At 62.2% G+C, this 68,255-nt stretch overlaps 1 protein-coding gene and 1 non-coding gene across 3 annotated transcripts; one reads left to right on the top strand and one right to left on the bottom strand.

Moving 5' to 3' along the window:
• Positions 1-37,648: 37,648 nt before the first annotated feature.
• Positions 37,649-56,005, top strand: PDGFB (platelet derived growth factor subunit B). 2 transcript variants are annotated; one of them, XM_028533448.2, is made up of 7 exons: positions 37,649-37,778; positions 45,551-45,647; positions 47,822-47,911; positions 49,201-49,406; positions 50,759-50,882; positions 54,249-54,399; positions 54,792-56,005. In XM_028533448.2, exons 1-6 carry the CDS (start codon positions 37,716-37,718, stop codon positions 54,371-54,373), a joined length of 705 nt encoding a protein of 234 aa, XP_028389249.1. In that variant the 5' UTR covers positions 37,649-37,715; the 3' UTR covers positions 54,374-54,399; positions 54,792-56,005. The 2 variants fall into 2 exon arrangements, with proteins under 2 accessions (XP_028389249.1, XP_035875536.1); XM_036019643.1 differs by having other exon boundaries at positions 54,246-54,399.
• Positions 56,006-61,786: 5,781 nt separating this feature from the next.
• Positions 61,787-61,858, bottom strand: TRNAA-CGC. The gene has a single exon. It is a non-coding gene; the product is annotated as a tRNA-Ala (tRNA).
• Positions 61,859-68,255: the final 6,397 nt, after the last annotated feature.

Below are 68,255 nucleotides of genomic sequence, written 5' to 3'. Positions count from 1 at the left end.
TGGCCTTGGCAGCAAGCGCCTTCCCTCTCTGGGCCGGCTTCCCGGGCGGCGGAACGGGGACGCTGCACGTGGGCAGGGCACGGAAAGGGCCGCCGGCACAGGCCCGGCCCCCAGGAGGGGAGGGGAGCTGAGGTGCCCAGCAGCCCACCGGGTGCCGGATGTCGGGGTGGGGAGAGGAGGGGCTCTCAGGGAAGAGTCGTTGACTGGGGGCTCTGGGATTTGGATCTTGGCCTGTGCGATGTGGGCCAGTCACCTCCCCGCTCGGATCCCAGCCTGGTTCCAAGATAAATGCGTGGCTGCTGTCGGGGCTGGGCGCCGGGACGGGGGCGCTTCGGTGTGTAGAGCCCCACCCGGAAACGGGCGGGTGTGGGGTGGTGTCGGAGGTGGGGGCGGTGGCGACACGAAGTGTCTGGGGCAGACAATGGGCGCAGTGTGTGGGGGCACGGGGGGCGGGGAGGGGGGAGAAGGCACAGTGGCACCCCAGCTGGAACGTGCTGGCCTGTCTGGGGATTGGAGCACCTGGCTCCCCTCGTGGCCAGCTCCCCAAAGGTGGGCTCCCTCACTGGATTCGCTCACCCTGTCACAGGCAGTTGAGAGCCTGGACTGGCCAAGGGGGGCACTGACAGACCAGAAGTTCCTCGGTCCCCACCCCCTGCAAGCCTGAGTGACTTCTGAGGGACAGAATGCTAGGGGTGGGCTCACGGGGCTTCCCCATGCGGCTGACTTGCTAGGTGACCTTGGGCGGGTCCCTGTCTCCCTCCAGGCCTCAGTTTCCCCATCTGTGGTCCCTCATCACCCTATAGGGAGGGGCTTCCTCAGGTTAAAACATCTCTCTCATTCCAGTCCCTCACTGCCTCCTCCCTCCCTGCCCACCCCGTGGAGACGGGTCGTGGTCTAGCTACTGCTCCGTCCCCTGGGCCCGGGACAGAGCCTGGCCAAGGCTGTGCTCAGTGACCAGTTGCTGAACCAAGGCCTTTTTGCCATCTTTCAGATTACCCTCTGCCAGCTGCCCTCGGCGCTCTGGCCGCCCTTCCCCTCCTGCCCCGTTGGCGGCCTTCGCCAGTGGGTTCTCGGGGTGCTGGGCTCTCCCCAGCGGCTCCTCGTGGGGCTCAGCCTGTGGAAGCCCTGGCAGATGGGAGGGAGGGGCGAGACAGCAGGGGGCATCTCTTTCTTTCTTTCTCTCTCTTTTCAGGTAAACCAGAAGGGCAATAAAAATGAAAAACATTATAACGCAGTCGGCCGGCAATGCGCTGCTTTAGAATCTCTGAGATGCCGGTTGGCCTGACATGCTGACACCTGTGGGGTCCGGGAGGCCACAGCACTGGCCCCTCACACCCCGAGGTTCCCTTCCCTCCCTCGGCTTGTCCCCCGGGGGAGGCCTCCGTCCTCCGGGTGTCATTTGTGACCAGGCTGGTTCTGAACTCCCTCGTCCAGTGAGGAAGACTACCTGAGTCTGACCTTCACCCCCGATGACCATGTTCATTTACATTGTCTCCCTAAGTCCACACCTGCACCCCAGTGTCTCAGGCTGGCCGACAAGCGAGAGCCTGGTTTATGGAGAACAAGAGCTTTGGGACCGGGAGAGGGTATTTCTACCCCCCCCCCCCCCCCGCTCCCTTCCTGGGTCCCAGCTGCCGATACCAAGCTTCCACAGCAGTAGCCCCTCTGCGGGCTGCCCTCCTGCCTGCCTCCTCTGTCCCAGGCTCTCAGGCCCCTCGGCCCCCCATGCCCCTCAGCTCCGGGATGCTCACGGGCACTCCTCCCCAACCCCATGCTTCCCGCCCCATCTGCCCACCGCTCAGAGTGGTCCCGCCCCCAGGATTTCTTCCCCCAAAGCCCCTGATGTCGGTTTCTTGCCAGGATGCGGACCGTGCCTCTGGGCAGGGGGCTTTGGTGATCCCTCTATTCGCAGATAAGAGCCCCGAGGCCCAGAGCAGCGCTGGGAATGGCTTTAAGCCTTGCAGCCAGGCACGCCCAGGTTTGCACCCACAGCTCCTTCCCCCCGTGTCTGGGGCCTTTGGTCCTGGGCAGCACTTGATTTCTAGCTTTTCTGATGACCACGGCGCTAAAAGCCTGGAGTGCTCCGGCGGAATGCCCGGCAAGTAATAAAAATGATCACGGTCATGGTCCCGGGCCCACTCGGGCAGGGCTCTGGGCCCTGGGCCAAGGGCCGGTGCGAGGCGCCTGCGCTCCTCCCTGCAGCGGGGGCTCTGGGGAAGGAGTCCAGGCGGGCGAGGGGACGGCAGCCGGCCGGGCAGGAGGCGTGCAGGGTGGGCAGCCTCCGAGGCCGGTCCCAGTGGGTCAGCCGTCTGTCACCGTCCTGCAGCCAGGGCAGCCGACGGCTCCTGTTCTGGGGAAATCCCCAGCTGGCGAGTCCAGGGGCCAGACAGGCTCCGAACTCCCGAGGTGGCCCCGGCTGCTGGGTGACCTCACGGGCCTTTCCCACTCGTGAGTCACTGGTGCCTCACTCCCTGACCCCTGGGGCACCTCGGGAGGGAGGGGCGCCGGCAGAAGGGCTAGGGGCAGGGCTAGGCCCTGTTACCTAACGGCCACCGGTGCCGGAGGAGGGAGGGTGAGGGTGGCCGTGGGGCTGCCCCTGGTGCGCTGTGTGGAGGGGCACGCTAGCCCCTCCCTGAGCCGCAGGGCCCACGTCGCCCCCTCTGGGGGCATCATCCAGAGCCCCCCCTCTGTTCCAGCATGGGTCTGCTGGGATGGGCCAGCTTGGGACTTCGGATGTGTCCGCACCCCGGGGAAGGAATGTCTCCCTGTCTGTCTGTCCGTCTCCTCCCGCCCTGCCCGGCACAGGTGTGAATCAGCCCAGGTGAGGAAGCTGACTCACTTTTCCCAGCCAGCCCTGGAGAAAGGGCCACTTTCCCTTTCCTTCGGGGTGGAACAGAACTTGAACTTGACTGTTATCCTCGGAAGAGGGTTATGCTGCCATGGGGGTGAGGAGGGGCGCAAGGGCAGGACTTGCGGTGTGCGGTCTCCGGAAGGCAGGCGTTGAACGTCCAAGAAGCTCCGGGCTGATGGCCTCCATGTTATCTCGGGGAGTCGCACGCCAGCCTGCTGTCTGTGCCCTCATTTGCAGATGAGGAAACTGAGGCTCAGAGCGGGGCGTGACCGACCCCGGGTCACGCTGCCCAGATACATGCCTGTGGGTGGAGGGCATGGATTCTGCCCTCCAAGCTCAGGATTCTTGTCCTTGGAAAAACTTTCTTGCCCCATCTTGCATCCCCAGCTCCCCGGCCCTGCTGGAGCCCAGGGGAGATGGGGAGGGGCCGAGGCAGGGAGGGATGGGGGTGCAGAGCCAGGGGCTTCTTTATGCTCCCACCCATGTCACACGATCCGGGGGCCACCAGGGAAGGGGTTGGCTCCTCCTCTGCACCCCCATCATGGGTCACCCTGTCCCCCACCATCCGGCCGGCTGTCGTCAATCTTTAAACAGCCGGATGGTTAATCAATTACAGGACCCAGGGGGCTCGGTTGAGTGCACCTCGTGTCGGCGACCAGGGTGCCTTCTTCCCAGCCTCCGTCACGGGGGGTCTGCAGGGCACTCTGGGAGTTCCGAGTCCTTGAGCCCAACACCACTGACTGGACGGGATGGGCCCAGTCTGAGCCTCAGTTTCCCTCACCTACCTCACTGTGCTGCCTGCCTCCCGGGGGAACCGGGAAGAATGACTCTCACGTGGAAACACGGGCTGTAGCTGGTGGGTGGGGGGAGGGCTGGGGATTCCATTCTGGCTGAGAAACAGTAGGACAGGGCAAACGCTCCTAATACCAGGGGTGACTTTGGCCACATCCTTTCTCCTCTTTCAGCCTGGGTTTCCCGTCTGTGAAAGGAAGGGAGGGGGTGGGGATCAGCAAATGCCCAAGCCCCTGGGGGCCCCTCATGGGTGAGCGGGTCCTTGGTGCCATGCAGAGCCCCCATTCCGCTGCCCCCCTGCACCCCCACCACACCCCAGGTGCTTGCTTCCCTCTGCCGCCCCCCCCCCCCCAGGGAGGGGCCCGGCTGTGCATGTCAGTGGGTCATCTCCAGGACATGGAAGGCCCATCACCCAGGGGTGGAGGACCCGGCCCGCTGGGGCAGGGGTGGGAGAAACACTAGCCCCGCCCACCTGGCCCGTTCCCACCTCATCCCTGAGGAAACTGCCCCGAAAACCCGAGACACGGGCCCTGGGAGGGGAGGGGTCTTCGGGAGCATCAGGTTTCCTGGGATTTTAGAATCTGTAACACTGGCAGTGCAGTGGCACAGGTAGTGCCTGCATTCATAAGCACGCGTCCATAGTTAGAGGGCGGGCACGCTTGTCCTCCCAGCGTGTAGGGTTGAACGGTGGCCCCGCAGAGGTTCCGGCCTACCTAGGACCCCAGAACAAGAGAGCACGGATCTCCAAATAAGATCATACTGGGGCTGGGGGAGCCCTAAATCCAACGACAGCGTCCTTGTCAGAGAAAGAAGGGGGTGACGTGAGAGCAAAGACACAGGGAAAGCCAGGTGGGACAGAGGCGGTGACCGGAGCGACACAGCCACAAGCCAAGGGTGGCCGGGACTCTCCAGAAGCTGGAAAAGCAGGAAGGATTCTCGCCCAGAGCCTCGGGCGTCAGCCTCCAGAGCTGTGAGATTACGTGTCTGTCGTTTAGGCCCCCAGTCTGTGGGACTTGGTTACCAGCCGCCTCAGCAAACCAGCCCCCCGCCCCTCCGCATCCCAGGGCCCTTCACGATCTGCCGCCTGTCCCTCCCCTGTGCTCCCCACGTGCAAATAACTGTAGTGTCCGCACAGAACTTGCGTGCTCTGACAGCTTAATAGGCGCACAGCTCACAGAGCCGTTGTTCCGCAGGTGGCTCTGGCCCCGCCCTGTGCACCGAGGTGAAGGCTCCAGGTTCTTACCCCTACAGCCGACCTGGTCCTCTGGGGTGGCCACGGAGAATCCGTTGTGTCCCCCCAGCCTCCTTTATTTAAGGAGCCCCCGTTGACGGATGTGAGGTGGTTTCCAGCTTCTCTCGATGACACCCAATGCCAGAGCAAGCGGCTTCACTCCATCTCTTCTGCACCCGCCTGGTGGTTTCTGGAGCACAGAACCTTCCTTAGGAGCATTTCCGGGTCCAAGGGCAAGCTCCTTTACAATTGAATTCATTTTGTCAAACTGAGTCAAAGGGAATTGAAAACTTAGACTCTGAAGCATGCAACTACACTTGGATTATGTGGGGTTGGATACTTCCAACCCCAGAATCACAAAAATTCAGGGCATGAGAGGAAGGGGCCTTGGAAAGGATTTTTGTGCTGGGGTCTCACTGGGGGGACCCAACCCTGCCTGGGTCCCTGCCCCCTTGGGGTAGGCAAAGAGAAAGCAGAGGGGATAGGGGACCCTGGGACCCGGGGAGGGGTCTGAGGGAGCTCTGGCAGGGGGTGGTGAGGCCCTCCCCAGTCTGGGCACCCAGTCCCTCTGTCCCACAAGGCTGCCCCTTTCCGGCCGAGGCACCAGGCCAGTTGCGCCTCTGTGGCCACCCTCCGTGGCCCCTCTGAGTGTGGCGCGGAAGGAGATGGGAACGGGGAGGGTTGGGGAGGGGCAGAGGGAACGGGCCACTTCTCCAGGACTCATCTGCTAGCCCCTGCCGGAGGTCTGGGGTCTGGGGCTGGGGGGCTCCGGGCTAGACAGCGGTTGCCTACCTTGGGGCCACGCTGCACCCCCCAATTATCTGATGCTCCTCTTACCGGAGGTGAGGCTCTGCGTCCCCTCCCTTTGAGTCGGGGCGCTGCCGGCACTGGAGCAGCACGGTGGTAGCGATGGCGCCTCTGAGCCCAGACCAGGGCGTGAGGAACTGCAGCTGCCATGTCCCCCTCGTGGGACCCTCCCTCACTCTGGGAACTCAGTCACCATGCCTCGAGGGAGCCCAACAGTTCCTCGAAAGCCCGTGAAGAGAGCAACAGGGGCCCCAGCTCTCATGGCCACAGAGCTAACGGGCCATCCGGTCCTCCGTGGGTGGCCCCCGTGGATGCCACCGAGAGCAGGGACCCGCCTTTCCTCCTCAGCCCTGCCAAACGTGCGGATCTGCGAGCCGCGCAAACGCTCACTTTGGTTATAAGCCGCTGCACTTTGGGGTCATGTGTCACAGCTCCAGGGAGCACCGGGACACCCCAAGGCCAGGAAAGTCACCGGCAGGGCCTGGACACGGGCTTTGGGGTCAGTCGGACCAGCCCCGCTCCAGGACCTCGCTGGGTTTCGGTCTCTCCCTCTGCACACGGTGATGGCACCTGGGTGGAGACGGTGAAAGAAGGTGATGCGTGGAGGGGCGGGGCCTAGTGTGAGCATGAGGTAAATGGTAGCTGTTATGACTGTGGACTGCTACTGTTGTTATTTTTAGTTTTATTTTTTAAAAATTTATTTAATTTTTAAAAAAGATTTTATTTATTTATTTTTAGACAGAGGGGAAGGGTGAGAGAAAGAGGGAAGAAACATCAATGTGCGGTTGCTGGGGGTCATGGCCTGAAACCCAGGCATGTGCCCTGGCTGGGAATTGAACCTGTGACCCTTTGGTTCACAGGCCAGTGCCCAATCCACTGAGCCACACCAGCCAGGGCTACTGTTGTTATTTTTTTTTAATTTTATTTATTTTTAGACAGAGGGGAAGGGTGAGAGAAAGAAAGAGAGAGAGAAACATCAATGTGTGGTTACCTCTTGCGTGGCCCCTACTGGGGACCTGGCCTACAACCCAGGCATGTGCCCTGGTTGGGAATCGAACCTCGACCTTTTGGTTCACAGGCTGGTGCTCAATGCACTGAGCCACACCAGCCAGGGCTGTTGTTATTTTCATAGGCACTAGAAAATTGCTCACTCCAGGTTTTAGTAAAACAAGCAGATCTCTTATTGTTCATTCCTTCAGGGGTCTCCTCCTCCAGGCAGCCAGCCTAAGCTGCACTGCCTTCTCTTTGGTGCACCTACAACCCCCGTCCTACCCACTGCCACAAAATGGGTTCCACTGTGTGGTCAGGGCCTGTCTAGAGCCCCGTGAGGGGAGCTCCGTGGAGGCATCATGGGAAGGGCCGGCAAGTGCCTGGGATGTCCGGACCAGGTGTGCGTGCACACAGGTGCCCTGGGGTGCTTACATAGCTCAGTGACCCTCACCCAGCCTGTGGGCCCTGAGTGCACACTGGGGTGGGCCTGGGCTGCAGGCCTCTGTGTGTTTTGGTGGGCCTGTACGAGGTGCACGTGTGCATGTCTGTGAACACATGAAAAACTGTGCACATGCCTGCAGGTCCATGTGGCGTGTCTCTGTGCACATGTGTGCTCGAATGCATTCATATGCATGTGCTCCAGTATTTGCACAAGTGCCGTGTGCATGGGTGTGTCCACGCGTGTGTGCGCATGTCCAGGGGCAGGCTGCTGTACTGAAAAGACTCCTTGTAGCAGCTGCTGCATCCGGGTCCCACCATTCCTCATTTGAGAACTAAAAATAGCTGTGCCAGGCCCTGCCCCAGCAGGCAGGGGGCCGACGGGCAGCCCCACAGGGCTCCCGAGCCAAGCTGCTGACCTCCTCCCTTCTCGGGCCACTGCCCTGCCGGCCCCTCCCTGCCGTGGCTCCCATGAGCTCATGGAAGCCCTGCTCAGCCAGGGCAGGGAGGGGGTGGGGACCTGCTGAGGCCCTGCCCACCGCCAGGCCACTGGACACAAGCAGGGCCTGATAAGGTCAGGCATGAAATGGGGTCCGCCCCCTCCCTCTGGGGCCAGCCGGGCGGACATGAGTCAGCATGGGGGGCACTGGGCAGCCGGGCCTGACCACCGGCTGGCGGCAGACAAGGTCGGCGATGGGGTAGGGGCGCCCTTCTGGGCAGGGCAGGAATTGGCCAGGAGAAATCACTTCTGGGCGATGGACACGCTCTGACCTCGTTCTTGACCCTGAGAAACCCACCTCTACTTCCGCCTAGAAAGCCCCTCTTGGAGTCCCCTGAGGATGTCCTGCCCTGGGCTGGCCGTGGCCTTGGCCTCTGGAGGGTTGGTGCCCGCCCCGAAGAAGGCACTTCCCACTCCCTGTGTTGCAGCTATTCCCTCTGGAAGGCGAGCTGGTCTTTTGTCTGGAGGGCTGGGATTCTAAGGGCAGGGAAGTTTGTCTCCCCCTTGCCCCCCTGTGTTCACACTGTGGTCCTTCACTCCTGCCTTCCCCACAGTCACAGTCCAGGAGGCGTCATTCTGTCCTCCTCTGCAGGGGAGGACGCCAAGGCCCTGCTAAGATGGGACTGGCCCAAAGTCCCCACTCACTGTGTGACTTTAGGCTAGTGGCTTAACCTCTCTGGTCTCCTTATCAGAGAAATCATGGGACACTAATCTCCTCCTGGTGATGCTGTGTGTTGTCTATGGGCCTGTCTCTATGGAGACACCACGAATTCCTGAGGTGCACATCCCACTTTGGGCAGGATGCACCGTGGGGTTCCCCAGTCACAGGCTCTGTCGGGGGCTGTGTAGTCCCCACCTGGACCGGAGGTTCAGGGGTGGAAAAGCGTCTGGCTGGAATGCAGGTGGCCTCTGGACCTGGGGCTGAGCCATTCCCGGAAGGAATCCAGTTGCGCTGAGCCCAGCTGGACGGGCAGGTGTGTGAGGGTCTGGCTGCGGGAGCCAGGAACTGCCACGCCAGCTCTCAGGAAGGAACCTGGAGAAGGAGCCTGTGGCCTGGGGTTGGCCAGGGACAGACCTCAGGCTGAGAATCCTTGGTGGAGAAAGGGGAGAACCTAGGCGAGGAGCAGGGACACCCTGGGCACCTGGCAACCTGGCCCCTGAGCTCTGGGCCAGCTCCCATAACTCTGGTTGTGTGACTCAGTTTCCTCCTCTGTAAAATGGGGTTATAACCGCCTCACCTCACAGACTTGTTGTGAGAACGGAGAGGCTGATGTGCAGGGCCTTGGCCCACAGCCGGCCTGGTTCGGGGTGGCTCACTTCCCCCATCAGCTCTGGCTCCCAAGGAGCTGTCGGCCCCAGACCCTGGGACACCTGCAATTCCCCTTCATGTGCCAGGCTCAGAGAATGACAAGTTGGGGGCGGGGGGCGGAGAAGAGGGGACAATTCAAACAAACAAACAAAAACTATTTGCTTATTGAAGAGCTAACACACTCACATGTCCAACCATCAAAATACATAAAAGTATTTTAAAAACTGAAAGCTAGCCCTGGCTGGCGTAGCTCAGTGGATTGATCTCGGGCTGCAAACCAAAGTGTCGCAAGTTCGATACCCAGCCAGGGTACATGCCTGGGTTGCAGGCCATGACCCCCAGCAACCGCACACTGATGTTTCTTTCTCTCTGTCTCTATCTCCCTCCCTTCCCTCTCTAAAAATAAATAAATAAAATCTTAAAAAAAAAAGAAATAAAAACCCTGAAAGCTTCCCTCCCGCCCGGTTCTCTGGACCAGGTCTGGAGTCTTCTCCCAGGGACACGGTTGAATATGGGCCTATCCAGATACATGCAAAGATGCATTCTTTTCTGCTCCTTAAACACACCCTGCAAGCGGCGGACGCCCTCCCGCCCCTCGGGGGTGCCTGACTCAGGGCACGCAGCGTCTCCTCGTTCGGTTCGGTGCCCGTGGCCTGTTTGTGCGACTGGGCTGCACAGGGGGGTGACTTACGGGAGACCCGGGTTGAGCCCAGGCTCCGTGACGCAGCCCACGGGGAGGCTGGCACGTCTTGCTCCTCTTAACTCAGCCTCAGGTTTCTGAGCCGTGCGCTGCTGGTTGCTGCCATTGATGAGATAACGTTGCTAGCCAGCGGCCCCCAGGGCTGTATTCTGCTCATGGGTGTGTTTCACTCCCCCAGTTTTTCCAACATCTGGAGATTTCACATTAAAATTCAGATTTCTGCTTTCTCTGGCAACAGCTGGCTAGAGCCTTTTGCACGGGGCAAGGGTGCTGGGCTGGGTTCCCGGCCCCACCCCTCCGCACTGTTCACTCGCATCCATCCCTGCCTGATCTCGTCGGCCTCCTCCAAGGGAGGGCCTCTGATGCTGGGGTTCGAGTCCCATCAGCCTCAAGGGGGCTTCGTGAACTCCCCAGGGACGGAGTCCCCAGTGCCCAGCACAGGCCCAGCTCCGCCCTCTGAAGTGTCTGGGACTCGGCAGTGGGAGCCACAAGGAATCCAGGCCTGGGAGTGCAGACCCAGAGCAGAGGCTCCGGCGTGTCTCCCCAGCAGAAGGGAAGCGGAAACACCGGCACAGTTTCCGGGACGCGCTCTGGGCTCCGAGCCAGGCGGCCGCATCTTGGGGAGCGGCGGCTGAGGCTTCTTCTCCGGGCTGGAGCCGGAAGCAGGGCTGCAGGCACCTGGAGTTCCCATCTCCTGGTCCTCAGGATGCGGATTCCTGCTCACGACCCCCACGCCTTCCTCTTCCCCACCTACGTTTGGCAGCCACATCCTGCCCTCAGGGGTGGGTCAGGCCTGCAGGGAGGCAGGGATGTGGGTGGAGTCCAGGGGCCTCCGGGGACCCTCTCTCAGGGGTGGTTGAAACCTCTTCTTGGCCCCAGGGTGCCTTGGAACACAGTTTGAAAACCTCTGCTGGAGCCCTTCAGACAGATGGGAAAACAGAGGCCTGGAGCTGGGAACAGCGGGAGAGTCAGACTCTGGGGTTTCTGACAGCCGCCCCCCGCCTCCAGTTACCACAGAGCCTGGCGCGTGCACACCCAGCTCCCGGTGCCCACAGCCCACCTCCCCGGGAGATGCCACCCTGGCAGCCCCACCCTGCTCTCGTTTGTCTGGGAGGCCAGGGTGCGTTGGGGTTCCTTCACTTCCTGTGTGAGACACCCCACTCCCCGCAGAGCCTTACTTTGCCGCACCTGCCGAGTTCCCACCTCACAGGGGTGTTTGGTGTAAGGAACAAAAGAGACGATGAAGCAAATGACAAGCACTCCAGTTCTCGTTGCTGCCCCTCCCTGAGCTCCACCTAGACCCCCAGCAGGTGGGCTGGGAGCTGCTCATTTGTTAGAACAGATTTATCGACATACAATTCACATACCATGGAGCCAACTCATTTGAAGTGTAGGGTGCAATGGTTTGAGGCACATTTACAGTTGTACAGCCATCCTCACCATCTGATTTTAGATGGTCCCCAACAAAAACCCAACACCCACGGGCAGACCCTGCCCGTGGAGCTGCCAACCTAATCTCCAGGGGTTTGCCTCTTCCGAACGCGTGATATCCGTGGGATCGTACAACGTGTGGCCTTTCATGACTGTCTAATTTCCCTCAGCACAACCCCGTGGCCGTGTTGGTGCTTTGCTCTTTTTCTGGCTGAGTAACGTTCCATCGTGTGGCAACACCGCATTCGGTTTATCCACTCCTCCCGGGACAGGCGTGCGGGTTGCGTCCACTTTGGGTCTGTGATGAAGAATACCGCCCCGAGCACTCCTGTTCAAGTCTCTGTGTGGACAAAAGTTTTCATTTTTCTTGGGTCTATATTTAGGTGGGGAATTACTGGGTCATCTGGTAACTATTTCAGTTTGAGGAACTGTTTAATTGTTTCCAACGTGGTTGAATCGCTTTTTCATGCCCACCAGCCCTGTGCAAGGGTTGCGATGCCTCCACACCCTCCCCGACACTTGTTACTGTGTGTCTTTCTGATGACAGCGATCCTGGTGGGTGTGGACTGCTATTTCATCATGGAGTTGATTTCGATTTCCCCACCCACTAACCACGTCCATCTTTTTTTCATGTGCTTATTAGCCGTTTCCATATATGGGGGTAATGCCTATGCAAACGGCAGCGTCGCTTGCAATTCTCAAAACATCGCGAGATTTGTACGTGATCAGCTCCACCAATGACGATGAGGAAATTGAAGTTCAGGGATGGTGATGAGAAGAGACAGGGGCAGGGTTGGCGAGATCTGGGCATCCGTCCGTGCTGGGGTGCTGAATCTGGGGGTGGGGTGGAGAGGGGCCCGGGCATCACAAAGTTGTGGGAGTGGAGCATGCGGGTGACTGGGTGAGGGGGTGGGCAGGGGGTGTGAGGAGCCCCCTGCGGAGCTGCAGCCTGAAGAACTGAGCTCCGAGTCTTGCTCCTGTCTGCCTCTGTTTCATCCGGTGACTTTGCACGAGGTACCTCCTGCTCCAGGCCTCAGTCTGCCCATCGACCCGAGCCTTTATCCTGCTGTGCGAATCGGGTTTGGTGCTACAAGTGAATTCATGGAAGGCAAGACCCCTGGGTCTCTTACCCTGCAGTCACTGGCCTGCCAGGGTGGGCTGCAGGGCAGGGGCCTTAGTCTGGGGCGAGAGCCAGCCTGCAGTCCTGGGCACCGAACACGGGGAGGTGCTGAGCCTGTGGCCGCGAGATCTCGCTCAGGCTGCTGGAGAGCAGGCGGCCGAGCCTGGGCTGCCCGCTTGTCCGTGGGAAGCAGCACATTTGTTCCTGGTGAGCATGTCCTTCCCACTGTCCACCTGCTGCTTCCCCCTGGGGCCGGGGGTGAGGCAGGAAGCTGAAAAGGGGGTGGGGTGTGGGTCAGGATGGGGAGGACGCTAGGCTGAGAGGCCCCCTCTGGTACAGAAGCTGAGCAGACTTACTCATTGATTCACTGATGGATTCATTCATTCATTCATTCACTCACTCACTCACATTCGTCCGTCATCCCCCCAGCCCTGAGTGCTGTCCTTCCCCAGACTGGTGCCTTCCTGCTACCAGCACTGACCACAGCGTGGTCACCGCCTCAGGACACTTGCCGGAGGGGTGGATGCCACGAGCCGGGACCCACACTGAGAACTGAATACGCTCAGCCCTGCCCTCCTGGAGCTCCGGGTAGAGCAGGAGAGACAGAGAGAAGCAACTGCAGCCAGAGCCAGGCCTCAGAGTGTGTGTGAGGGGCCGGGCATTGTCATCTCCATCACAGATGGGGACACCAGGGGCTGGGTCGAGCTGCCCCAGTGAGTTGGCTGCAGGGCAAGGGGCAGAAACCTGGCGTCCTGCTCCCGGCCCCAGGTTCCTGCCCATACCACGTGCCCCTTCCTCTCAGGTCCGCGCCCCACCCTCTAGAATCCAGGCCTGGTGCTCCGCACCGCCCTCCCCTCTTCTCGCAGTATTTGACTGGTGTTTGAGGACAAATGTCCACTGTGCTGAAGAGGAACTTGCAGCAGCTGGGAGGATCTGGGTTCAAGCCCTCACCCCACTATCAAGATGCTGTGTGACATGGACAAGAACCCCCAGCCTCTCTGGTTCTAGCTTCTCCACTGGTCACCCCGAGGGCTGGACGGGGTGCTTTTGAAGGGTTCTTGGTAGGGGCTGTGTCTTAGGCTGGGTCAGGGTGACTTTCCTGGGGGAGGTATGGGTGCAACCAGGCTTAGGGAAAGGTGGCTACACCCCATGGGTCATTTTGCAGGGACGCTGGAGACTGGGCCCCTCCCCACCCGCTCTGGCCCCACTTATCTTCTGCCTGTCTCGGGTGGCCCTTCCGAGTGGCTCCTCAGGTTTCGGCCTGGAGTCTGTGCTGGGGGGATCGTGGGAGACCCGAGGGGCAGGTGGGTGGCCCCGCTGCTAGTAGGGCTCCGGGCACCCTGTCCCCCCCGGGTTATCTCCGGTCTGGGACAAGCTGGGAACGTGAGAAGCCGAGTTATCTCCTCCACTTCCCTCCGGAGATAGAGCTGCTTCAAAGCCCTCTTGTTCTGCCCCCCTCATGCCTGCTGCCCCCACCCCCAGATATGGGGGGGCATTGCTACAGCGCCAAGGCCACAGAGGGAGACAGAAGTGAGTCTGAGTGGCCCCGACATGGGGCGGGGAGCAAGGGGCCCCGGAGGGGGGTCAAGTCCCCCCGACACTCACTCAACACACCCTCCCTGAGCACCTACTACGGACAGAGTGGGGAACATCACCACGGTGGCGATGACCAGACGCCGAGTGGGACCCTGGACGGGGCCTGGAACAGGGAAAGGGCTGCTGGCACAGCTGGCGACATCTGCATGGAGTCTGTAGTTACCAGGGTGTGTGCATCAGCGCTAACGAGCTCATTCGGGTCGACGTAGCCCAGTTATGTCAGACGCCGACCTGCGGGAGTCCGGGCGACCCGCTCACATGAACGCTGATTTACCCTCACTGCTCTGGAAGGCTAGAGCGGGTTCTAAATGAAAAGAAAAAAGGGGGAGGGGAGAGGGCCGAAGTCAGAGAGGACGCGTGTGGCAGAAACAGACCAGCCAGCCGCTGGCTTTGACCATGGAATGCAGGGGCCTCTAGAAGCTGGAAAAGGCCAGGAAGGAGACGGTCCCCTGGGGCCTCCAGAAGGGGCACCGCCCTGCTGACATCTGGATCTCCAAAACCGTAAGATCAGAAAACATGTTCTTGAGTCACCCCGTGTGTGCTCCTTTGTTACAGCAGCCGCCGGAAGCTCAGACGGACGGTAAGGGGATGCTGCTGGCAGTGAGCTCTCAGGCCCGGGGGTCCTGGAAGCACTTTCTGTAGGTTGACTCGGTTAACCTTCACCTCCCCTCTGCAGAGGCGCTGTGCTTATTCCCATTTTACAGATGAGAAAACGAAGGCACAGGGAGGGGAAGGGACCCGCCCAAGGCCACATCGAGGGAAGCAGCAGAGCGGGATTCTGACTCGGGTTGGCTGTGTGTGGCCGCTGCCCTCACTGCCTTGGCCTCTGGAGTCTGTGCTGGGGGATCATGGGAGACCCGAGGGGCAGGTGGGGACACCAAGTGCGGGGATCCCACTCCCACCCGGGTGGGTTAGGCCCTTCACAGGAAGGCCCGGGTGGATTGCACCACTACCCTGGGGTGTGGGGGGGGTACGTTCTGTCATTGTCCGTTTTGCAGGAACGAGGCGCTGCTGCCTTCAGCCCGGGCCTGCTGTCCCCGCCTCCACATTCCCGTGCTCCCTGAGTGGTAATGGCATCCTCATCAGACGCCCCACACCCCTGCATGCCAGAGGCAGAGGGACATCCCGGCCCCATTGTTCAGGCCAGGAAGCCACCCCCTCCCTCCGGGGCCAGGGGAGGTGGGCGGGCGGTCTCTGGGGGGAAAGTTCCTTCCAGAGAGGCTGAGGCTCAGGGAGCAGGCCGGGGCTGGGCCCGGGACAGAACACACACTGGCCCTTTAAAGGCGGGGCCAGGTGGGGGCTGCGCATCCCTGGGTCACGAAGTCTCTTCTTCTCAGAAACTCCTTCTGGGGGATGGACCAGGACCCAGGGCAGTGGGTGAGAGTGAGCGGGGTGGGGGCAAGGGGCTTGTATAGGCCTGGCCTCCTCCCCCCACCCCCGGGCTCAGGTCCTCAGCTGCACAGTGGGAGATGGGGCTGCGGCTCTCTGAGCCCTGGTGTCCCGGGGTCCTATGAAACCCGGGGTGCGAACTCCCTGTTCAGTCACCATAATGGAGGGAGCTCTCCCTGGGGTGTCCACGCCAGGCCTGTGCCAGCCACCTCTCACCATGCCGGGGAGTGGCATAGGCCGCTGCAGTCCGGTTCATAGGGGAGGACACCCAGGCGCAGGGAGGCTAAGGAATGCGGTGAACGGGCACCGAAGCTGGGACACGCACCCAGGATTCAAGGCCACCAGCCCCACCCACAGTCCTGGGGCTGCTGTTCGCTCTCCCTTTCTCTCCTAACCCACACAGAGCAGAGTCAGGGGCTGGGGGCTGGGGAGTGAGGGTCTCCCGTGGGGGTGGCTGTGGGAACTCAAGAATGTGTGTGTTGCTGGTGCCCCTGTCTCTCTCACCCGGCCAGGCCCTGTGCCCTCTCTGGACTCTGGAGCCAGTTATAAACCTCCCCTGGGAAGGGGGGCTTCTTGGAGGAGGAGGAATATCAGTTGAGCAAGAGGAAGCATAAAGCAGGTCAAGGAAGAGGGAGAGGGCATTCTGAGCACAGAGAACCCCGGGTCCAAAAAAACAGGAAATCTCTGATCTGACTCGTCACTTCCGGCTGCCAGGCTCATTTTCCCAGTGCTGCTCCTTGGACCTGCGCCATCCTTGGGACCCCTCGGGCCTTCCTCCGGCCACGGCCAGGCCGTCTGTGCCCCTGTGGGGCTCCTGGTACCTGACGGTGTCCGTGCCACACCACCAGCCGGGTGCATTCAAAAGCCCAGACTCGGGAGCAGCATGGCCCCGGTCAAATCCTGCCCGTCACAGCCCATCACCTGGCCCAAGAGACTCACCTTCTTGTTGCTTATCATAGTGTTACCATCGTTCCTGTCCTTATCACCGAGCCCCTCCAGCCCAGCTCCCCTTAAGAAAGGCCGGAGGACTGAAGGTGGGTGGGAGGGATGGCCACAGGGTCGGGGTGGCTGGTCCAGTCCTGGGCAGCCGGGGTGCCTCAGCTGAGCACTGGTGCCCAGGGACCAGATGAGATCGGGCCCAGCAAGGCCAGGGGTGTGGCGTGTGAGATATGCCATAAATCCAGGCTCCTGTGAAATCTCCCTGTTTTTAAGGAAAGGCCAAATTTTAGAAGATAATTTGGGGTTCAGGAATACTGGGCTGAACTCTGAAGTGGGGCTGCCAGAGGTCGCCCTCTGCCTTTTCACCTCTGACATCAAATAGGACCAGGAGGTGGCTTTCTAAGGCCCAGGACGCTGGTGTGCCAATGAACACCCTGATTTGCATGTGATCAAATGCAAAGGCAGGGGAGGGTGTCCCTGCCCTTCCTCCTGTTTGCTCCTTCTCTCCGAGCCTTTGGGATTGCAACACCTGGAGGGCAAGGGGTTCGTTTGTCTGCTTTGTTCACTGCAGTATCTCCAGGGCCTAGACCCGCGCCTGGCGCATAGTAGGTGCATTGCGTCCTTTGAATGAATGAATGAATGAATGAATGGAAGGTCAGAGGGACACACGATGTTGGAGACAGTCAAGGTGCAGAGGAAGGATTGCAGGTGCTGCTGCCCGGCTGAGTGGCAGCTCGTGGCGCCTCGTGGGGCCTCTCTCTGCCCCTCCCCCCCTCGGAAGGGCACAGGCCCATCAGAAAGCGCCGGAGTCCGCCCGCCGCGCACGTGACTCACTGACCCAGTGATTCCACCGCGGCCCTGGAGCTGCCCCTCAGTGTGGAAAAAGGAAAGCTTTCTGGGCAGCGCTCTACCAAAACACATCAGTTACAACGTCAGAAAACTGGAACCACTGAAGATGTCCGACACGAGGGAAGTGGCTAAGTAAACCACGGAACTTCCACTTTGGCAAATCCCGGGCAGCCAGTAAAAACGAGGCTCCGGAAAGAGGAAAGGAACGGGCTTAAATGGAGAGCGAATACCTCGGAATGTGCCCGGGACAAAATGGCCAGTCAGAAAGGCAGGATGCCACCAGCTTGTTGTTTTCGTTTAATATACAGTATGATCTCAGCCATGTTTTGTAAAAAAAAGTCCCCACACAAAAAAACTATGGAAGGAAATACATCAAACCTTAACAATGATTGTCTCTGCATGGTGGGGCTACGGGGGTGATTTTTCTTCCTTATTTTGACTTTTACGCATTTTTCAGATTTTTATAAGTGGACATGTATTGTTGCTTTGAGGGTAAAGCCACAAAATAAAGAAAGAACGAGAACGAGGGGGTGGGAGCGGTTGCTTGTCTAGGATCTGCCTAGGTCTCTGGGAAGGGGGGTCACACTCACCTCCGGGGTGCCAGAGAGGGTCCTGGGCTTGGGGGTCTGGCCCCTCGAGGGTCAGAATCAGGGCCACCTGTGTGACCCTGGGCAACCAGGGTCCCCACCCCTCTAGGCGCCCGTGCTGTCACCTGCCAAACGGGGCCTGGTCCCCTGTTTCACAGGGGTGCAGCAAGGTCAAGGCCAGAATGTGGCTTTATAAGGCCTCCGGGAGCTCGGATGGGATGAAGTACAGGGTACGGTTATCATGGGTTCCTGGGAAAGCCAGGTCTGATATCACACCTCAGCGAGGGGTCAGCCTCCTCGCCAGGGTGCCCTGGGGGTGTTTTTGGCCCCGTGGAGGTACGGATGTGGCTGACTCATTTTGGAAAGTAGAACTGGGGTGATTTCCAGAAGCACATCACCCTGGGGAGGGCGGGAGGAGCATGGTGGGGGGGTTAGAATCCCGGGTCCCGGCTCTTCCCTCACTGCTGTGTGACCTTGGGCGAGTTAGTCAGCCTTCCTGGCGCCGGCTTCCCCTGCGCCAGAGGCTCTGGACACGGAGATCCCTAAGATTCCTGAACTGCCTTGGTCTGAGTGAGGCCGTCTCCTCCAGGCTCTTCCCGGCGGGGACTCGGGAGTCAGAGAGGCGGTGCTGTGGGCTGGGGTGTCCAGAGCCTCTCACCTTGGCCTGTGGCCTCACATCCAGTCCCCCATTCCTGGGCGGGCGGGGGGGGGGGTGGGGAGAAGGTGGCGTGGGGTGGGGCATTTCCCAGCAAGTAGCCCAGCCTGCGGTGGTGGGATCTCCCCCAGTTCCTCTCAGCACTTGTCTGTCCCTTTTGACCCCTTCGCGGGTCCGGCAGTGGGGGAGAGGGTGGAGGCTGCTTCAGGGCAGGCAGTGCACGCACCAGCAGTCTGCACACTCACGCAGCCTGGGGGTGAGAGTCGGCCCGTCCTTGGTGCCACCGGGAACCCCAGACTCTCAGTCTGGGATGCTCCCAGCCTCCTGCTCTGGCACGTAGCAGATGCGTGCGCACACACCTGTGTCCGCCCTGCAGACGCAGATCAGGGGCCTCAGACCTCGTCACGGTCCCATTAACCACAGGGTGGGTGCGCGCCCCGAGCTTCCCCGAGGCCGGGCTTTCTGCAGGGGCCGTGGCAGCGATTCTTCTGAACCGCCCGTGCGACCAGCGCTGATGCCCTCCGGCACTCACAGAGGGCGACATGGAGGCTCCGAGGGGTCAGGAAACGTGCCCAAGGTCACGCAGCTCCAGCAAGGGAGCGGGCCGGAGTTTGAAGCCAGGCCGTCTGGCTGGAGTCCGAACTAGTGACTGTGGTGCTCCCGGGCCATTCAGCCTCTTCCAGCTGCTGCTCTGGCCCATGAGGAGCTGGGCACAGGTCAGTGGCTTCCTAGGGCCACGCAGCGAAGGAGTGCAGAGCCCAGACTTGCTCCCGGCCCCTGGATTAGGGGAGTGGGCTCTTTGCACATGAATGCCAGTGAGTTTGTCATGGTTGTCCTGGCTTCTGTGCCCAGCCCAGTGCTGGGGACACAGGCCAGCGGGTGACAGGCTGATTGGGCTGGAACAACTTCCCTGTGCATTCATTCATTCATTCATTCATTTGCTAAGATTCTTCTTGATGCCAAGCCCTGTGCCTAGCCTCGTGGGTGCAGGGATGAGCAAGACACATATTTTGCTCATAACCCAGGGACTACCAGGAGGAGGAGACCGCTGAGATTTGGTTGGGGAGAGGAAGGGAAGAAAGGGCATCCTGGGCCCAGGGAATGGCGGGTGCATTTGGGGAACCCCCCACTGGTGGAAGAGGAGAGGGGCTGCTCGGGTCTGGGGATCTGACTCTGCCAGGGCCAGCAGGTGGGTGAGGGGTGGGAAGGCAGACAGGAGGGAGTCAGCCACAGGCTGAGGGTCAGCTGCCTCATGCCCTGCCTGAGGCCCACCCCCGGGGGAGGAGTGGAGAGAGGGGAGGTGCCTCTGAGAAAAGGACAGGGTTGCTGATTTTCTGGGTCACAACTGGAAGGGGAAGTGGGGACTGGGGGCTGGGTGGGGCTGAGGTCACAAGGCAGGAGCACTGGTGGCAGAGCAGCGGCCCCGTTCAAGCCGGGGTGGGGAAGGGACAGTTCTTCCAGGGCTCGTCCCCCCGAGGCTGGGGGAGCAGAGGGAAGTGGACCCAGCGAGCGGCCGCTCTGACCTCATCTCCTGCCGCTCACTTCCTCACTCGCTGCCCACTGCCCTGGTCACCGGTTCTCCAGCGTGTGCAGCTCCCTCCCGCCTCGGGGCCTCAGCACCTGCCGTCCCCACTGTCCCCACCGCTGCCGGAGGTGGCTTCCTCCTTTTAGTCATTCACGTCTTCAGACGTCACTCTCCTCGGAGAAGTCTCCCGCCCCCCTCTGAACGGCAGCGCCCCGTCCCCGTCCGTCTTCCCTGCCCCCAGCGGCATTCACTACTGCTCTCGTCACCGCCTGCTGTCGACGGTCCCCTTGCCCACTCCTCCACTGTCGGCCCCCCTCAGGACGTAAGCCCCACGGGGACAGGGGCTTGGCCCGTCTGCTCGCCGCTGACCCCCAGCTCCGTGCACAGAGTCCGGCACACGTGGGGCCCCGAGGCACAGCGCCGAGCACTCGCCGTGCACCAGGCACCGTGCTCCGGGCGGTAGCTCACTCAGTTCCCAAAGTGCGGCAGGCAGGGGCCAGCCCTAGGATGGTGGGGCTGCGGCTGAACCAGCCTCTGGGTCTTTAAGGAAAACACGCACAGCCAGAACTATCAACGAGGAACGGTGCCTTGAGTGGGGGCCCACCCCCGTTAGGTGCGAGGAGACCGAGGCACAGAGCGGTTAGGTAACTCCTTGGCTTGCCAGTGGCCGCCTTGGTACTTGAGGTCAGGAAACCTGAACTCAAAGGCTCTGGAAGGGTTGGATGCTCTACGGCCTTGACCTCTGCATCTGACGATGGCCTGCGCCTTTGCCGTTGATTGAACCTTCTTCAGCCCTCCGTTTCCTCCCTCGGGGCCTGAGGGTGCCCCCTGAGCAGGCAGGGGGGCAGCCCGTTCTGAGAGGCTCAGCGCCCTCTCTACCCTGTTGCCCTCCAGGGGTTTCATTTGACTGGAAGGGTGCTGAAGCCACCCACCTGTCCGACGGCCGTCCGCGGCTCTGTGGTGGGCCAGACCCTGCGCTAGGCACAGAGGGTAAGGCCGTAAAGACAAAGTCGCGGCTGGCAGGGAGCTCATTCGATGACAAAAGAAGACAACAACAAAAAAACTGAAATGCAGCTTGTCCTCCTCCCTGGGAGGGGACTCAATAGAGCAAAACAAAGGAGGTGAGAATGGGGGCCTGGCGGGGTCGGGGCGGCCGGGGAGGCCGCACTGAGCAGGGGACGTCTGACCCGAGCGCCGACCGCCGAGAGAGCCGTGAGCCGGGCAGGCACCCGCGGGAGAAGGAACCCGGGGCAGGAGGAACAGCAGGGTCAGCGGCCCTGAGGAAGGGATGGGCTCGATGGGTTTGGGGAAGCAGCTGGAGCGCAGTGAGGGGGGCCGAAGTCAGAGGGCTTGTGGGTGCGGACCGTGTGGGGCCTGTGGGTCGCTGGCAGGATTCGAGGAAGATGGGAACCCCCGGAGGGCTCTGGGCAGAGGGGTCCCCGCTCCACAGGCTCGCTCTGGCTGCTGGCGGAGGACTGCAGGGCGGAGGGCAGGAGGCGGGGGAGCAGGTCGGGAGCCTCCTGCCTTTGTCTAGGCGGGGGAGGGTGGCGGTCCCGATTAGGGAGGTGCGGGGCGGCGTGAGAAGCAGCTGGATTCTGGATTCGTTTTGAACACTGGCCGGACAGGGTTTGTAATGGGTGGGTTTCCAGTTAACTACTGCTGCGTAACACACCACCCCAAAACTTAGTAGCTTTAAACCACAACGATCTTTTTGTTATTTCTCGTAGTTTCAGTGGTTTGGGATGGGCTTGGCTGGGTGGTCTGGCTTGGGGGTCTCTCACGCAGTGGCAGGCAGTGGCTGCAGCTGGCACAGCAGGGTGGGAGCAGCGGGCGCTGGCGGGGCGTCTCTCTCCACTTCCCGTACTCCAGGGGCCTCGCCGCTGGGTCTCTCCACGTGGGCTGGCGGGGCTTCCTCCCCGCGTGGCGGCTCCGCGTCCCAGGAGAGCCACGCAGAAGCTGCATTGCATTTTGTGACCAGGCTCAAAAGCCAGGGCATTCCCTGGGCAAGCTCAAGTCTACGCAGATTCGAGGAGAGGGAACGGCTGCAGCGTGTCTCCGTGGGGGGAGCAGCAGCGTCCCACTGGGAGAACGCGCGGGGTGGAAAATATGGCTGCGGTCCGCTCTGGGAAATGCCGCCCGCCACGGGCTGGGGACGCCCGCTGGAGGGATGTGACCACAGTGCTGCGCCTCCTCACGCCTCCGTTTCCTCCTTTGTGAGAGGGAGCGGGTACCAGCTACATCCGAAGGTCGGGATTTGACGCGAGCCTGCTGCCGACCGGGACGGGCTCCGTGAACTGGAGCGTCCCTTCCCCGGTCCCGCCAGCCCCGTGCCCTCTCCCCCGTGAGCAGCTGGAGAGGCCGCCTCCACAGAGAAGGTGGGGACAGGTGTTGGGTGGCTGTGCCTCGAGGGGCCTGCTCCCTCTGTGCCACCTGGCTGGGCCTGGGCTGCCCTCCTTTGTGTGTGTGTGTGTGTGCACTCTCGAGTGCCCGTGGCCATGCATGTGCAATAGGCGTGCTTGTGTGTGCACACCCATGAACTCGTGTGCTCTCTCCCAGCCAAGCCACAAGGGGTGGCTCGCCACTAGCCAGCTGCTCGTTCAGGACACCTGGCCACACCCTCCAGGACCAGACGCTTACCTGGCCCTGAGGGCTCCTCCCAAGCCCCGTCCTCAGGTGGCCCTCCCCCACCTTCCCTGGGCCGGGCCTGTCACCGTAGTGTTACCGTGGCCTCCTCCATGCTGCAGGGGCCTCCATCGCCCTGGCCCTCCTCTCCAGGGCCCACGCGGCAGCGGCGGCCTGAGCTCCACCCCCGTGGACACAGGCGTGTGGTTTTCAAAAGGGCAACGCTACCCGTCAGAAGGCAGGCCAGTGGCTGTCAGCAGCTGGGCCGGACGGGCACGGAGGAACTGCCAGAGTGACAAAATGTTCCACATCCTGACTGAGGAGGAGGTTACACGGCTGAGCGCATTGAGGTTTGACAGCTGGTGACTTCTGTTGTGTGCACGCCACACCCGGATAAAGACGACGGCAGCAACGACACAACCTTCCCAGGCCCCTCGGCCGTCCTGTGCCTGGCGCAGCGGCAGACAGGAGGGGCAAAGCCCCGTCCTCACAGGAGGGGCGGGAGGCAGCAGACAGTTACTCCAGGGAACAGAGCAGGCGGGAGACAGGAGAGGCCACGCTCATCTCAAGGTCTCAGGTGACCTGCTCTGTCCCAGACCTGTCCCCTCGAAGCGGCTGCCCCGCAGCCTGGGAGAGGGGCCCGGTGCGCCCTGTGCCAGCAGGAGGGGACACCAGAGGGAGGGGACACACGGATGCCCCTGTGCCCCACCTTGAGGTCAGGGCGAGGGGACTCCAGCCGGGTCAGGTCCTCGTGAACGCCTCAGCTCTGCTGCACACACGGGAGGAGCTAAGGCCATCCAGCACTTACTGTCTCTGCATTCTATCGCAAGCACTTACTGTTTGCACATTCTATCGTGAGCACTTACTGTTTACCCATTCCATCGCATCCACCCATCAGCCCTGTGAGGCAGGCGCTCTCATGGTCCCACAGATCAGATGGGGAAACCGAGGTGAGCTGGAGAGGGGGGTCCCCAAAGTCTGAGCCCGACAGTGGGGAGCCGGGGTCTGCCGCCAGGCTGCCTGGCCCTGGGGTCCGGTGTCTGTGGCTCCCCATAGACACCACCTTGTGCTGGGGACACCCATCTCCAGCGTCTCTGCCCCACCCAGAGGCCCCATGCCCCACGTGCGCCCTGCACCCCAGAGCTCACGGAGCCCTCTCCCGCCCTGAGGTGGGAGCACGGCAGGTTGTTACCTCTATTTCACAGAAGAGGAACCTGAGGTAGAAGGGACGGTAAGGGCCTCGCTCAAGGTCAAGCTGGGGCTGACAACCAAACGGGGACTAGACGGGCGTCCCTGCTGCCTGGTCCATCTGCCCTGCCTGCCCTTTGGAAGCGTGGAGCCGCCAATCTCCGCCAGGCGCACCGTCCTCTGCGGTGCAGACTCAGGACTTTCCTGGAGAGCCGCGAGCAGAGAGAGGCGTGAGTGGGCAGCAGCGCATCCCGGGCGCTGGGCGGGGCGGGGAGCCTTCCTGGGCAGGCACGATGTTCGGCCTGGTCTTGGGGGGCCGTGAGGGGGAAGGAAGAGTCTGAGGGGCCGGTACCCTGGGTCCTGAAGCCGCCCCTGGGCCTGGCCGCTGTGGGGGCCTGAGCACAGCAGCCGTGCCTCATCCATGCCTGTGACGGGGGCCGTGTGTCCCAGCCAGGGGGACAGGGACCAGGGAGGGCCCGAGACTGCAGACTCCCCGAGGGAGAGCTGGCTCCGTGTCCCCTCAGCCCCGCCTGAAGGTGAGGCTCCTGGCCCAGGACGTGCGGCTCCCAGCCCGCCCTCGATCCCTCTGTCCTCTGCGGGAGGCTGTGGCGGCCAGGCATTGTTCTCAGGTTTAAAAATAAAGGCATCTTGGCCCGCACCCTGCTGGCAGCGCGGAGGAGGGGGCGGCCGTGCCCCGGGCTGAAGGGCATCTGGCTGCAAGAGGAGGCCTCACCCAGTGCCACCACCCAGCACCACCACCGGCAGAGCCGGGAGTGTGGGGGGTCACCAGAGGATCCCCGGCACCTCAGCTTTTCCTGCCACGAGGGGCTCAGGCGGAGGGTATCTGGGTGCCCGCCCACTGCCTTCGGCTGCCGTCTCCTCACTCTGGCCACCAAGGCTGCCCCTCGCCCTCAAAAGACGCTTCCGACAACCCGGGGCCACTGCGGGGACACGAGCTTCCGCCGATACCCTCTTTTTCCCGCCAGCTGATGAGACTGATGATCGTGGCAGTGCCCCAACCACCCCAGACAAACGAGGAAATCGAAGCTCAGAGTGGCGCAGTGACCTGCCTAAGGCCACGCCGCTGGTCAGTGCAGGAGGAGCCAGCGCGCACGCCCGGGTCTGCCCGACTCCCGAGTGAGGACCTGACCAGGTGCCCCTCGCCCCCTGCCCTCCCGTGCTCCCCCTTCCCCAGCTCCCACCCCAGGCCCTCCGAAGGCCGGCACAGGGAAGGAGCTTTCTACTTCTCCAAAGTGGTCAGGGATGGGAAAGCCAGTGCGAGTGGGAAGAGGAGGGAGGGAAACAGCCAGAGCCTGTGTGTATGTGGGGAGGAGGATGGGTGTTACCTTATTAAAATCTCACACCAAGCCCTTGCATGGTGGGCTGTCCCCATTTTGTAGACGAGGAAACTGAGGCCCAGAGAGGCAGTCACTGATGAGATGGCATTGGAACTCAGACCAGCCCAAAGCTCTTCCCTCACACCCAGGGACCGAAGGGTTAACAGGAATCTCCAGCACAGAGCACTACCTCCCCCCCTCCCCCGGCAGGGTTCAAGTGTAAACCTAGAGGCACTGTGGGTGTGAGCAGCTGGAGGGAAGAGTGTGATGGGGGGCAGTGTTGCTAGGAGACCCGCTCCCCCACTCCGGGAGGGATGGTAAGTGGAGAGCCAGTAGGTAGTTCAGGGCGGCGGGAGTACAGGATGTCCCCCACCTGAGACGAGGCAGGCAGGCAGGCCGGCCCTCCCCTCTGTGGCTCGTGGCCGCCAGCCTCCCCGTTCCAGACGAGATCCGGTGATCCCCCATCCGCCCCCAAGGGCTCTGCCAAGGCTGGCACACTGGTGCTGGCACCGGAAAGCGACATTCCAGAGGCCCCCCGCAACTCCCTGCCAACCCCAGATTCTTGGCAGAGCAGGAGAGCGGGGGCTTCTGGGAGATGCACGGGGCAGGAGCATGGGGGTGAAGGTTACCGAGGGGGAACATTGTGGGAGGGGCCAGGGTCAGAACACCTGTCCACAGGAAGTGGGAGGAGCCGGGCCAGAGACCCCGGCAGACCCCCCGCCCATCCCCCAGGGACTGTGTATCCACAGCCTGCTCACCCCCACCCCAGCGGCAGCCTGGGCTGGGGCGGCCGGCCATGCAGCCCACAGAATGGGGCCCCGGGCCGGGGGTGGTGTCTCAGATACGGGGTTCCTGAAAAGACGCGTCCTCTTTGGGTGCGAGGTTCCTCTTACTACCTGCCGTAAAGGGTTTTCCAGGCGGAGCTCCGGCTCCTTGGGTGACCTTGGGCAAGACACAGGCCCCCTCTGGGCCTCAGGGAGTCAGGAGAGGGTGGAAGCAGGTCCACCCTGAAGGCGTCCTCCAGCCAGCGGTTGTTCTTACCCTAGGATGCCGTGACGCTGGCCTCCCCCCTGGCCTCCCTGGGGTCCCATCACTACACAGCAGCCAACAGGTCCTCGTATTCATTTATTGTTATTTTTAGAGAGAAGGGAAGGGAGGGAGAACGAGAGGGGGAGAAACATCAACGTGCGAGAGAAACATTGATCGGCTGCCTTTCTCACGTCCCCAGCCTGGAACCCGGCCCGATACCCAGGCCTGTGCCCTGGCTGGGAATTGAACCAGCGACCTTGCGGTATGCAGGACAGTGCCCAACCCACTGAGCCACAAGCGTCCAGGCCAGCAGATTCAGACACTGGCTCCCCCGCTTGTCACCCTGGGGGTGGGGACCCTGTTACATGGGGAGCTCAGGCCCCTCTGGGAGTGGGGTCCGGCCTCGCGGCTGCCCCGAGCCACATGGGTTTCTTCTCCCCTGGTTCCTGGCTCGCGTCCGGGAGCCTCCTCTGGCCTGGCGGGCTCGGCCCCACCCAGGCCTTCGAATAGTTCCTTCTGCTCATCCGAGACACAGCTCAGATGTCGCCTCTCGGCAGCCTGCGCTGACCCTTTCTCTCTCCGCGATGACCAGGGCCCTCCGCCCCAGCCGGCTTCTCAGATCTCTGATCTGCTTCCTTCAGAGCATTTGTCACGACCAAAATGATCTTTATTGTTTACTTGCTGATTGTCCTTCTTCCTCTGGACTGTCCACTCAGGGAAAACGTGGTCGGGCTCTCCGCCCAGGGCTGGGCCCAGCGCATGGCAGGCCCTCCGTGGGTCAGTTTTAAAGGGATGCCTACGAGACTTGGCGGTTTTGCCCGACTTGCCCAGGCCCCTGGTTCTTCAACGTGTGCTTGTCACCTGGGGGGTTGACGCTCTGTCCCTCCCTCGGTGGCTTCCCTACCCAGGCTGCTGGTGAAGTTCTTGGGAACTCAGCGCTGAGCCCAGCGGCCTACGGGCCGCCAGGGCCAGGAGGGAAGATCGGTGACCCCTGGTCCCCTTGCAGTCAATGCCCCAAGAGCCGGAGTACAGCCCTGGACCTGGAAACCCCCTGGGTCTGGCTGCTGGGGTGGTGATTCTGGGGTGACCTCATTGCCTTGAAAGGAGGGCAGCAGGGGCAGGAAGTGGAGGACGAATCAGAGGAGCTAAATTTAGAGCGCTTGATTCAGCCCGGGCCAGACAATATTCCTGGAGTCCCCATTGTTGTGAGGGGCCAGAGGGCAGAGTGTCCATTGAATGGCTGGGTCTGAGCCATGCCAAGCTGTCTGGAGGTGCGGTGGTTGGGGGCAGTGGGACGGGCGGCCCCCTTCCTGCCAGGGGAGAACCCGGGCCCAGGGTCACTGGGGCAGAGCCAGGGGGTGTGGGGCCCCCAGGGGAGCTGCTTTTGGGATTAAGGCCCAAGGTGGAGAGGACGACGCTCGCAGGTGAGGAGGGGCTCTGGGTGGATGACAGCCTCTCGGCTGTGCCGCTGTCCCGGCAGCCCGGACCACCGTCAGCCCTCTCCTCTGCTCCGCCGTTTACAGGCCAGAGGCCCGTGGCTCAGACCTGGTGCGGCCAGTTGCTCACGCCGGGAGCTGGTTGCGGAAGGCCGCACGGGCTCAGTGTCCACAACAATCAACCGTGCCCCTGGCCTGCTGCCCTCCCACCCAGCCAGGCGGCCTCAGGGCGACAGAAGAGGGTGGCTCTACCGGGCGGGGGCGCAGGCTCTAGGACCCATTGCCATGGCAACCCGGGGTCCAGCCTGCCCCGCTCTGGAGATGAGCCTGAATCCAGCTGGGGATTTCCTCGGGTGAGCCAGCCAGCAGGGGCTGGGGTGCCTTCTGACCTTGGCCTGCCAGAGCCTGGGCCTGGGCCAGCAGCCCGGCCTAGCTGCCTGAGCCGATCACAAGGGCCAGGCCACTGATCCTTGAGGGTGTCCTGTTTCTGCACCCACGCCTCATGCCCACACTGTGACCAGGCAGCTAAAGAAGGGTGGGGACTGTCCCCAATTCAAGGCCACCCTAGGGGGGGAAGGCTCAGCAGGCTAAGCGTCCAAGGATCTCATGCCCCTGTTCAAGCCCCCCACCTCCCCTCTAGCAAGTCCCTCCCTCACCTTCCCTCTTGCAAGTCCCATTGATGCCCAGGGAACTTTTGGGACCCCGTGCCTTGAAAATGGGGGAGGGGACCAGAAGGCCCAACAGACCTGCTGTTCCTACTGACCTGTGACAAGCACAGGGAGAGGCCCTACGATGCCCGGAGCGTGGCCCCTGCCTTCCTTCCTCTGTCCAGCTCAGGGGCAGTTTGGAGAGCGGGGCCAGCCCCTCCTCCACCCCCAGGCCTTTGCAGGTGAGAAGCCCGAGGGTCTGAGCTAGGAAGAGCCTGGTCTGAGGCCATTCACGGGTCAGCAGCTTCACCTGTCCTCCGGGGCCCTGCCCACTGCAGGACGGGACACCAGGCCTCCTCTCCCAGTAGCCCCGTGGCCCTGCCCCGGGCGGCTGCCCGAGGCTGTTCGCTGCTCCTCTGGATTTCACAGCGTGACTCATGTTGTCGTGTTCTCAGGGGCTGAGTAACCACCTGAGTTATTTATACTCTGGCTTCCTTCCCTCCTCCCAGAACTCGGGCAGGGAGGATGAGGTGGGGGTGGGGAGGAACCTGGGAGGGGGATGTGGACTGGGAGAAGGCAGCTGAGCACCCCCCCACATGCCCTCCCCTGGGGTACCACCCCCGTAAAGCACCCAAAAATAACCACGCTCTCAGCACAACAGGATGGGCCTGGACCCACGGCATCGATATATAGGTGCTATGATGGTTTGGGGAGGGGGGAATTCCTTTTCCGAACGAGTCACCCGTCTGGAAAAATAAAGAAGGAAAAAGCTGAAATTTTTTCCTTCCATCAAAACAGGAAGGAGCTGGGGGAGGTGGGGGGGTGGATAGGGAGATGAGGGGTGGCAGCCGAGATGGGTCCTCTGCCCTGCGGTGGTCTTCAGGGAATGGAAGCCCCCAGGCGCCTGCGCTCTGCGGCCCACTGGCCCCAGGCGTCCCCCGTGTGGGCCAGACCCAGGTGCCCGGGGGCGGTTTTGTGGTCCCTTCCTCCCAGTCCTGGGTGCGTTCAGGGGCACACACAGGCCCGCCCACCCGTGTTTCCCCGGGTCCCCAAGCCACACGGACATGTGTGCCCATCCCCACACGTCCCCACCAGAAGCCACAAGAGAAAAGGTCTCCCTCCAGGTGGGTGGAACTTGAGGTGGGGTTGGCCTCCCTGACCTACTCGTTCTTTTCCCACTTCCCTCGAGCACTGTCCTGGGACCCTTGTGACCTCAAGCTCAAATCTGACTTTGCTCCCGCTCTAACCAGCAGGTGCTCTTAGGGAAGTCAGTGTCTTCCCCTGGGCCTCAGTTTCCCCATCTGGAGTGAGGTAGCGGTCACTCCCTCCGCGGCAGGTCGTGGAGACTTCCTGGCCCGAGGGGCGGGGCGGGGGGCGGGGGCGGCGCCGGAACCAAAGCTCCCGTTTCCCCAGCGCTGTGTGCCACGCACCTGCATTCAGTCACTAGATCGCCAAAACGTGGGAGGTTCTAGAATTGTCTTCGTCTGTGGCCCAGAGGGCAGGGACTCACCAGGGGCAAACAGCTGGGATGTGGTCAAGGCAGGCGGATGGGACACTCCGGGCTCCTTAGCACTGTTTGCATCTAAGGAAGAATGACGGAGATCTGATCAGGGCCCAGAGGAGAAGAATGAGGGGGAGGGAGGAAGAAGTGGACAGAGGGCGGCCCAGTTTCCTTGGGCTGTGTGCTCCCCCCCGGGACCCTGGGTGACAGGGCCCTGGCTTCAGCAGGGACGCGCCCCCCTGGCCTGGGGGTGCATGTTCGCCCAAGGAGCGCTCTGCCAATCCGCCGCCGCCGCTGCCGCGGTAGTTACTGTTAAGATGGTTAGTCACCCCGCTGGGCTGCCCTCTGTTTGCTTATTGCCTTACATAAGCACCACCCGAGGGTGTTTGTACAGTTGTCTCCGTCTTTCTGTCTTCCACCTGCATGCCTCGGCCCGCGAGCGTGGCGAGGGCAGGGGGCTCTGGAGAGGTGAGCTGGCAAGTAACTCAGACACAATCCGGTGTGAGGACGACCCCGGGGTAGCGGGCAGGGCCTGTCTGCACACGCTCCCCGCAATGTGTTGGCGGCGGGATCCCTCTGCAGAGGAGGGCACTGCGGCCTTGGGCTTTGCTCCTCCAAGCCCAGCCCCAGGCAGGCCTGGGGTGGCCACTCCAGCAGGTGCAGCCCTGATGTCCAAGGCACTGGTTCCAATCTGCCTCAACCACCTCCAGGACTCGGTTTTCTTGTCCGTGAAATGGGGGCAGTGTCCTCTGGTCGGCCTGGACTGTCGGGGAGTCAGGGGCTGAGGTGGGAGCTGGAGCCGTATGAAGTCCCGGCTGCTGCTTTTCTGCCCTCTAGGTCCGGGCTTCTCTCCTGCGCACGCGCAGCCCCGGGGCCGTGGGAACACGTAGCAGGTCCCCGGCTGGCCTGACGCTGTGCGCTGCTGACGGCCCCCAGGCGCAGAGCGGCTGGTCAGTGGGCCACACTCTCGGGGGTTAGCAGTGTAGGTCCTGACTGCGCCCTGGACTGTGCCAGGCGCTGGGCTGCGCCGTCTTGCCCACGTCTGACCCCCACCGCATCCCTGCAAGGCCAGTGTAGTCGCCCCGGCTTGCTGACGTGCAAGCTGAGGCCCAGAGAGGTCAATGCCCCGCCCAAGGACGCACAGCCAGAAACTGGAGCAGCAGGGTCTCAAAGCCAGGCCTGCAGGGTTTACAGGGTCCTTGTCCATGAATCCAAACCCTTGCACAAGCTCCCGTCGCTTCCCTTGAGAAGCTTACAGTCCTGGTGAGGACCTAAGATATACCCAGGATGGGGAAAAATCCTCTAGTGGCCTCCAGGTAGTGGTGGGAAGGGACGATTTGCTACTTTCAGGACCCGCCCTGGGGAAAGCTCCCCTGGGGCAGGCAGGCGTGGTGAGGAAGAGGGTGAGAGGGGTGGGAGAGGAGCGTGAAGGGCACTCCGGGGACAGCACGAGTGCGGTGTGATTTGGGGGGAAATGAGCCACCGTCTGTTCCTCCGGAAGCCCAGCCTCCCCCAGACCCCTTCTCTCCCAGCCACCACCTCCCCTCCCTCGTTTCTGAGCACACTTCCCGCAGAGGAGGGCCGGGGTCCCTGCTCTAGGCACAACTGAGTGTCTCCCCATTCCCGTCCCCGACTCGCTGTGTGACCTTGGGCAAGTCACACGACACCTCTGAACCTCAGATGTCCCTTCCACACAGCCCTGGCTTGTACTGTGGGGCAGAGGTTGGGACACGGGTGCTGTGTCCGATCTTCTCCCAAAGGGGAGCTCCCCCACGGCAGCGGGAGGCAAGGACTTGGGGTGCAGGATGAGCCGAGGGGGAAGGGGACGGGGATGGGATTATCTGCAGGGGCTGCAGGCCTCTGTACCTTCCACCTGCCTTTCCCTCCAGCAGCCTCTAGGGGCCCCTGCCCGGCGTCCGCCCAGCAGGGTGGGTCGCTGTTCATTATAGCGAGAGGGGGCTCCTTCACCCCAGGGCCCTTCCCAGACACGGTGGGGCTCGCTAAAACACGCAGGTGAGTGCGGCTGGGGCCCCGGTGAGCCTGTGCGCTGTCATCGTGGCCTGGCCTGGCAGGTGGGCATAGAGGTCGAGGGATGCCAGCACCAGGCTGCCCAGGTTCAAATCCCAGCTCTGCCCTCACTCATCCTTGACCTTGCAAAGCTGCTCCAGACCTTGGTTCCCCCTCTGTGAAAGGAGGGTGACCACGGCTCCTCTCCTGCAGGCACGCTGGGAGGCTGAACGGAGTTAACACTCCTGAGGGGCTTGGAGCAAGCTGCCGACACAGTGAGCGCACGCACACATTTGCTCTTAGGAATGGGGATGAAAGACTGGTCGCACTCACACTGTGGCTGGCGTCCCATGCCTTCGCCAGGCCCGTCACACTCCCTGCAGTTACAAACACTTCCTCTGGAACGCTGGCGGGGGCCTAGCCATACCCTCCCCCCAGAGGGGCTGCTACTGGCCATCTGCCCCTCTCTCCCTCCTGCCCTGTCCCTCCCAGAGTCCCCAGCCGAATCCTCAGAACATGGCGGCAAGGACCCCCTGGGCTGGCCAACTCGGGTCCCGGATCCAGCTTCCCACCTGGGGGTTTGCACATGGCTTCTCGCCCTGGGGTGGTGGGTGGGTTGTGGGGTCCACTGGCTCCTGCCCCACGCCGCCTTTTCCATCGAACTTGCTTGTTTGATTTTCTGTGTACAAAGCGGAGTGAAAAGCTGGGCAGCTCGGACCCAGGCCACGAGGGGAGGAATCACGTGACAGGGAGATGGTGAGGGTGTGGACTTCGTCACCACAGCACAGGGTTCAAATCCTGGCACTGCCCCTTCCTTGCTGGGTGGTGCTGGACGCACTAGCGTCCCTCTCTGAGCCTCGGGGCCCGTCCTCGGGTCTGAACACCAGGAGCGCGCCAGCCCTTCGGGAAGGGGGCAAGGACTCGGCATGCTTCGGTCCATTGCTGATAAAAGGGGAATAATCGCTGTCCTTCCCTCACAGTGGTCAGTCAGTTCAGGCAAGGCACCCGGCGCCGGGGGAATGCTGTGGAAGAGGGCGTCACCGTTATCGCAGTGCCCGAGGGGCAGACTCAAGCACCTCTGAACCTCAGATGTCCCCTGCGGCAGGTGACCGCAGAGGGTGCAGTGAGAATGAGCTTGGACTCGCCCATCTCGAGATCCCGGCGGGGTCATCACCCAGCCCGGAGCGGCCCAGCTCCCCTCACCCTGGGGGGCTTCGCTCCACGTCCAGCCGGCTTCCAGGCCAGGTAGATCAGAGCCGCCCCGTCCAAACATCCTCTTCCTTGTCTGGAGACTGAGGAGCTAAAAATGTGCCGCTTGGCCCAGGAAAACAAACACCGAGCTTCCCTTGCCTTTGTGTACAGGACACAAGGCCAAGGCCGCAGAGGCCGCGAGGTGGTTCTCCCAGGCTGGGGCAGTCTGTCTGTCTGTCTGTCTGTCTGCTGGCCACCCATGGCCGCCATGGCCAGAGGACACGCCGTACCCCAGGCGATGTGCCCTGGCTTTCCCAGCCTCGGCCTCCTCTCCTACAGCTGTCTCTGGAGCTCACTGTGTGTGTGTGTGTGTGTGTACGCGCACACGCATGTATGTGCATACACACAACATACATGTATCTTGAAGTGAGGATCATGATAACCCCGACACCCGGCACGTGTGGTCTGCTTATCCCTGCTCTCGGCACCCGGGACGCAGTCACGCGTGTGACTCTGTGTGGTGATCACCCTGGCGGCCCACACCGGACGATGAGCACGCGGAGGCCAGGAATCTGAAGGGACTGGCTCCAGGCCACGAGCGTGCAAACGGTGGAGCGGGGCTTTGAACCCAGGCCGTCTTTGATGGGAAACCTGGTCCCTCACCCTCTCTGAGCCTCAGTTTCCCCATCTGTAAAATGAGCACGCACAACATAGTGCCTCCCTCGCTGGTGACTCCGAGGGTGAGACAGGGCAAAGCTGTGCGGACGGGGAGGCGGGGACGAGGCGGCCAGGGGCCTGGGGGGCGCACCGCAGCTCCACGGCGCGGTGCAGAGCACGTGCGCTTTGCCGTCGCAGAGGGCTGGGTCTCAGGCCCTTCTGGGCGTGGCCTTGGACTGCCCCCAGTTTGGGTCCCCATGTCCTTCTCCACCAACCCAGGTAAGACGCACTTTCCCGGCACAGGTGCTGCCAGGGTCCCCTGATGGAATGGGGTGCCTGGTACACAGCATCCCCACCCTCTGGACTCGAGTCTGCCCCTGGGTTTGAAGCCGGTTCCTTCCTCAGCCTGGGCCTCAGTCCTGGTGGAGGGTGGGGCAACTTTAAGGGACAAAGGTGTGCACAGTTTGCTCTGAAGACCCCATATGTGATGCCCCGGCCCTGGGCGGCTACCACCCCAGCACTTGGCTGAGGGCTGTGGCTGCCTGGTTCGGACCTGTCAGGGGGCTGGTGGGTGACAGTTATGGGGGTGGGGCCCCCGCCCCACATAAACCCACTCCCAGCCCTACTGGAAAGCCTGATTCCTCAGTGGCCCCAATGCCAGAGATCAGCTGGGGCCTCCCCAGGCCTATGAGGGCCGTGCCCTTTGCCTCTGAGGGCAGAGGCTCCAGCCCCTCCTCACCTCTGTCCACCCCCCAGGCAGGGTCCGACACCTGTGCACCGACAGGCCAGGACTCAGAAAGAGAAACGGGTGAGATTTTACTCCTTTTTATTCATTTCTTTGGCAGACATCCGTCGGGCAGCTTCTGTGTGGCGGGGACTTGAACCAGGCTCAAGTCCCTGGCTCCCCCGGAGCTCAGTCTAGTGCTAGACCTGTCGATGGGCAATGACAATACCATGAGGCACATGCCACTCGAACCCAGAGCAAGCAGTCAGCCAGGCTGGGGCGGGGGGTGGGGGCTTCCTGGAGGAGGCGCAAGCTGAGCTGAGCATGACAGGAGGGCGAGGGGAACCGTCCTTTAGAGAAAGGCGTGTGGAAAGGCCTGCCCATCGACATGGTGTCTGCAAGGGGAGGGCACAGGCAAGGGTTCATCTGGGCATGACAGTCAGGCCCCATGCCTGCCACGTGGTCCCTGCCACCTCTGTGCTCCACGTCCTGCCACTTCTAACCAGGGCGCACAGACATCTGGGCTGCAGGGGTTTACGTCTGTCTCGGGCTGGGGAGGTCCCGGGTGCCAGGACTGGGTCCCCTTCCTCATCCCGTTCCCTCGTGCATCACGCAGAGCCCGCACACAGTAGGTCCTCACTGATGCTGAGCCCTCCCAGTAGCCTTCCCTCTTTGCAGCTCTCCCCAGGCTGAGCTGTGTGCTCCCTGCTTCGTGTTCTTACAGCGCTTTGTATGCACATGAGGGCTCAGATTGGTGCAGCCCTTTTCAGCCAGCAACACACTCAGCCGGCAATATGATTTTACTTATATTAGTATGTGCAATGTTCACACAAGCCCTGTGTGAAAGGGTCGTCACTGTCACCATCATCACCTGCCGGGAGAAAGCACATCGTGGCGGTTTAAGTGTGTGGGCGCTACAGCTGGACTGCTTGGGTTCAAGTCCTGGCTCTACTACTCGCTGGCTGTGTGACCCTGAGCAAGTTGCTTAACCTCTCTGTGCTTCAATTTTTCCATCTGCAAGAGTAACGTATCTTAAAGGAGCACTGAGAGGCTGCACACCGAGTAAGAATGATACCTACCACAAGGTCACCTCAATCAACATGGTAGCTATTATCATCCCATTTATAGATAAGAATATAGAAGGTCAAGGTCACGATCGCCTAGCCGCCCCAGTGGGACAGTTTTAATCTCTAAGTCTTTAAATGTACAAAGCTCATGTTTTGGGGTTATCTTCCCACCCAGTCTCCCACCCCATCTCCCTTGTCACTCTGCCTTCTGGTTTACCTATTCGTGCACCTGTCTGTCCTCCAGCTGGGGGCTCCTCCCGGGCTGCAGCCTGCATTAGCATTCCGCCGCCTCCCCAGTGCCCGGCGCGGTGCTTGGCCACTGGGAAACACGCGGGAGCTGAGCTGAAGGAACGACGCACTCCATGCGCCAGGCATCCTGCTCTGTGTCCACGTGACTCACCCTGTCCGAGCCTCTAGAACACTCTTTGCCGGCCATCTGTACACAGGCCCTCCCAAGAAGCCCTCCTCCGAGCGGCTGACCCCGCGCGGGTCCCAGGAGACGACGGACGAGGGTGTCAGTGTGCTTGTCTCAGTGACGGTGGGTGTGCGTGCGTGTGAGGAGCAGGCCGCCCCTCCCCCCAGGGATGTCGGGGCACAGAGGGCAGAGGAGAGGCACCGCAAGGGGACCAGATACAGTATCCTGAAGCCAGGAGCAGAGTGATGCAGTGGGCTGGGTGCTGGGCGCAGTGGGCGTGCGTGTGACTCTGTGACTGTGACCGTGTGACTGCCGAAGGCAGGGACATAGCAGCTCCCGGAGCTGGGGGCGGAAGGTGTTAACTGTGTGAGTGCTGGTGTGGGCGGGGGGCCCGGGCCTCCAAACTGGGGGCTGAGGGAGGTAGTAAACACCAGGGTGACTAGGATGCTGCAGGATTGGGGGAGTTGTGTGACTTTGCAGTTCAACAATTCAGATTCAGCCAACGCCGGCGGCGCCCGTGCTGTGCCAGGCAGCCAGCTAGGAGAAGGAGACACGGACCCGGCATTCAGTGGAATGGTGCTGGCTGCGGGGTTGGTGCGGTCCCCTTGAGGCTGGCCTGGAGCTGGGTGCTTTCTGCCCTTTCTGGCAGTAAGTCCTCGCAGCAGCCCTACCTTACTCTGAGACTAGATGGAGGAGTACAGGGAGGAAGTGACTTGCCCAAGGTGACCCAGCTCCTCAGCGCCAGGACAGGATCTGAACCGAACCGCAGAGCCCGAGTCTTTCTCCCCCACGCCCGTGCCAGGGTGCAAATGCCAGGTCCTGCAGGAGCGGCTCAGACTCCTGGCCGTGGTCCTGGGGACGCTCCCCAACCACATGAAACCAGGCTGTGGTCACTGCCTTGAGAGGCTCAGGGGTTGGTCACCCCTAGCTCTCTTTCCAGGGGCCAAATTCCCGGGCAGAGGGGCTGCCGGGCTCTTGGAGACCACCAAGCTCCTCATCCTTGCCTCAGGCCCTCCTGAGCTCCTGCCCCCCCTCCCTTCCCTCCTGGTGCTGACTCTCAGCCAGAAGAGGAAAGGCTGTCTCCACCCACCTCTCGCACTCTCCCTTCTTTATAAAGGCCAGAACAGCTGAAAGGGTGGCAACTTCTCCTCCTGCCACGGGGAGCAGCCCGCCTGCCTCCCCTCGAGCCTGCAGCCAACCCCCGCGGCCTCCCTGAGGGCTCTCCTTCGGCCGCCAGCGCCCATCTTTCATTCCCTATAGAGATATCTTGCACACACGCACACATACACACACGCGCAAAACGGGGGGGAAAAAGCCCACCCTCCAGCCTCGCTGCAAAGAGAAAGCCGGAGCAGCCGCAGCTCGCAGCCGGCAGAAGACTCCCCGAGTGGGAAGCAGGCGGGCGGACTGACCGACGGACTTGCGCCACGTCCACCTGTCTGCTGCGTCCGGTTCCAGAGAGCAGCGGGCGCGCAGCACGCGGAGCAGCCGTGCCCGCCGCCCGGGCCCGCACACCGCACCCGGAGCAGCCGTGCCCGCCGCCCGGACTCCGCTCCAGGGCGCACACGCTCCGGCCCCCCCCACCCGGCCCGGGCGGGAGTTTGCACCTCTCGCTGCTTGGGTATTCGGGCCGCCGCTGCAAAGCCAACTTCGGAAAAAGTTTTTTGGGGGTGACTTCGGTTTTGAGGCGCCCAGCTCTGCGCTTTCTGACTTCAAGGGCCTTCCCAGAAAATGTTGCAAAAAAGCTAAGCCGGCGGGCAGCGGAGAACGCCTTTAGCGGGCGAGAGAAGACAACCATCGGCTGCCGCGTTCTTTTTCCTCTCGGAGGTTGGAGTCCCCTGGGCGCCCCCACACGGCTAGACACCTCGGCTGGTTCGCGACGCAGCCCCCCGGCTGTGGATGCTCGCTCGGGCTCGGGATCCGCCCAGGTAGCGGCCTCGGACCCTTGCCCCGCGCCCAGGCTCTTCCCAGTCCCCCAACGACGACGGAGTCGGGGCTAAGGGCGGGGGCGCCCGGGGGCCATGCGGGTGAGCCGCTACAGCGGCTGCAGCGGCCAGAGCGCCTGATCGCCGCAGACCCCAGCCGAGCCCACCTTCCTCCCCAGCCCCCGCCCTCCACCCTGGCCGAGGGGGCGGCGCGCTCGGTCCACGCGTCTGGGGCCCTGTGGGGCCGGGCCCGGAGTCGGCATGAATCGCTGCTGGGCGCTCTTCCTGTCTCTCTGCTGCTACCTGCGCCTGGTCAGCGCTGAGGTGAGTTGCGAGGGCGGTGGGGCTGGTTCGCTTCATTCATTACCCCCACTCCTACCCCCACTTGGTCGCCCCTCTCCTCCCCACAGTGAACTTTGGACCCTCGCAGCCCGTGGGACTGGCGCTGGGCGCTAGGTGACCTCCGAGGGCTGACACGCGAGGTGCGGGAGGTGCCCGGCTCTAAGGGCAGGGTGCAGTGGTGGCTTTCCTTCCCAGGAGCGATCCCAGATTTCTCCGCCTTTAAGCGTCCGGGAAGACGTGTGTGGTCCTGCCCCCCACCCCTCGGGAACCGAATGTCCCCCTTCCCCTGCGAGTGGAGAGGGGGTGGGGTGGTGCCGAGGGTGCAGAAGGCAGCGCGTCCTCCCCAGCCCACTTCTGTTCCGGCTTAGGTTCTGTCTGGGACCTGGCTCGCACGGGCGGAGAGAGCTTGCGCACTGGTGGCAGCCACGCCAGCCTTCGGCACGGTTTTGGTCCCACCCTGGCTCCCACTCCCGGTCACAGTGGGCACCCTCGGGCCGCGCAGGGCATGCCCAGCCCCGGAGCGCGGTCCCGGAGCAGCTTGTGTCTCGGGCGCAGCGGAAGGGAGGTGGGGGTTTCGGACAGGTTTTGAGCACTTGGGGTTAGGGAGGCGTGGGGGCTCGGAGGAAATCCAGCCCCAGGACGGTGTGCGCTTGAAGCCCCGCCATGCCTACGCCCGAGCCCTGCAAGAGGAAGCGCCTCTCTCCCCCGCCTGCAGGGTGCCTGGAAAAAGCCTAGCTGGAAGGGAGGCGGGGTATAAAAACGTCTGCCAGAGCTATCGCGCCTGATCAGCACCCCCCCACCCCCAGCCTCAAGTAGCAGTGAGTTGGCAAGTGTACCCGGAATCCAGGTGGGAAAGGGGGCGGGGCAGGGAGGAGGCGCGAGGTGGAGGGGAGAACGGGGCTGCCGGGAGCGCGGCGCGCCTAGGTCCAGTCCCGCTTCTGCTCGGCCGCGGCCGGGAGCCCGCACCTCCCCTGGCGACCTCCAACGAGGCAGGAAGGAGGCAGCGGCGGCAGCGAAAGGGTTAAAGCGAAGGGCTCCGAGGCTGCGGCCGGGCCTTGGGCCGCCGCCAGCGCAGGTTGTTTTGACCACGGAGGAGCTGTCGCCGTCTCCTTTTGTTCTCCGGGATCCTTGAGGGCCGCCGGCCGCCCGCCCTGGGGCCCCGCCCTTCCGCGGCCGTCCCCGCCGCCCGCACCCGGGAGGGAGGACGCGGGGCTCGGCCAGGCCGCCTGCAGGCCCCTCCCGACGCCCCTTCCTCTCCTCCCGCAGCCCCCTGGGCCGTGGCCAGCTGTTGAGGAGGGGGCACCGGCCGGCCCCAGCTGCCGCCTCGCCGCGGGGCCTGGGGGTTGGGCCCGGTGCCAGGACGTCCTGGGAACCGCGGCGTCCCCGCCGCTGCTCTCCGCAGCCCACCCCGTCCGGCCCCCCGACTCGCTCACTCACCCCACGCATGCACACTCTTGGCCGGAGGCGATGCTGCGCTCCGGCGGGCGGGCGCGCAGAGCGACGGGCACGCACTACTGCGGCCGGGTCGCGCGCCCGCCGCTGCCACGCCCGTGCACACGCGGGGCACACGCGCGCGCACCGCACACACACGCACGCACGCAAGGCCCAGGCACACGCGGCCTCAACACACGTACGCGCCCACCTACGCACGCACGCCCAGCGCCAGCACCCACCCTCGGCCACAGGTGGGCCCACGGTGGGCCCTGGAACCTCCTCACCTCTGTAGCGACTCCATTACCTTCCTGGGTGCTATGAGGGAGGGGAAACAGGGACCTTTCCATCAGCCCTGGCTCCACAGCACCCACGGTTTGTTTTTTTTTTTTTGCCTGGTAAGGTCAGCCCCACACCCTTCAAGCATCACTCTTCTGTGATTGCTCTTTTCCAGCTCATCCCGTGTGGCTGCAAATGGTACTGATGTGCTTGGGGGCCACTGTCACGTCCAGAGCGTTCCTCCCTCCAGGTGAAGCTTGGAGACTAGAGGACCCTGAGCCGCTGAGGGAGTTCCCCCCTCCCCCTCCCCCTTCAGGCACTATTCTGTCCCCTTGGCTTACCCAGCTGGGTGACAGCTGGCTAAGGCTTTCCCAGGCCTGCCCTTACGGTTCCCAGCCTCATCCAGCACCTCCCCTGCTTTCCCACAACTCCACCGTGTGCTGCATGTGTAGGGGGCGGGGCGGGGGGGCGCTCCAGCACAGAAGCCAGTGCCTCTCTCCTCTCTTCAGTCACAACACCCCTGAACACATGGCTCTTAGGAGCCCACAGTTGGGTGGTGCTTTGCAGTTTACAGAGCACTTTCCTGCTGAGCCTGAGCAAGCCTCAAGGCGGCTCTGGGAGAAGACCCCTAAAGGGCAAACCCATGGGCCCTGGGGCCAGTCCAGGAAGGGGGACTCTGGCAGGGCTTGCTGGTGCAGGTGGCCTCCAATCTGGCCATGTCCCAAGCATGCCTGGACTGCGCCACAGGTGGAGGCCTCAGTGGCTGGGAAGGAGGCCCGGGAAGTCTGAGGCAGGTCCTGGCAGGGGGTCGGCTGCGCTGGCTGCTGGGAGGGTCACTCCCGCTGTCATGTGATGCCTCTGGCCTCCGAACCCTTCCTTCTGTGGGGGAACGAGCGAAGGGGCCCCACCGCCCTTCACGACCCAGCTTCCACCGGGTTTGCTGATGCCTTAGGGGGTGGCGGACCAGCTTGCTGGAATCCCCCAGTCCTAGATAGAAGTGTCTGCAAGTTTAGGATCAAACAAAATTTGGAGGCTCTGGTGCAAGACCTAGAAAGATTGTGCTTGGGTGTGTGTGTGAGAGAGAGAGAGAGAGAGGGAGAGAGAGAGGGAGAGAGCGTGTCGGCAGGAGTGGGGAAGAGGTGTTCGCCGTGTGCCCCAGAAACCCCTCTCGAAGTCTCCCCTCACCCGCACTGAGGCGGGCAGCTCTTTGCGTTTTCTGGTTTATTCAGTTGTTTATCACCTGCTCTTCCCTCACTGGCGGGTGAGCTCCACTGGGGAGCTTCTGTCTTAGTAACCGCCATCCCCCATGCTGAGAGGGGCGCCTGGCCTACGGGGGGTGACTGACCTGTGGAGGTGATTTGTGGAAAGGACCGTGCATCCCGCAGGTGGGGGAGAACCAGATACGTGTCCAGTGCTTGCTGAGCGCTTCACAAACGCTGCCTCCTGTAGCCCTTCCCCCAGGCCGGCCCAGCAAGGCCACTGCCCCTGCCACTGGGCACCCTCATTCGAGCTCCCCCTGCCTCATCTTGAGAGACAAGCTCGCCTTTCTTTTCCACGGCTTGGGGCTCGGACTGGCAGCACGGAGGGGAGGAACAGAAGGGCAATCAGATGGCAAGGGTTCTGCGTCTCTTGAACTGGGCCTCAGTTTCCGCCGCCTAAAAATAGAAGGGCATTGGATTAGCTCAGAGCTCCCCTAGAGCAGCAGAGGGGTTACCGGGCCTCTGGAAAATGCAGAGTCCAGGGCCCTGCCCCGTGCTGACAGCTGGGGCAGAGGTGGGGTGGGGGGGCAGTGATCGCCCGGCTGCCAGGATTCGGTGGCTGCACTGGTCCCCCTCTTCCCGCCCCAGCAGTTTCTCTGCAGCAGGGAGGGGTGGGGAGCCCGGTGGGAGGCTGGGCTCACATTAAGGAGGGGTGGGGCTGTGGAGGGGGGTGGTCCCAGGAGCAATAGGGAAGGGAAATGGTAGGTGGGAAGGCTGGTTCTAAATGGCTTCTGTGGTCTGCCCAGAGGAGGCTTCTTCAAAGGCCTTGGCTTTGGCATTGAATCTAAATTAGGCCTGAGATTCGCAGGCAGGCGGGCAGGCGGGCGGGCGGGCGGGCGCTCAGAGGAGGCCCGGTAGGCTTCTCCCTCTGCCAGCCACAGCCAACGCCCCTGGCTGCTCGGGCTGAGCCCTGAGCCCCGAGTCGTCTCCCCCAGCTGGAGGGCGGGAGGGCCGGGGAGAGCGTACCTGTGTGTGTGCTGGGGCCCAGGTGGAGGGTGGGTCCAGGCCCCTTTGATCTGCCATCCCAGTGGGGGAGCAGGTAATTCACCCAGCCTTGCTCTAGCTGGTGCCCTTCCTACCTTCTGCAGCTGGCGCTGGGGGTGGGGTGGGGAGGAGGCTGTTTGCCTTGGCTCCCGTGGCTGGCTGTGCCCCAGCTGCCTTCTTGCCACGCCCTCACCCTGCCAGAACCCCGGGCCTGAGATCTGGGGCAGTGTCCCTGGGGTGCCCAGCCTCATTTTCCGGCTCCGAGGGAGAGCTGCCCACCTAAGGAGGCTTCTAGAACCCATGTCCAGGAAAACCCTCACTCTGTGCTCACCCTTCCACATGAAGAAGAGCCTCTGACCCGAAGCTTCTGACCGCAAGCAGGTGCCCTCTCAGGGCATTGCACCCTGGAGCTGACCACAGGCTGGATTTCCTCACTCTTCACCTACTCCCCCACCCTGGAAGGGGCCCAGCAGCCCACACAGCCCCAGGCACCGCTGCTGTGGGGCTAGGTGCCACTTCCTGTGGCCCAGCACGGAAGATAGGGCAAAGCCACACACTGTCCCGTGGGCAGGCAGCTCTCCACCCACCCACTGTCATTCTCAGAAATGCCCGGGGCTGCTGGCCCCGGGGGTGCATGCAGCTAGCTGCTGCCCTAGGAGGAGCCACGCCGGAGGAGTGACCGCGTCGACAGCTCATTGCACACCCATTATTTGCTGGCTGCGCTGCCGGGTGCAATAGGCCTCCCAGTAACCCTGGCGAGGCGTTGTTAGCCCCGCTTAAAAGGTAGAGAAGCTGGGATTTGAGGTTGTTAAGACATATTCCAACAGTCGAGCTGTCCTTGGCAGCCGCAGCCTGCACTCTTTCATCTGCTGCTGCGGTTTCCCAGCCCTGGCACTGTTGACACTTTGGGTGAGACCGTTCTTTGCCGTGGAAGGCTGTCCTGGGCATAGCAGGGAGCCCACGAGGTGCCAGTAGCACCCCTGTTGTTGTGACAACCCAAAATGCCTCCAGACGCAGCCAGTGTCCCCTGGGAGCCACTCGCCCCTGGAGGGGGACCTCTGCTCTGTGACCTCTACAGGGAGAAGAGGGGCCTGAACTGGAAATGGTGCCCAGGAGCCCCGTGGTGGCTGCAAGAGGGAGGGGCCCGGCGCGGCTGCTCACTACTAGTCTTGTTGACCTGCAGCCATTCACGTCCTTTTTCTAAGCCTCAGCTTCCTCATCTGGAAGGCGGGGATAAAAATAGCACCAGCCTCTTAAAGGGTGGGTAGTTAGGAATGACTTTAGCTCAGTGCCTGCTTGGCTTACAGTCAGCACTTAGTAGACGTTCGCTGCGGAGTGTGTCAAATCTGGGTGCGCTCACTGAGTTCAGGGCACCCGGCGGCCCGATTAACAGAAGTGTGTGCAGGAACGACCTCTGCTTAGACTGATGCGGACGCCACAGGAGGCAGTTTGCGTGAGGGGCGGGCGAGACTATTCCAGGTGGAGAATCATCCAGGAGCGAATCCCAGGGCGAAGCAAGGGGAGAGTCCTTCATGCATTTTCCTGGCATTTACTGAGCACCTACCGTGTGCTTTTCCTCAGTGTCTGTCCCGGGCTCTTCCTCAGGCAGCCTGGGAAGCGTTCTGGGTTCGCTTCCAGAAGATGTCACCTCCTTCGCATCGTAGGCCAGGCCCAGGGCATCCGCCAAGCCTGACTGGGGGGTCTGCCTTCCCTGCCACGGCTGGCAGCTGCAGCCAGCTCTCCTGGGCAGTTAATTGACTCATTACTCCACACACAGCCCGGGCGATCTGGCTGGGTACCTCCCCATTGGCTTTCTGCTGCTGCCTCTCCTGACATCCCTGGGCAGAAATAGACTCAAATCAAATGTCTCCAACTCCCTGGATCCGCAGGTGAGAGCCAGATACAGAAAGGCGCAGTGGCCAGCCTGAGGTCGCTGGTGGTTGGTAGCAGGAGAGAGTGGATCCAGCTCTCTGGACCACCGACTCTGGGGCCGCCAGGTAGTGGCCTACCTCAGTCTTAACTGGCAACCGGCCACCCGCCTTCCATTCTGGAGTTGGGTCCTGTGTCCACAGTTGGAGACCACCCAAGGGGTGGCCCCTCTCCTGGGGCCGGAGGAGGTCCCGCGTGGAGGAGATGGGGGAGGAAGGGGAGCGGCAGCCCAGCCAAGGCGTCGCCTCGTCTCACGCTCGCAGCCCCTGGCTACCTGGCTGCGCGGTCATGGACCCTGAAGGGATGACCCTGATCTGCAGCCAGACCGGCTGCTGCACCCCGACCTTCCCTCCCCGGAGCTTCCGGCAGCCCTGGACCCCGGCCAGAATGATAAGCTCCTCGTTCAAACGAAGACCCTGAGCTCAGGGGTTTTAAGGAATCCGTTTTAAAAGTGGTTTTGTCCACGAGGTCGACTCGGGTGGCCACGGCTGGACGTGCTGGAACCCCTGGAGGAAGACACTGTGATAAGTGTCCAGGAAATGAACTTTTCGGGGAGGTTAAAAACTGATCAATCACCAGGCGTCTACCAGAGCTTTGGGCGAGAGCCTCGAGGGCTGGCCACGCGGTGCGGCGACCCGCCCTTTCCTGCTGGGTGGGGAGGGGAGGTGGCTGTGCTGAGACTCGAGTCCTTGGGGTGAACCAACTGGAGCGGGAGCTCCTCCCTGCCTCACCCGGGGAGACCGAGGCACAGCGCTGCTCGACTAAAGTCAAACCGTAGCGGTCAGTCAAGTCAGCTGACGCCTTCCCCGGGGCCCCTTCCACGATCCTGTGTTTGTGCGTGCACGCGTGTGTGTTCACAGGGGTGTGAGCTCGGACGTGCGGCAGCACCTCACACGTTGTCTGTGTCTGGAGGAGGAGGGTGTCCGGATTGCGTGTCTCCCTCACCTCTTTGTCCCGGCCTCCGGCATCAGCCCCCGGGGGTCTCCCTGGACCAGAGGGGACGTGGCCGCGTCCTTCCTATTGGGTTGCTCTCGTGTCATTGTGGGACCTGCGGTTTCCCTGGAGGAAGCCCGGCTCCGAATGGGGCCTGTTAAAGTGCTTATTAAGTTTCAAGTGTTTCTGGTAACAGGCCAGGGGGGCTCTAAAAATAGCGTTTGGCTGGGCATGGGGCTCGGGTGAGCTTTCGGGTGAGCTTTCAGGTTCCCGGCCGCATCTGAGGATTCCCTGCTCTGCTCTCTGGGTGAGAGATTAAATAAACATCGTTAGTACTTGTGGCCTCCCAAGACCATGCACCTCTGCAAGCATTCATGCAGCCCCGCGTGCACCCGGGAGGCGGGGAGCGTGCGCAGGCTCGGCCATCGGGGGAGCCTGGGGTTAGGGTGCAGGTTCTGCGGTGCATCGGCTGCAGGACTCGGGCAAACGGTGTCGCCTGCCTGAGCCTCTCTTTTCCCACTTGTGAACCGGGGATAATCAGACCGCCCATGGCCAATGCTGGCTGTCGTTAGCTGCCAGGTGTGGAGGAGAAGCAGAAAGATGGGGGACCCTCCCAGAACCTGCAGTGTGGTGGGGGGAAGGACATACACACCCAAACTCAGAGCAAGCTGGGGGTCCTGTGTGGGGTGGGGACGGATGAGTAGTCTGTGCCGGGTCTCAGAGGCTGCGGCAGGTTCTGGCCCCGGGACCTTTGTGCTCCTGGCGGTCAGGCCTGGACTCTGCTGCCTGCTCACCCCCAGCCTGGCGGTCCATCCGTCCCTGGCCGAGGGGCCCTGTGGGAACTTCGAGTAGGAGGGCGTGTCTGTGATGGGGATGAGAGGGCCCCGCCGGGAAGCCCTGAGCCCCAGCTCACTCGCTCCCATGCTGTCTGCCTGGCAGGGGGACCCCATTCCCGAGGAGCTCTACGAGATGCTGAGCGACCACTCCATCCGCTCCTTCGATGACCTCCAGCGCCTGCTGCACGGAGACTCCGTAGGTAAATTGAACCCTCACCCGCTGTGCTGGCCCTCCGCTGAGTACCCAGGAGCCGAGAGGGGCGGGGCAAAGGCCGTCCTCTCTTCCTTGACATCCAGAGAGCCGGGGCCTGGGGCAGCCCAGGCAGGGCTCGGCCACACCTGTCTGGGGCAGGGCTGAGTAGGCAGACGGGTTGGTACCTGGGACGTGGGGCGTGGCGGGAGAAGCACTCACATGCGTCTCTGGCTTGGTGCGGAGGGTGGGGCGCCCGGGGGTGCCCGGGGCATCTGCCCAATGAGGATCCAGGTGTGGACTCAGCCAGGGGGTGGTGCCGGAGGAGCCACACGCCTGCCCCTCTGGCCCAGGGCCCACACCACGAGGTCTCCTGGGGACACCTGGCCCAGGCCAGCGGCCGCCCTGCCCGTGCCCGAGAACACACTCCGCGCAGGGGCACGTGCTCGGTGGCACACGCGTGGCGGGGCTGGCGGTCCGGGTGGGGAATGTGTTTATAAACGCTGTCTTCAGAGCAAATTCCATTCTATTCTAACCTCTGGCCCGATCCCCGGAGCCCTGGTCAGCGCCCCCCCCCTGCACCCCCAGCTCCCCTTCCCTCTGGGGTTTTGTCTCTTTGTCACTTTGTAATCCTTGCCCAGACTGCTATCTACGGGGGACAGCATTTCCTGCCTTTGTTTCCTCTCCCCGTTGGGCCCCTGGCTCCCTCTCAAAAGCATTCCCGGGCCCTTTCAAACCCGCCTGCGCTGGGGGCTGGCGAGGTAGGTGGGAGGGGGCCCCAGCTGGGCCCACCTATTGTTCACCAGGCCCCCCACCCGACGTCTCCCACACCCCCACCCCATGCCCGACTGGCCAGCCCTGGCCAACACAATGGGGCAACTTCCAAATTTAGCCTTTCTGCTATTTCTTTCCAAGGGCCTTCGCCCCCACCCTCGGACAGCCCCTCCACGCCCTGGTGGGGGTCGGGATCAGGGAGACGAGGTTTTCAATAGCAGCCCTGTTTCGAGGCAACCATGTGGCTATTTTTTCCTAATCAACTTAACCTTTCCACAATGCACATCTTTTCCCCATCTCCTCCCCAGCGGGGACATTCCAGAGATGGCCGAGAGAAAGGAAGGGACCGGGAGGCACGGACAGACGCAGTGACGTGGGGCAGTAGGCTAGATGGGAACACGCCAGTTACAGGGCAGTCCCCCTCTGAACAGGACCCGCTGGCAGCCTGCAGGGGCGAGCAGGGCCAGTGGGGTGGGGTGGGGGGCCACTGGGAGCCCGGGCTGCTGCGTGGGGCTGAGGGGGTGCTGGAGCCGGTCCCCGACATCCCTCAGTTTGTTGGCTGGCTCTCAGCCAGCAGAGAGCTGGAAGAATCTGCCCACCAGTCAACGTCAAGCTCAAAGTCCTCCTGGCCAGCCCGCACCCCCAGCAGCCAGCCCCGGTTGTCTCTGTAATGAGTGCTGATGGCGCTGAGACGAGAGAGGGGAGCTGGAGCTGTGGCCTTAGCAATGACCGGACAGCTGAGGGCAGACGCGGGGCCAAAGGTTAGAGGGGAGAAGACAGAAAAACACAGCGAGAGGCTGGGAGGTGGAGAGAGACCGCGATTTGGAAGGGCCCTGGGTGAGGCCTGCGGTCCCAGCACCCCTCCCTGCCCGCAGCCCCCACCCACATCCCTCTCCCTCCCTCCTTCTCTCCGCCCAACTGGGCCATTGTCAGGGGCTCCGGAGGGGCTGTGTCCAGGGCATGGCGGTCCCCCCGGGGATTCTGGGAATTTCTCCATTCAGCACTTCCTGTGGGAACGCTGGGCGGAGGGCACTGGAAAGCAGCCTTCGGAGCTCTGGGTCCTGGCCCTGCCCTGGAGGCCAAGGAGGGTTCGAGTACAGTAGCAAAGGGGAAGGGTTATTTTTAACTTCACTGACATGGGTTCTGTCCAAAAGTGTGCCTGGAGAGCCCAGAGTGGGGTTGAAGCCCCCTGCGAGGGTACAGTCAGGGCTGCACCTGCTCTGAGCCCCTGCCCCGGCGACCCCGGGTTTACCCGGCGGGGGGGGGGGCTCTCCTCAGAGCTGGGACCTGAGTTCACTGGGAGCCAGAAGGGGAGCCTGTTCTCTGCCCCAGAGCCCCCTCGGAGCCCCCGCCCGGGGTCGGGCCAGCCAGCAGTTGTCAGAGCGCCTCTGTCTGTGCCGACTCTTGCAGAGGAAGATGGAGCCGAGCTGGACCTGAATCTGACCCGGTCTCACTCTGGAGGCGAGCTGGAGAGCTTATCCCGAGGGAGAAGGAGCCTAGGTAAGACTGAGGGTGAGAAGGAGGCCCCCCCACATAGGTGGGGGCCAGAGAAGGAGGACTGGGGCCTGCAGCCCCCCCAGGCTCTGAGGGCCGACTCCGTGTGCCCCCCGAGCCCCCCACCACTTAGGACCAGGATGAACTAAGAGAGCACAGCATCCTTAAACACCTTACACTGAGTTGTGGCATCACGCCCCACCCCCAACACACTCCCTTTCCTAAACACAGTGCTTTTAACCTTATTTTTTGTTACTTCAACCCTAGCAATAGGTATTATGGGCCCATTTTACAGAGTGGGAGACTGGAGCCCAGGAGAGGGTAAGCAAGCAGGCGTGCTCACACGGCTAACGAGTGGCAGGGCTGGGACCCCAGGAGCGCCTCTCAGTTGAACCCAGGGCCCCCCCGGCTGCGTGTCTCTGCGGTGACGAAGGGCCGTGGCCGGGGCCCTGCTTCCTGCTCTACCGCAGAGACCGGAGGACAGAGTAGAACGTTAGGTCTCGGGGAAGCCTCCCCAGGGAAGGCCAGGGCTCACCCCAAGCCCCTCCTCCTCCTCTCTCCCCACCTGCAGTACCCAAAATACTGTCGATGGTGCTGTGGGGGTAGGGGCTCCCCATAGGAGTCGGGACCTGAGTTCCACTCCTCGGCCCGTGAACTTGGGCAGCTAGTTCGGCTCCGGGAGCCGTAGTTCCTCGCTGGTGGACGATGACGAGCCCCGGCCTTGGCTGTGCCTAGGCCAGGCGTCCCGCGCAGGACCCCTTAGGCCTGCAAGTGCCATGCAGGTGCTGTTGTCCCATTGTACAGATGAGCACACCGAGGCTCTCCCAAGGAAGCCATGGTGTAAGAACAGGCCACAGTGTGAGGCAGCCGAGCACAGCGGGTACAAGGCCGTAGGTGATGAGTGCGGGCCACTTGTCCGGCAAACCCATAAGGCCGTGAGGTCGCAGAGTGACGTGAGTGAGGGCTGGTGGTGGAAGGATTCTGACGTTTACAACATGCCAGCACCTTCCGGATGACCTCTCTTTGATCCTGGCAATGGTTCTTGAGTGTCGGTCATCCCCGTGCGCACATGGGGAAACTGAGGCTTAGAGCACACCAGCAACCTGCCCAGGTCCCGCGGCCGATGGGCTGATGGCAGCCCAGACTAAAAACCTCCCCTGCCGTGGGAGGGATAGGGGACTGGCCGGTCATTTAGGAGGAGGGCAGGCCTGGCGGTGCCCTGCCATGCTTTCCTGCCCGCTGGTGGCTCCGGGCAGGCCCGCCCCCTGGCCAACAGAGGTCCTGTCTTCCTTCAGATCCCCTGGCGGCGGCCGAGCCGGCCAGGATCGCCGAGTGCAAGACCCGCACGGAGGTGTTCAAGATCTCCCGGAACCTCATCGACCGCAGCAACGCCAACTACCTGGTGTGGCCGCCCTGCGTCGAGGTGCAGCGCTGCTCCGGCTGCTGCAACAGCAACCGGGTGCAGTGCCGGCCCACCCAGGTGCAGCTGCGGCCCGTCCAGGTGAGCGGAGGCCCTGCCCGCCCCGGCCCCTCGGCCCAGCGCTGCCGGCAGGGCTGCCCCGGCTTCCACACGGATGGGAAGCCATCCCTGGCAGGCTGCTGGGCTCTGTCCAGAGAGGACGCCCTTGTGGAGCCGTCTGGACATTTGTGCCGAGGCCGCCTGGGCTGCCGTGACCAAAGCCACAGGCAGACCCCCAGCCGGGCTGGGTGTAGGGTGCTAGGTAAAGGGTGCTGCCCCGTGTTTAGCAGGGATAAAATCCCCCAGTGTCTCTTGAAAGATATGTCAGCAAACACGCTGAACACTCAGAATGTTCCGGGCAGCTGCTCAGAGGCCCCCGAAGCTCCTCCCTGCCCCGGCCTGTCAGTTCCCTTTGTTTCACAGAGACAGCGGCTCCCCTGTGTGTCCGCAGCACCGGCCCCTGTCCCTCTGACAAGCTGTGTCTTTAATGAGGAGGGCGCAGAGGCACTGCCAGGAGGGGGGCAGCCCCCACGCAGAGTCGGAGTGCGAGCCCTGCCTCTCTTCTGGAAACACTGGGTGCACCTCTGACTCACGGGGAATTTGAGAGTCGCGTCCATGCTGGGGGAGCCGCCGGTCTCACGCCGGGCGGCGCAGGGCCAGAGAGGCCTCAGCGGCACCCCTGGGGCCGGCCTCGCCCACACACCGACGCAGGCTGGGCTGGGATGGGCTGGGCTGGGCTGGGCTGGGCTGGGCTGCTGGGTGGTGGACGCACCAAGGGCTCCGTGGCCCGTGGGCCCTCTCACCAGACACTCTGTAGGCTTCACCTCGCCCCCCTTCCTCGCGCCCACTTGCATCCCAGGCCCGAGTCCTGTGCCTGAGATTACAAGTGTCGCTCTCTGCCACACCGCCCACTGTCCTGCTATCTCCTGTCCCCAACGCGTCCACCTCTGTGGATGGACACCTGACAGCTGACCTCCCCTTTCCCGCCTCCCTCCTGGATAAAGCCGCCCCCCACTTCCTTCCAGACAACCACCCCCAGCCCCTGCCACAGCCCCTGACCTTGGCTGGCGCTCCAGGAATGAGGACACCACGGGCCCCGGCTCAGCCCGGAAATGCCTTTCTCCCCCTCTGGGACTGCCGAGGGGGCCCTGGCCGAGCTGGAGGCCAGGTCGGGAGGGCTTGTTTTGATGGAAAAGCTACGAGAAGGGCAGAGGGCAGGGTCCTGCTATTGTTTGGGCCGCGGTGTCTGCCCTGCGGCCTGCGGCTCTCCCGGCTGAGGGCTTTCGAGGAAAGATTCCTGCGGGGGACGGTGGGGTGCACAGAGCAGGCAGGCGGCTCCCGCAGCCCCTTCCCGCACGGTGTTACACGGGCACTCGGGGGGTTCTGTCCTCCAGGTGAAGAAGATCGAGATCGTGAGGAAGATCCCGATCAATAAGCTGGTCACAGTGACCCTGGAGGACCATCTGGCGTGCAGGTGTGAGACAGTGGCCGCGGCGCAACCCGTGACCCGAAAGCCGGGTAAGTCCCAGGAGCAGCGAGGTGACCATGGGTCTGCCAGGGTCTGCCTCTGATGCCTCAGCCCGGCAGCCCCCCTGTCCCACGGCCGCTGCTGGTGGGGAGGATTGGATCAGGCATGCCCCACCCTGGCCAGCGTCACCTGAAGCTCTCCATCCAGCCAAGAACAGCCAGGTTCCTCCCCTGCCTGTGAGGCCTTCCGTGAGGACGGAGTGCCCAGTTGGCCTTCTGGCCTTGCTGACAACCAGTCCCCTTCGTATTTGCTGCCCTGGCCTTTTCCGGTGGCTTAGATACGTTTCTGCCCCAGGGCCTTTGTTCATGCCAATCTCGCTGAAACTCACGTCTCTCAGCTCTTCACAGGCCTACTTATTCTCTGTATTTGGGTCTCAGCTCAGAAGTCACCTCCTCCGAGAGGTCTGCCCTGACCACCCCATGCAGCATAGCCCATCCCAGACTTCACAGCCCCCACTTTGTTGAATGAGTGCATGAAAGGGGGCAGGGCGAGAGCCTGGGCGGGAGAAGGCCCCATTCACTTCGTCTTCCGGATATGGGGCACCGTGTCCTGGGGGTGGAAAAACAAACTAATTCCTGTGGCCCTGAGGGGCACATCAGGACGAGCGGGCGAAGCCACCAGACAGAGATTTTTAATTCCACGTCCTAGTCGGACATCCAGGATGGCGTTGTTCTCCTTGTGAGGGAGTGAGTTCCCTGTGTTTGGGGGTGTGTCGGGAAAGGCTGGGCAGCCGTGCAGAGGGATGTGAGAGATGGGGCTCAAGCATCCGACGGCTCAGTGGGACCAGAGTTTCCTTCCCCTCCCCAGATTCTACAAGTCGGGGGCACAGTTCAGCTTAGAGAGTTGAAAGGGCCAAAAAAAAAAAAAAAAAGATCTTGTTTAATTTTGCAGAGGGTGTGCCTGAGGCCGGAGAACCGGAGGTCACAGAGCTCGTCCCGGGTCGGATAACGGCCAGTTCTGTGTTCTTCGGACTATATCCAGCTGCTTTTTCTCCCTCAAAAGTTTGCATCAGGATCAAATGAGATACATTAAAGTGAATGTGATTAAATGTTTTAAAAAGTCCCCCAAGTTACTGTTTTGGTGTTCAGTAACGTGCTCCTGTTTGCATACGGAACAGACCCCGTTGTTATTTCTTACTAAGGAGCCCTCTGAAGGAAGGCGGGGCCACCCCTCCGCCTCTGCGTCCTGTCCACGGGGCCGAGGTGGGTGGGGCCTGGGTGCTCTGCTAAGGCAAATAATTTTTTTTAAAGATTTTATTTATTTATTTTTTTAGAGAGGGAAGGGAGGGAGGGGGAGAGAGAGAGAGAGAGAGAAAGAGGGAGGGAGAGGGAGAAACACCAGTGTGCGGTTGCTGGGGGTTATGGCCTGCAACCCAGGAATGTACCCTGGCTGGGAATCGAACCTGGGACACTTTGGTTCCCAGCCCGCACTCAATCCACTGAGCTACGCCAGCCAGGGCTGAAGGCAAATAATTTGACAGCTTCAAGCTGATTGATGGGTTATAAACTGTGTGTAGCGTTAGCCCAGAGCGTGACTTTCCTGTCCGGGAGAGATGTTCTGCTTTATGTTCAGAATGGGGTTGTTTTCATCCGTATTTGTTCCACATGATTTTTTGACCCAGTTTCTGGGGGGGCGGGTGTTGAACCCGTGACCGTGTGGGCAAGGTCTTGCCGTTTCAGCGTTAGCGCTTTGGCCCCGTGGGACGGAGCTCCTGGCAGCTGTCCACAGGCTGGGTCAAGGCCCGGTGGCGTGGCCCGTGTGATGTGGCAGTCAGTGTCAGGCTCCGGGCTCCGGGGTCTGTTTCAGCCTGTCCCTCGTGAGCTGTGTGACACCCTTGGGCTGGCTCGGGTGTTGCCAGGCCAGCGTCCTGCTGGTGGCCTGGTCTCCGGATCAGAAACTCCAGGCCCTTTGGTAGTTTTCCTGGTGCCAAGTCCCTGGGTCCCCAAGTCACAGAGATGGGGTGACTGCCTCATGGGAGCTTGTATTCGAGTCAGGAGGTCAGGCCTTGGCCCCAAATGGCCGGATGGGCTGGGAGAAGTTGAAAGGCTTCAGGAAGTGGGGTCCTTGAGCTCAGTGGGCAAAGCTTTCACAGCCAGGGCGTCCGCCTGGGTGCCCTGGAGGGAGAGAGGTGTGAGTGCTGACCTTGACCGAGGCTCGTGGGCCCCGTGATTTACAGCAGAGGGGTTGACAGTGTGGACTCTGGAGGCCAGTCCCTGGTTTGAATCCCAATCCCTCTGCCTCATTTGTGAAACGTAGATTCTTGTACCCTCTGGGAGGGCAAATGGGCTTAGCACATCGCCAGGCTCATGGTCAGGGCGAGCTGAGAGTTTCTGGCAATTTCCATGAATTACTTCCCAACCGTAGGAGGCCAGGGCTGCCGGTTAAAATGCGGACATCAAGGCACGGAGAGTTCGCTGACTTGCCCGAAAGCACACGAGAGACTCGAACCCAGGTGGTCTGGCCCAGCAGCCGAGCTCTGGCCGGCCCCGCGGTGCCACTTCTCCGAGCGGTGGGGGCCAGGCCGAACGCAGGGGAGGGGTCAGCTCTGTGGTGGGGGCCTAGCTCTGGCCGGAAGCCCAGGGGCTCCCCACCACACGACTGCAAGGGCAGAAAGGTGGGTGGGAGGAAACCTCCAGAGCGGTCAGGCAGAGGAAGCAAGAGGCAAGCGGGGGAGAGCGGCTTACCCATCACGGCTTACTCTGAGCTTCAGGGCAGGGCCGGTAGCAGTTTCTACCCCCCTGGTCTGTGGGCTGATGGGGCTCGGCTGTGTGGTTCTGCTGGTGCCTCTCTCTGGTCGCTGCCGTCAGCCACTGGGAGGCCGCACTGGGACAGCTGGCCTCTCCCTGTCATCCAGGACCTCTCCACCCCAGGTGGCCTCCACAGCAGGGGGACCAGCCTCCTCACATGCAGGTCCCCAAAGTGCAAAGGCGGGAGCTGCCAGGCCTTTTTAGTGTGTATGTCTGGGACGGGCACAGCACCATTCTGCCCCCCAGTATTGGCTGATGGGTTCAAGTTCAGGCCAGGCTCAAGGGGCTGGGAAATAAAGGGCATGCCAGTGGGGGTAATGATCTGTTTGCCGGCATTCTGTCACTTATTCCTCCCGGCAGTTCTATGCAGTGGGCAGTCTTATCACCCTATGTCGCAGATGGGGAAACTGAGGCATGGAGAGGTTCAGTAATTATTCCCAAGGCACAGATAGCTGGTGAGCGGTGGAGTTGGGGTTTGAACCCAGGAGGTGTGGCCCCTCCCCTCAGCCCTGAGGTTCTGGGAAGGTCTGTGGCAGCTCTCGGTGGAGAGGGATGGACCCCCCACAGTGGCTGCCCGCCTGCTGACAAACCTTCCTTCTTCCCGAGCAGCCAGGATGCCCCAGACTCGGGTGGCCATCCGCACGGTGCGTGTCCGCGGGCCCCCCAAGGGGAAGCACAGGAAGTTCAAGCACACGCAAAACAAGAAGGCCCTGAAGGAGACCCTCGGAGCCTAGGGGCGTCGGCAGGAGAGTGTGGGCAGGTAAGGGCCGGGCGGGGAAACTGAGGCCCAGAGCCCTGTGTCTCCTTCTCTCTGGCCTGTGGGTGGGGCCGTGGAAGGAGTTGAGGGACAGGCATTTTCCCAGACGATATGGAGGCACTAAGCTTTGATCCCCTCTGCCCAGCTATCGACTGAGTTTTCCCTTGGGACAGGTGGGTGGGGGGCTGTGCAGACCCCCGCCCAGCTGTGTCCCAGCATGCCCTCCGAGAAGGCGCAGGTGAAACCTCAGCTGCCCAGCCCCGGGCGCTGCTGGCAACCAGGGACGACTCCAGGTGGCCCCCGGCTCCCTGCCCCTAGCAAGCAGCGCAGGCGAGAGTGGTGGGGAGCTCCTGGGCTGTCTCTGAGCCCGTGTCGTCCCTCTGCTTGGCTTGCAGGGTTATTTAATATGGTATTTGCTGTATCGCCCCCATGGGGTCCTTGGAGTGATAATATTGTTCCCCTCGTCCGTCTGTCTCGATGCCTGATTCGGACGGCCAATGGTGCTTCCCCCACCTTTCCACGCGTCCATCACCCCTCTGCAAGCGGGTCTCCCCTCAGTGGCCTCCAGCGTCTTGCCCGGAAGCTTGAGAAGGAAATGAAGAACCTGGACTCCATCGAAGCCTTCCTCTGCCCCTCCGACCCCGAGAATCTGGGATAAGAGTGCAAGAGAGACTGATGGGGGAAGGGGCTCCTTCCCCGGCGCCTGCCCAGGGCACCCCGAGTGCAGTGCACCGGCTCGAGGAACCCTGCCTGTGGCCCTGCCACGTCTCCGCAGCAGCGCCTGCTCGGCCCCTGGCCCCCAGCCGGGTCCCATGGGAACGCCCGCAGGCAGACTGGCCTGAGGGCCTCGGACTTCTGAGGCTGAGACTGGGCTGGGCACAGACTGGATGGAGCAAACCCCGCCCACAGCGCCCAGGCCCAGTCGCTTCTCCCTCCTCACCTCCACTCACAGTGGCTTTCTTTCATTTTACACACACGGCATCTTGGAAGGTGTGGACTCCTCTGGGCAGGCCTGGCCCGAGTGCCGGGCAGCCAGGTGCCCTCTCAGACGCGTTAGAGATGAAGTTTGCGCTGCAGGTGGGTGCAGACGGTGACCTGGGCACCCACTGCCTTCTCCCGCCCACCCCTCCTCCCCCTGCTTCCTCCTGTGTTACCTCTCTACCTCCACCCCTCCTCCTTCCCCCTGTCCTGGCCCTTCAGTCTGCTCCACCAAGGGGAGCACCCCTTATCGAGGCTCCCGATGAGCCCAGTGACTGCTCCCTGAGTCAGGAGACCAGGGGCCGGGGCTGCAGGGGACCGCCCGGTGTACCCCGGCCCAGCCCAGACTGCCCGATCAGCTTGTGCAGGGCGCGCACTGCTCAGGGGCCCTGCAGGCTGTTCACACCATCAGCACTGGCAGGTGGAGGTCACCTGTCTGAGGAAAGGGATCTTTCTCCTACGTGGCACAGAGGCTCTGCGTCGAGGGCTGGCTGTGCCCCTGACCCAGCCCGTGGCTCGGAGGGCCGGACAGGAGCGAGCCCCGTGGTGGGGAGGAGGAGATGACACGGCTCCCCTGGCCTCCACTTCCCCAGGTCCTCAGCTCCAGCAGTCTCCTTCCGGGCAGGCATGACAACACCAAGAGAGGGTCTTCAAGGGAGAGGCAGCCCTCATGCCGCCCCCACTCCCCCATCTTAGATCCTTTAGGGGTTCTGCCTCCGGTGGCTCCTCCCAGGAGAGCGGCTCCAGCTGGGAGTAGGGGAGAAAGGGCAAAGGTCCCCGGGCCCCCTGGGGCGGGGGGCTCTGAGCTCCCACCCCCTTCCTGCCTTTCACTGCACTTCCCCCCTCCCCCTCTCCAAAATCTGCTTCCTTCAGTTTGTAAAGTCGGTGATTATATTTTTGGGGGCTTTCCTTTTATTTTTTAAATGTAAAATTTATTTATATTCCATATTTAAAGTTGTAAAAAAAATAACCACAAAATCAAACCAAATGAATCCGCCGGAGGTCTGTCTGTTGGCACCGTGCGTGGCGATTACCCTTTCCGCGTTGGCAGGACTTGCTGACAGCTTGCTGCGTGTTCCTCTCGCTCCGGGAGGCTCGGCGCGTAGTCATGCACACACACGCTCACGCATGCGTGTGCGCACACACGCGGAGCTGCTGCTCGGAGGGAGGGAGGCCCCTGTCTGGGGGTGGGCAAGAGCCCTACAGCCCACCCTGTAGGTCCTGGTCCTGCAGCGGCTCCTGACATCCGGACCTCGGGCCCCGGCGCTGTGCCTCCCGCCAGCAGTGACCAGAGTCGGCTTTCTCCAGGCCGAGGGTCTCTGTAAGACAAGCAGGTGCTCAGTGTCGCAGAATCAGACCGACTGTTGGGAGGGGCTTCTCAGCATGGGGACAGCTGGAGGAGATCCCAGCGGGGCCCTGGGGTTTCCAAGTTGGGTCTGCAGTCCCATCGTGGCCTGGTCCTTAGCCAGCTCTGTGGTCCTGGGCAAGTCGCAGCCCCTCTCTGGCCTGAAGCTCATCTGGAACAGAAGAAGACCAGGAGGCTTGTGGCCCCTCACGTCTGGCAGCGGGGTTCTGTGCTTTTCCTTGCCTGTGACGGCTTGGGTACCATCCGATGGCCAACATGTTAAATGTGTTTGGGTCCCACCTGCTGCCCACTGGGGCTGGTGGGGAAATAGACAGGTGGAGAACCTGACTCATCTTAGGGATGATCTGACACTGGAAGTAGTGAGCTGCCTGTCACTGGAAGTGTGCAAGTGGAAGCTGGGTGACCACTTGGCTGAGGTTACACTGAGTAATATTTGGGTTCCCCACGACCGAGGGATTGGCTGGCTGAATCCGGTCGTTCGTTCATTCACTCACCTTCTCAAGCCCCTGGCACAGAGTGTCTGGCTCTGCAGGGGGCTGTTACGACAACGGGGTTTAACTCCCTCCTGGGATTCCAGGCCCTGTGCCTGAGGAGGTGGAGACCACCGGCGGGGCGGTGGGCGGTGCAGGTCCGAGGGGTTGACCTGGAAACCCCTATGTGTTGGACCCTCCCCTCCACCACTCTCCCAGTGTCCTGGGTTCCCCAGGTTCCCCGGGCACCGAGGCAGGCTCTGGCTGGGGGGTGGAGGGCACAGCCTCTCCGGGGGATGGGAACTGCAGGGCGGCGGGAGGGCTCCGTGCACGCCCCAGAGCAGTGCTGAGCTCTCTTCGGAGGCTTAGCATTTGCTGCCTCCATAACACAGCAAAACAGTGCATGTGTACTGCTCATTAAGCAAAATAGCTGCGAATTAAAAAAAAATCCTCCCTTGAGGCATGCCTATTGATTTTAGAGAGAAGGGAAGGCAGGGTGAGGGTGGGAGGGGAGACAACCGTGGATGCGAGAGAGAAACATCGATCAGTTCCCAGGGACCTCACCCCTAACCCAGGTATGTGCCCTGACCGGGACTTGAACCAGCGACCTTTCAGTGTATAGCACCTCGCTCCAACCGACTGAGCCACACGGGCCAGGGCTATCTGTGAATTCTTAATCCTGGCAAGGTTGCTTTAAGGCATGAGGAAATGAGTGGGGAAGCAACACCAAACCGGTGTAGAGAGACGAAGATCCCAGGGCTCCCGGCCTGTGGGCCCGCAGCAAGGCCCCCTCCACCGGCACGGTGTCTGCTGTGCTTGTGCTCCGTGTCAGGCCAGACCAGGAGCCCAGGAGCCCCAAACCCCCAGTACCTGAGCCCAACCTGGCTTCTTGTCTCAGTTCAGCCTCCGAGTCGCTGTGGGACCCAGGAAGGCCATTGTTCCTTCCAGGTCCCGGCCGACTGGCCCCTGCCCTTCCTTCAGGCCTCCCAGCAGGTGTCAGCCCAGCAGGGAGTCCGGCCCCGTTGTCCAACCTTCCCAGACGAGCAGACCCTGCTGCAGAGACCCCTCATTGCCCTGCTTCAGTCACCCCCACCCCACTTACCCTCGTCGGCCTTGTCTCCCCCACGCCAGCCCCACCGGCAGTTATTTTGTTCACGGCTCCGCCCCCAGAGCCTTGAATAGGCACACAGTAGGTGCTCAGAAAATACTTATGGGACGAATGGCCATAAAGGTCTGTTACTGGAGCAGGCAGGTGTGTTGGCGCCGAGCCGCAGCTTGCCTGGCTGGCCTTCATCACACGCGCGTGCGCACGCACACACACACACACACACACACACTCGCGAGTGCGCGATGGGGCTGGAGAGTCCCAGACTCGGGGGGCGTCTCTGACTGCAGACGAGACCGTCCAGCCTCTCAGCGCTCTCCCTGCTCAGCACTGCGTCTGCCTGGATTGGAAGGTCCTTCCGGGTTGGGGTCACATCAGGTCCACTTCCTAAGTCCATCCAGCCATTATCTCCCTCCGTGTCCACACCTCTCCACCCATCCATCCATTCGTTCATCAGTGCGTCCGCCCATCTGTCCACCCGCCCGTCCATCCACTTGCCCACCCATCCGTCCCCCTCCTTCCTCCCCTCTCTAGTTATCACTGTCCCCACGTCCCAAGCCCTGCACCTGCCCGACTTCCCAGGAGCCTGGTGCCGCAGCAGAGAGCGGTAACACGCAGCAGGGGCTCGCCCCAGCCCGGCTGCCTCCCGCCGCACACCCCGGCAGGGCCGCTGCACGCTGCGCCCGCCGTCCACGGTCGGGGCTATCTTTAACGCTCAGCCCCCAGCAGAGGGCTGATCACGGGACGGCGGAGCGGCGATGGAAACAATGGAAAGAATGAGCACGGAATCACCGAGGGATTGAAAGTTCAGCTGCAGCCAGCGCGTGCATCGGTATTCCGGGCACTGCCCCGTTATTCCGCCCAATTAACCCGCAATCCTTCGGGCAGATGTTATTGTCCCCGTGCCACAGAGGAGGAAACGGGGCCTCGGCGAGGCCCTCCCCGGCCGGCTGCCGGGGCGCACAGTCCGCCTGTAAGCGGCCGCAGCCAACTCGGGGATTCAGGGCCCACGTCCGGAGTGTGGCGGCAGCTCCTTTCCTCACTTCGGGCTCTCTGCGTCCGTACTCGGACTGCAGTCTGGGACGGGGGGCGCCCCAGGGGCTGCATGTGGGGACTCAAGTCAGAGCTCTGCTCCCCAGACCTCTCGGGTCCTCGTGAGCTGCTCATCCATTTTGCCCTTGTGGACCTTGCCATCCGCTCGCCCCACCGACTCCTGCTTGTCAGCCCCGGGCAGTCACTGCTGCCGGGGAGACCCTGCCCTCCCAGGGGTCTTGGTTGGCACCCCAGACACCTCCCACCTTACACCGAGGCTTCTGGAAGGCTGTTGGGCTGTCTCAGCAAGGTGGCTTGAGCCGCCTCGGTGAAGGGACGATGGTGTTCTGGGCTCTCTCCGGGGCTGCGGTCAGGTGCGGTGGTCACCTGTAGTTAATCCGCCCTGTCTCCACGTTCTACTCAGAATTGCCATAATCTGCCCTTCGCTGGGCGTGGGCCGCCGCTGAGTCGGGCCCCCGCGCCCTGTGGCCACTGACAGGCCAGCCCTGAGAACCACGAGAGCCAGCCCCGGCCCTGAGGCCGGCACCCTGACCCAGCGCTGGCGGCTGGCGCGCTGCGTGAGTGAGTTCCGCTCAGTCCGGCCATTCACACACCGTCCTCGGGTTTCTGGTGATACGAAACAGAGCAGCTTGCTTTGGGTTGACATTCAACCCTGCACCTTCCCTTTGGCTCTCTGGGGACCCAGCTGTGGTCTGGTGACACTGAGGTGCAGAGGGGGGATGGGGGGGCGTTCCAGGGGCCCTGTTGAGGAAGGACACCAGGCTCATCAGACAGTGAGAAGAAGTTGCTTCAGCCTGCAGTGGGGGGCTGGGTGGGGATCAGGGGTTCAGAAGGTTCAACATCACCCCAAACCCTTCCCTGGGGTTCCTTGCAAACGCTGAGCTCACTTGTTCCTATTCCACAGTCTCACCCCCACAGGGCAGGGCTGGCGAGGCCATGGCCTGGGCCAGAGAGGTCACTCGCCACCCTGCAGGCTCGGATTTGAGTTTCATCCTTGGCTTTCTCGTCCCTGGAACCGCGAGAATGAAGAGGTGCTTTTAGCAAGCACAGAAGTCCTCAGTTTCTTCGCTGGGTCTTGAGCCAAGGATTTGGGACTTAGGAGATGGCGTTGTTTCTCCAATGCGCCGGCCCCGTGAGAATCGGCCGCCCACACCCACCGTTGAATTCCTCGGTCTTGTCATTCTCCCCGAAGGCTGGCGTCTCGGTCTCAAAGCTATGCCTTCAGCGGGCTCGCCTGGGTTCCAGGTGGTTCCCAGCGGCGAGTCTGAATTCCTGTTCCCCCCTGCATGCTGGAGGATGCCAGAGCCATTACCACGTGCGGGGCTTTTACCGTCTGCAGCCCAAGCAGCCCAGATAACCCACCCCAGCTTCTCTGAACTTCCTCCAACGTCTACTGCCTGCAACCGCCCCTGGCACCAATTTCTATATAAGGCAACATTCTTAGCTGCGAGCATCAGAAACAAACTCAGGTTAGCTTAGGCAGGAGAGGATGTTCAAAGAATAGATATGCAAAATGGCATTCAAAGAATGTTGGGTGACTAATGAACCCGCGAGTGAGCTGGAGACCTGGGCTTTGTGGCATGCAGACCGGATCGATACTCTCGGATGGCCCAGGTCAGCGGTGCGGACAGCTGCAGGCGCAGCGGGACCAGCAGGTCCCACATGCACCCCAGCGCCGGGCACCCGGCACCGCTGCCCTGGGGGCTCAGCAGGGAGGCACTCTGCTTCTTTGCAGCACAAGTTCTGGTTTTTAAATCGTGAGTCAGTGCACCTGGTTGGTGAGTCCCGGAAGCCGAGGGTGCAAGGGAATTAGAGACCACAGGTGGCTGGTAGTTTTAGTTTCTACAGAGAGCGGTTCGAGACCCGTGGTGTAGGGTTCAGAGAGCGGGTGGGCAAAAGAGTGAAACAAAACAGCAGCCACGTGTCTGTCCCCTCCTGGGCCCTGCTTCTTTCATCCCCTGCAGGCTAGCGGAGAGGGAGACCACCTGCCCCCGTCTCTGTACCTTCTGATTTATAATCTCTACCTGGCCTTACACTTGAGGACGGAGAGCGACAGCTACTTCCCTTGCTATTGGACCCCCGGTCCTAGCACAGTGCATGCACATCCCGGCACCCAGTACACGTCCTTGGATGACTGCAGGGGTCTGTCCCTCAGCCCAGGATGAGGGCGGGGCGAGGGAGGTGCTCACCTCGGCAGCAGATTCCAGGGGGCACCAAAACCTCAGTGAGCAAGATAAGTAATATTTTAATGCCATATTCATATATATATATATTTTCCCCTCTTGTCTTCCTTTCGCCTCGAGCTGGGAGTGGCACGCCCCTGGGGGTAGAAGTGGGAGAACCATGAAAGCAATCCACTGGACTCCCTTGTGCTGTGAGCAGGGAGAGCGTGAGAAAAGGGGTTGGCTGGAGGAAAAGTGGAGGTGCCAGGGATCGAACCAGGGACCTCGTACATGCGAAGCACGTGCTCTACCACTGAGCTACACCCCCGACGCCGACCTTTCCTGAGATGAAAATGAATGCAAAAATTCCTCAACGCACCAAGTATCAGGTTTCAGTGAAAGGCAGGCTCCAGCCCCTTCCTGGCAGGACGCCTCACTGGTCCCTCTCTAGTCCTGACCCTGCCAGCTCCTGTATTGAAACAAAACGTGAATGTCCGTGTTTACCACTTTGTGGCTGAGCTGAGCGCTTCACTGGCCTCGCCCCAGTCCCTGCCCTGCATCCTGGCTCCATCCTCGCTGTCCTTTCTTCTTTGCTTTGTGCCCCGGGTGTCACATCTTCACTCTTTCTTGCTCCACCCATCAGGAAGCCCCTCCTGGGATCCCCCCGCCCCCAGAGTCTTCCGCAGCGGTCTGCTTTGCTCTCGGCTGACCCCGTAGCCTCCCAGGGGCAGGGGGCAGCATGGGCAAGTCCTTCCTTCGCTCAAAACCTGCGGTGGCTCTGTCCCCAGGTGAGGGCCGCACTCACCTTTAAGACATGCAAAGCCCTCTCTCCCGATCCCACGCCCGTCTCTGGCTCCCGAGCCCCCCGCCCCACAGGCAGCCTGCCCTTCCCCTTGATGTTCAGGCTGCGCCCTCTGCTCCCACCCCCCGTGTGGAATGCCTTGCCCCACACCTAAACCCCGAGAATCATCTTCAAGGTCAAACTCAAATTCACCTCAAAACTGCCCCCGCAGGAATGTAAAGAAATGGCATCACCTTTGTGGGGAAAAAAACGGTATGGTGATTCCTCAAAAAATTAGAATTACCACGTGGTCCCGCAATCCCGCTCCTGGAGACATTCCCCACAGACTCGAAAGCCGGGTCTCGAAGAGATGGTTGCACACCCGTCCGCGTTCACAGCAGCGTTCCTCGCAGCAGCCCAAAGCCGGCCGTGGGCGGATGGACGGATCAGCAGACGGGGTCGCGCCTGCAGAGGGACACTGCTCAGCCCTGAACAGGAAGGGGGTTCCGACAGAGGCTGCGGCGCGGGTGAGCCTTGCGGGTATTACGTTCAGTGAAACAAGCCAGTCCGAGAGCCCGTATGATTCCTCTTCCCTGAGGGGCCCAGTGGAGTCGGACTCACGGAGACAGAGCGGACGGCGGGGCCCAGGGGCTGCAGGGGAGGGCGGTCTGGCTGGATGCGGGCGGAGCTTCGGTTTTACGGGATGAACCGAGTTCTGGAGACGGATGTGGTGACGGTTGCCCAACCATGTGAACATACTTAAAACCACTGGGTTACACGTTAAACATGGCAAAGGTGGTAATATTTTACCACCATAAAAAAAATGGGAGGACGAAAAGCCTGCCCTGTGGCCAGAAGTCAGGTTTTTCTCCTTCGAATCCCTCCACGCATCGCCCCAAGGTTTCCCGGAATGGGGAGAGGCAGGGCCGCAAGGACCCTCGGGGAGGGCGGGGTCTGCGCCTCGGCCTCCAGTCCGTTCCAGAAAGGCCTGGCTGGCGCCGGCACCGGGGGATGCTGGGTGGGTGAAGGAACAAGCCGCCGGGGGCTCAGCCTCCAGGCCCCGAAGCTCCCGAGAGCCCAGCAGCCGCGGTGAGCGCCGCGGGCACGCGCGCCCGCCCTCCGCAGCCGGCGGTGGCTGCGCAAACACCGCAGCGCGGATGCCCGGCTCTGACGCGGAGCGCTGAGCACACACCTCTTTCCCCTTCACGCGTCTGAGGGTCCACGGGACGTGGTTCCAAGCTGTGGGCTGGACCCAGATTCGCCCCACCTACCTCTCATCTTCTTTGGACCAGTGGCTCTCTGGTCCTCTCTTGGCGAAAGGCAGGGGCCTAGGAGGACAACTGTCAAGCATGTTTCTCACTTTTGCTCATGTCCTGTCCCAAGCCCATAGCCCAGGGCTGGGGAAGGCACGCACGAGGCGGACGTGCAGCCCTGCAACAGGGCAGTGAGAGTGGAGGCCAGCACTCCAGTCCCGGGCGCCTGCGGTGTCCCACGGAGCGTGCTGCCGTGGGCACCGGAAGAGCGGGAAGCTCTGGTTACCACGTCAGGCGCTGCCGCGGGTGAAGGCCCTGCCGTGGTGCCCGCCCCTCAGGGTCTGGCACCCAACATCTATTGAACCCCACTGTGTGCCAGGCCCTGGCTTGGCCTCCTGGGTACCGGGGACATGGAGACCAGCAAGACAGGGTCGTGCCCTCACGAAATTCACGGGTCACTGGGGAGACAGGTGGGTCAATGCCCTGAAGATGGAGTGACAGGGCTGGGAGGCCGGGAGGCAGGGAAGCTGTGGAAGCCTCAAGGAGCTCGGTCTCTAACTTTGCCAAAGGATGGAGGGGGCGCTGGGGGGCGGGGAGACTGGCAGAGACTCCTGCCCCAGGCTATGGTGGTGGGGTGGGCATTCGGCACGTGGGTAAGGGAGGAGGGGACGGACCGGTGTGAGCAAAGGCACCCAGGAACGAGAGAAGGAGAAAGGGTGTTTAGGGGCTCGGGTGCATGGCCAGAGGCCAGGATGTGGGCAAAGGCGGGAAGAGGTGGGCGGTGCGGTGGTGCCCGCTGGCGTGCGCACCCGCCACAGGAAGAGCCAGAGCAGCCCGAGGGCGCCGTCTCTGCTGGGTGTCACCTCCTCGGGGCCTCCACCACTGCCCTCGTTCTCCCACCCGGTCTGCTGCACCCTGTGTTGTCATTGCCTGTCTACCTTGGCCCTGGGACAGAGACTGAGGGTGCCCTGCTCCCCACACAGGTCCAGGGGAGTTTGGAGCAGGAGGGACAGACTGGCGCGGCCTGGGGTGATGGGGGAGGATGCCTGGAAGGAGCGGGTGGGAGTGAACCTGACCTCGAGGCAGGCTGTCCTGCAGCAGGTGGGTCAGGCTGCAGAGGAAGCGAGTTCAGCCAGGGCCGGGAGGGTGGGGGTGGGCAGGCCCATGGCCTAGGAGAATGTTGGGGGCTGGCTGGGGAGTTGAGGATGGAGGGTTGTGTGGGTGAGACGGTGGCAACTCCCAGCCAGGTGACGGAGGAGGGGCTGGTGCACCCTGGGTCCTGGAAGGGTTATGCGGACACGTCTGTCTGTTCTCCTGGAGAATCGGGCAGCTCCTTGGGGTGGGGGGTGCTTGGGGGATGAGGGTGGGGACTGCAGGACTGTGCTCGGGGCGGGGTCTGAGGTGGGATGGCCCAATCATTCCCTCAACAAACAAATGTGTACCGTGGACCTACTAAGTGCCAAGCCCTGTACTGGGCGCTGGGATACAGCTGTGAATGGAAGACGGTCCCTGTCCATACGGAACTGACATCCTAGTCGGGGGAGAGGGCAGCGGAAGTGGATGGAAGAAACGGGTACCATGCCTGAGACTCGTGTCGAAGGGCTGCTCACGGCCCACCTACTATGTGCCAGATACCGAGAGCCGAGACTGCTGCACGCCAAGAGCTCAGCCCAGCAGGGGTGTTCATTCGCCCCCCGCCCCGTGGGTCTGTGGTCAGTGGTCCTTGTGCCTGGGTGTCTGTGTGCACAGCTGTCCGTGGGCGAGGCTCTGCGTGCAGCAATGTTTTGCTGGCAGCTCCGTGTGAGCCCGAGTGTGTGAGTGCGTGAGAGGAGGGCAGGGAGAGCTGTGACTCAGACCTTCCCCAGCTGTGGCAGAAGCTCAGTCTGGGGGGGCTTCTCCCACACACCTGTCCCCTTGGCTCTGGGGTGGGGTCGGGGCGCCCTGCGGGTGCCTGTGACTCTATGGAAAGAAAGGCAGGGTGCAGCCAGAATGTGTTTGCGTTTCCTGGGTGATTGACGACAGGGAGCAGGCTGTCTTGCCGTGACAGATGTAGGAATGTTTCTGCTAATCAAGGCGGGAAGCAGGGGCGTGGGGGCCGCCGCCTGAGGCCGCCCCCAGCCCTGGACCGTGACCACCTGTTGGGGCCTGGGAAGCCACTGGGCAGTGCTGGGGGGAAGCTCCCAGACCCAGGGGACTCCACTGCCCGCTCCCACGTCCCAGGGAGCCTCCGGTCAGGCACCGCTCACGGCCCCCAGCTCCCCTCTGGGGAAGGTGGGAGAGTGGGGCCTGGGTCCCGCCCAGAGGACGACCCAGCTCGTGGAAGGATTCTGAGTGGGGGAGCGGGACACTGTGTGTCTGTAGGGGAGCAGGAAGGGGAAGTACGCATCTTTCCAAAGCTCCTCCTCGTGAGCCCCCTGCCCCCGGCCAGCCCTGCCCAGGGCATCCCCAGGGTACCCTCCCCCTATTCGAGGTCCTGGTATAAATAGATGCCCCGGACAGTCAGTGATGGTGGGAAGTTACCCAGACAGGGAAACTGAGGTGGGCCCCAGGTCTCAAGGGGTGGTATGGTCATCCCAACCTCAGGGGTTTCACCCAAAGGCCACATGTTGTGCCAGCCCACCACTCTCCTGCTTGTCATTCATGCAGTTTATGTCCTGGGTGTCGTGGCCTGAGGAGGGGGCAGCAGGTCACATGATCACCCAAATCAGTGTGGTCTGGGCTCTGCCCGGGTCTCTGTTCTGGCCACTCATCCATGAAAGCAGGCGACTCCCTCCTCGGACTGCATCACCCATGCCTTCGGGGAGTGTGGTCCCCAGGTGAGGTCAGGAGGGGCGGGGCCCAGGGGTGCTGATGGTTGGCTGCCAGTCTGCATGGCTCCCACCCCCAAGAACTCCCGGGGAGGCTGCGGTTGGTGCCGGTCCTGGTGTCGCCCTTCCCCCTCCGTGTCCCAGGGACTCGGGAAGGGGAGGAGAACCTGACCCGGGGACTCGCCCTGTTTTCCAAGCTGGCACAGGCAGGCCACCCAGAGCTCCCAGCCCCGACCCCAGCCCTGACCCTGGCAGTCCCTCAGCCCAGCTGTGTCCACAGGTGGTTTCTCAGGCCTTGAGCTGAGACACTTCTCCTCCCCTTTCCAGTCTCCTCCTCCTCCGAGGAGAAGACCCGGGAGGAGGGAGTGCCTGTGAGTCACCTTCTGACTCACGGAGACACCGACACCGACACCGCCAGAGCAGTGAGCCTGTCTGAGTGCCTCTGTGAGGGGGAGGGGCCTGAGCTGGGGGCGGGGCGGGCCTTGGCTTTCTCCCAGTTAAACCCTTCAGCTCCCTGCAGCCAGACCCCCATGGAGGGACCACTCGGTCACAGCCAGGACAGGCTGGCCACCTTGAGAAATGGATTCCAGGTCTGTCTTGACTAGGGGAGCGCTGACCCTCCAGAGTGGAGCCCAGCGGCTGCGTGAACGGCTCTCCGGGGACCCCTGGACTCGCCCCCGATGGCAGGCTCTAGCAATGAAAGGTGCTAGAACTGGGATTCACTTACCAGACCTTTCACTGGTTGATGACTTGATTGAACCAGTGTGTCTGGGCTCCGTAGGGGGAGTTGGGATTCTATGCTATAAGACAGAGCTTCTCACATATTAATGTCCAAAAAAAAAAATCCCTGAGGATCTTTTTAGAATGCAGATTCTGGTTCAGCAGGTCCGGGGTAGGGCCTGAGACTGTGCATTCTAACAAGCTTCCAGGAGAGGCCACCACGGCTGGTGCAGGAACCACCCTTGGAGAGGCTGGGGCCAGATTGGGAGGGGGCTGCACCTCACCCCAGGCAGGTCCAGAGGGGCCTGGAAACTTCCATTTGGTCGAGGCTTTTAGTCATATTGAAAGCATGAAGAAACATCCAAACAGGGTTAGGGAGGTCATGCTGTGCTTTAGGTGTCTGACATTAACCGAACCCACGTTCCCGACGTAACACACCCGGCGGTGACCGCGTGTGGATCCTCGTTTGGACGTAACCTGAGACGTCACAGCAGGCCTTCCGTGAACACGAGCCCCGAGCCCGCAGGCCCTCCGAGGTCAGCACCCCCCTGGGTGCAGAGGGCCTCTCCTTTCCCCAGGTTCTGGCCGGAGAGCCCGGGCCTGGGTTCTGACCCTGGCCTGCTTGTGAGGGGGCAGGGCAGTCCCCTCTGAGCGGAGCACCCTGGGCTGTACAACGAGGGTGTGTCGCTTTGCACCCTCGGGGGTCTCAGGGCAGCGTCGGAAAGTTCCCTGAGGTCCGTTCTAACTCTAGGACACAGAGGAAAGGCTGGGAAAGGGGGATTCTGTGGGGGAAGCAGAGACGAAAGAAGACGGAGGATAGTTTGGGGTCTAAACGTAAGTGCCTTGCGGATGCAGGAGTTTCCTGGTGATGACGTGTGCAGGGCGTGTGCGGTCCCCCCCTCGACCGGCACACGCGGTGCGCCCCTGTGGCTCTCACACTGTCCCCAGGATTCGGTGGCACTCATTCCATCGCTCAACCAAAAGTCGGGCCGTTGGTGAGCCCCGCTTCTTTGTCTTAGCACAAGGAGACCTGTGAGCGATGCTACAGCAAAGTTTCCGCACACAGGGTCCCTCGCTTTTCTGTGGATTCCCTGGCCTGTGGGAACCCAGACATTTGGCCCGCCCCCTTGACTGCCCCTCGGAGCCCCCCCCCCGTCCCCCAGT

Source organism: Phyllostomus discolor, chromosome 2 (assembly GCF_004126475.2).
Source record: "Phyllostomus discolor isolate MPI-MPIP mPhyDis1 chromosome 2, mPhyDis1.pri.v3, whole genome shotgun sequence".
Classification (NCBI taxonomy): domain Eukaryota; kingdom Metazoa; phylum Chordata; class Mammalia; order Chiroptera; family Phyllostomidae; genus Phyllostomus; species Phyllostomus discolor.
The sequence above is the reverse complement of the archived record's forward strand: the minus strand, read 5'-3'. Positions and strand labels throughout refer to the sequence as shown.

What these genes read in the sequence shown, in the direction of transcription:
- PDGFB (XM_036019643.1), top strand. Translation starts at nt 37,716, where the DNA reads ATGAATCGCTGCTGGGCGCTCTTCCTGTCTCTCTGCTGCTACCTGCGC. An exon ending in CCGAGGGAGAAGGAGCCTAG is followed by an intron (nt 47,912 to 49,200) that starts GTAAGACTGAGG and finishes GTCTTCCTTCAG; the next exon opens with ATCCCCTGGCGGCGGCCGAG. An exon ending in TGCAGCTGCGGCCCGTCCAG is followed by an intron (nt 49,407 to 50,758) that starts GTGAGCGGAGGC and finishes TCTGTCCTCCAG; the next exon opens with GTGAAGAAGATCGAGATCGT.